The sequence below is a fragment of the Schistocerca gregaria genome, chromosome 10 (genome assembly GCF_023897955.1).
Source record: "Schistocerca gregaria isolate iqSchGreg1 chromosome 10, iqSchGreg1.2, whole genome shotgun sequence".
In the NCBI taxonomy this organism is placed as follows: domain Eukaryota; kingdom Metazoa; phylum Arthropoda; class Insecta; order Orthoptera; family Acrididae; genus Schistocerca; species Schistocerca gregaria.
Genome location: NC_064929.1, coordinates 201,471,830 through 201,543,918, shown reverse-complemented (window position 1 = coordinate 201,543,918; position 72,089 = coordinate 201,471,830). Strand labels below are relative to the sequence as shown.

The following is a 72,089-nucleotide window of genomic DNA, read 5'->3' as shown; positions in this document are numbered from 1 at the left end:
ACTTTGAGGTTCGCCGAGGACATCGTGATTCTGTCAGACACAGCAAAGGACTTGGCAGAGCAGTTGAACGGAATGGACAGTGTCTTGAAAGGAGGGTATAAGATGAACATCAACAAAAGCAAAACGAGGATAATGGACTGTAGTCGAATTAAGTCGGGTGATGCTGAGGAAATTAGATTAGGAAATGATAACTGATGATGGTCGAAGTAGAGAGGATATAAAATGTAGATTGGCAATGGCAAGAACAGCGTTTCTGAAGAAGAGAAATTTGTTAACATCAAGCATAGATTTAAGTGTCAGGAAGTCGTTTCTGAAAGTATTCGTATGGAGTGTAGCCTTGTATGGAAGTGAAACGTGAACGATCGATAGTTTGGACAAGAAGAGAATAGAAGCTTTCGAAATGTGGTGCTACAGAAGAATGCTGAAGATTAGATGGGTAGATCACACAACTAATGTTGAGGTGTTGAGTAGAACTGGGGAGAAGAGGAGTTTGTGGCACAACTTGACAAGAAGAAGGAACCGGTTGGTAGGACATATTCTGAGGCATCAGGGGATCACAAATTTAGCATTGGAGGGCAGCGTGGAGGGTAAAAATCGTAGAGGAAGACCAAGAGATGAATACACTAAGCAGATTCAGAAAGATGTAGGTTGCAGTAAGTAGTGGGAGATAAAGAAGCTTGCACGGGATAGAGTAGCATGGAGAGCTGCATCAAACCAGTTTTAGGCCTGAAGACCACAACAACAACAACAACAACAACAACAATGGAAACAGCTGTGCAAGGTGAACTTTAATGAAACCGACAAACTGCAGGGTCTGATTCGCGACTGGAAATCGAGTAAAAAATGTCCTGTCATGTGTCCAGCAGTGGACAGTCTGCACCTGGCGACAACAAATCGTGCCAGAACACAGTACAGAGCTGCAAAGCACCCATGTGACAATAGATGTTTCACGGGCTGCCATAGTGGCGGTTGTCACGCAGGATACACATAATCGTGCTGTGGCTTGTGCCACGTTGATAGGCCACTTGCGTGGAGCTTGTACTAGGCTTCGTCTCAGTATCTTGTAGAATGTGGTCCTCCAAAACTGGTACACGCGGAGTCCATAGCCTCCCTACACGTTCGTCTGTCTTGAGACCACCCATATTCACACAAACGTCCAAAAAGGGCTTGCAATGTTCTGTGACGTGGTGTCTGTGGGTACTTGTGTTGCTATAGCTGTGCTGCCTCTCGATGATTTCCATCTTCTTGGTCGTACACAGACACCATCTCGGCTTGTTCCCGACACGAGTACCAGACCATTCTGCTGCTTGCATTATGCTGCGTCAATCACACAGCAAGCAACTCATAAGGAACACCGGCACGTGGTCAGAGGAACTTCCATTCGTCAGCACCATCTACCATGGCTACAATATAGGGTATCCGAAAAGTCTTTCCCTGATTACATATATTGATAACTCAGGCTAGAAGTAAGATACAAATATGAAACTTGTGTCGAATTGTTTACAATCTATCAAAGTTTTTTCACGCATCAGTAAACTTCCACATCGTTCAGGTCTTGTTGCCCAAAGACAGTACACGTCGATGTGACTTTGCGGTCAAAATGCTATCACGTATTGAGGACGATGATGGTTCTCAGTCGAATTGCCTTTTCCAACGAAGCGACCGTTTTTGTCAGTGGGGTAGTGAACCGCCATAATGTGCGCATTTGGGGCTCCCAACCCCCTGGGGAGGTCATGGAGTGCACCAGAGACAGCCCAAAGGTGAATGTTTGATGTGCACTATTGCACGATCGAATTATCGGGCCATTCTTCTTTGCTGAGGCTACCATCACATCTGCAGTGTATCTGGACATGTCGCAACTGTATGCAGTTCATCAGCTGCTTCAGTATCACCCTGATGTCTTGTTTCAGCAAGACGGTGCACCGCCTCATTGGGGTTTGGACGTCCGTGCCTATCTCGATATGACCTTTCCTGGGCGATAGATTGGTCGTGATGGGCCAACGGTTTGGCCTCCACGCTCTCCTGACGTAACCCCATTGACTTCTTTTTATGGGATTATGTCAAGGACGAGGTCTACCGAACATGTGTACCAGATCTTGAAACCCTGCGGCAACGGATAACCACAGCCGTTGAATCGATCCCTCCAGTGATGTTGGCTAATGTGTGGACGGAAATTGAATATCGCCTAGATGTGCTAGTGCTACCAAGGGTGCTCATGTGGAAGTTTACTGTTGTGTGAAAAAACTTTGATAGTTTGTAAACAATTAGACACCAGTTTCATATTTTTATCTTACTCCTAGCCTGAGTTACCAATTTATGTAATTAGGGTAAGACTTTTCCGACACCCTGTACATTTCCGGACACGTGTTCATAGGACCTTTTTTCCTTTGTTTCCAATCAGGAATGCGTCCCTGCAGTTTGTCGGTTTTATTAATGTTCGTTCCATATAAACAGTTACTTTACACTGTAAAGTCAGCTCACACAGAAGTTAATGCACTTACACAAAAAAGAGTACCCTCTTAAAAAGTAAGTAAACACTAATGACTGTAGGTAAGCACACAGATAATATTCACTTCCTGACAGAAGCTCGTGATAAAACGCTGTGTACAAACACACACAACTGCTGCTGTTGCTAGTCGCTGGTCTCTTCTGTGCAGCTGGAGTGCTACTCTCAGGGTGATAGATTAACGATATGTACAGCCAAATTTTTGAACTCATTTCGTGATCTCTCATGTTTTCTTGGCGTGATTGATTACTGCCGTACTTTGCAGTGATCAGTCAAGCTCTCGATTCCATTTCACACACTCTGAGGTTCTCTCAGTACGGTTGTTTAATGATGTTTGTTTGGGTGAGCAACCACATTTTTGATCCCATTATATGCTTCCTGTGGTTTTGTCAGGGTGATAGATTAGTAGCGTTGTCTGGACTAGCTGATTTCATTCTCGGCGCTTTCAGTTCTTTTAAGAGTGACTGATTGGCAGTATGGTATTGGGTCAGTGCACTTAACGCACTGTCAGGTTTTTTGAGCGTGATTGGTTAATGGTGTGCTTTCGAATGAACAGCTGAATTGTTGATTCCATTTTATGCACTCACAGGTTTCCTTGCACAGTTGATTAATAGTGTGCTTTCGGTTGCCCTACCGAGCTGATAATTCCATTTTATACACACTCAGGTTTACTCGGTGTGACTGCTTAGTGATGTTCACGGCAGAATTGCTGAATATGGGGTTTCTTGGCATCACCAATTCAAGGTGTGATTTTGGTTGTATTGCTGAGTTGTTGATTACATTTTATGACATATCAGATTTCCACAGCATGGTTCATTAATTGTGTGTACAGTTGAATTGTAGATTCCTCTTCATACTCTGTCTCGTTTACTGGATGTTATTAATACTATGGTTTCGGATGTACAGACATATTGTTGATTCCATTTTATGCACCCTCAGTTTTTTTTTAATTTGCTGGCTAGCCCTCAAGCGGGCGCGGCTGTGTATAAAATGCGCCAATAATATTTTTATTTTCAATTGCAAGCTTGCTCTTATTCTTTTATTACTGCTTCTGCTAACACAGTAATAAGCTGTGTTATCATATGTCCAAGTGAGCAGCAGTAATCTATATATATATATATATATATATATATATATATATATATATAAAAGAAAGTCGTGTTACTTACACTATTTATAACTCAAGAATGGCTTGACCGATTTGGCTGAAAACTGGTGGAGATACATTTTATCCCGTTCGAACGCTATAAAACGTGGTATAACAAAAACGCATATGGCATGGAATAACAAAACGCAAATGTCAGCTAAATGTCACTATAAAACGTGGTATAACAAAAACACATTTTATGGAACATCAAATTTGTGTAAGTTCCAGAAATCAAGATCTTGAAATGAATGAGGAGATACATAATCGGGCCTTACTCTTGATCGAAGACATGTGTTACATCATGTGCAGAAGTTTGTAAGTCAGGTTAGGTATGCGAGCGCCAAATCGTGAAATAAATGACTCATTAAATCGAGAATTGGAGCGGGAACGTGAATATGATCACCATGAATTAGATTTAGTAGTTGAAAGGAATATACCCCTGTTGAACCCCCAACTAAAGGAAGTTTATGATACATTAATGAAAACAATTGATGATGGAATTGGTGGTTTATATTTCCTGTATGCCCCTGGTGGAACTGGCAAGACATTCTTCATGTCAGTTGTTTTAGCCGCTGTTCGTGGGAGATCCAACATTGCGGTTGCAGTTGCTTCTTCTGGAATAGTAGTCACATTGTTAGATGAACGCCGTACGGCTCATTCAGCATTAAAATTAACCTTAAATCTTCAAGCTATTGAAGAACCAACATGTAATATTACAAAAAACTCAGCAACGGCCAAAGTTTTATCAGCATCCAAAATCATCATCTGGGACGAATGCACAATGGGGCATAAACGTGCATTAGAGGCACTTAACCGAAAATTGAAAGATCTACGCAATCTCTCTATTTGTTTTGGAGGAGCAATGATTTTACTGTCTGGCGCTTTCCGCCAAACACTGCCAGTACTTCGAAGATCAACGGCTGCAGACAAAATAAATGCTTACCTCAGATCATTGAATCTTTGGCGCTATGTGAAGAAACTTCATCTGAAAACAAACATGGGAGTTGCATTGCTTAATGATACATCTGCTGAAGATTTCTCTGAGCATTTGCAGACTATCGGTAATGGTCGTGTACCTGTTGAAGAATCGAGCGGATTGATTTCATTTCCTCATAATTTCTGTAACTTTGACTCATCGAAAGACGAACTTATCAACAAAGTATTCCCGAACATCATTACTAACTACAAAAGTAATGAATGGTTGAGTGAGCGAGCAATTTTAGCGGCTAAGAATAAAGATGTAGATGACCGAATCTACATAATTCAGAATGAGATCATTGGTAAAATGCATTCGTTCAAATCTGTTGACTGTGTAGCAAATGAAGATGAAACCACCAACTATCCAACTGAATTTTTAAACTCCTTGGATGTGTGTGGCTTACTACCACACAATTTACACCTAAAAATTGGCTCCATAGTAATATGATTTGATACATAAACCAACCAAAACTGTGCAACGGTACGCGTTTGGTGGTAAGTAAATTGTTGAACAATGTTATTTATGCGACGATACTCAAAGGAAAATTCGAAGGTGAGGAAGTTATTCCGAGGATCCCGATGATCTCAACCGATATGCAGTTTGAGTTTAAAAGACTTCAATTTCCCAGTTGAAAAAGAAACAGCCCTCGGTCACTATTCTTAATGAATTAACCGGGTTTCGACACAGGGCATTAGTCACAAAGATGTTTAAGATAAAGAAAACTATGAAGGCGAGCCACTAAGGGCTGCTCGTTACTTCCGTGGTACAGGTTGCAAAACGGACTGAGGTGGCCGCATTAACAAATGCGGCCAGATGAACATGGCACTACAACGAACGCGACATCTAGTAGCCGCAGATACAATTAGGCTACTTCACATTGACATATAGGCAGAAATGATTATAAATAGACAGTATTTGGTACATTATGGAAAGCAATGTTTGTTTGATAGTAGCATACAACATAATAATTTGTCTACACCAAAGCTTATAACAGTAAGATAAAACATGAAAACATCATTATGAAAATGTAGGGCGATGTGCTTGAGGACAATATTATGGAAATGGAAGAGGATGTAGATGAATATGAAATGGGGGATACGATATTGCGTGAAGAGTTTGACAGAGCAGTGAAAGACGTGAGTCGAAACAAGGCCCCCGGAGTAGACAACATTCCATTGGAACTACTGACGGCCTTGGGAGAGCCAGTCCTGACAAAACTCTACCATCTGGTGAGCAAGATGTATGAGACAGGCGAAATACCCTCAGACTTCAATAAGAATATAATAATTCCAATCCCAAAGAAAGCAGGTGTTGACAGATGTGAAAATTACCGAACTATCAGTTTAATAAGTCACAGCTGCAAAATACTAACGCGAATTCTTTACAGACGAATGGAAAAACTAGTAGAAGCTGACCTCGGGGAAGATCAGTTTGGATTCCGTAGAAATGTTGGAACACGTGAGGCAATACTGACCCTACGACTTATCTTAGAAGCTAGATTAAGGAAGGCCAAACCTACGTTTCTAGCATTTGTAGACTTAGAGAAAGCTTTTGACAATGTTGATTGGAATACTCTCTTTCAAATTCTGAAGGTGGCAGTGGCAAAATACAGGGAGCGAAAGGCTATTTACAATTTGTACAGAAACCAGGTGGCAGTTATAAGAGTCGAGTGACGTGAAAGGGAAGCAGTGGTTAGGAAGGGAGTGAGACAGGGCTGTAGTCTCTCCCCGATGTTATTCAATCTGTATATTGAGCAAGCAGTGAAGGAAACAAAAGAAAAATTCGGAGTAGGTATTGAAGTCCATGGAGATGAAATAAAAACTTTGAGGTTCGCCGATGACATTGTAATTCTGTCAGACAGCAAAGGACTTGGAAGAGCAGTTGAATGGAATGGATAGTGTCTTGAAAGGAGGATATAAGATGATCATCAACAAAAGCAAAACGAGGATAATGGAATGTAGTCGAGTTAACTCAGGTGATGCCGAGGGAATTAGATTAGGAAATGAGACACTTAAAGTAGTGAAGGAGTTTTGCTGTTTGGGGAGCAAAATAACTGGTGATGGTCGAAGTAGAGAGGATATAAAATGTAGACTGGCAATGGCAAGGAAAGCGCTTCTGAAGAAGAGAAAATTGTTAACATCGAGTATAGATTTAAGTGTCAGGAAGTCATTTCTGAAAGTATTTGTATGGAGTGTAGCCATGTATGGAAGTGAATCATGGACGATAAATAGTTTGGACAAGAAGAGAATAGAAGCTTCCGAAATGTGGTACTACAGAAGAATGCTGAAGATTAGATGGGTAGATCACATAACTAATGAGGAAATATTGAATCGGATTGGGGAGAAGAGAAGTTTGTGGCACAACTTGACCAGAAGAAAGGATCGGTTGGTAGGACATGTTCTGAGGCATCAAGGGATCACCAATTTCGTATTGGAGGGCAGCGTAGAGGGTACAAATCGTAGAGGGAGACCAAGAGATGACTACACTAAGCAGATTCAGAAGGATGTAGGTTGCAGTAGGTACTGGGAGATGAAGAAGCTTGCACAGGATAGAGTAGCATGGAGAGCTGCATCAAACCAGTCTCAGGACTGAAGACCACAACAACAACAACAGATAAGACTGAATGACAACTTGTGGAAAGCAATATTGACGTGAAATGCAGCCAAGAAACATTTGATAACTGAAAAAGAAAAAGCATAGGATTACCTTAGAAGGAAAAGAACATTTTGGCAACCTGCACAAGGAGACCCTAAGTCAGCTATCGAGTAACGGCTTTATACGGTCGAAAACATTTTTGTTACATAGCTGTAGCTGTTCGTTAAGGATGAGGATATGATTTCGAGCAAAATGCTTGAAAATGTCTAATTCTTCTAGGATATCTAGTCTACGCAGATGGTTTTAGGTGAATCACCTGTAAATAGAAGATGATCGGCAAAAGACGAATTTTGGTGGCTAGTGTCATTTTTTCTTAGCAAGTGTTCTTTATATCTGATAGTGAAGGCACGTCCTGTTTGTCCTATTTAGTAAGAGGAGCAAGTATCGCAGACAATTTTGTAGACACCAGAATTTTCTAAATGGGAACGCATAGAATGTAAATTATGAATGAAGTTTTTTTTTCAAATTGTTATTAGTAGAAAAAGCAACTTTGCAAATCGCATTTCTTTCGAAGAATGCCTTGTATCTGATAAGAGAGAACCCCACGAAAGGAATAGAGAAATATTTTTTTGGTTAGACTCGATAACAGAAGTGCCTAGCGTAGTAAGTCTTTTAGCAGTATTCTGTTTAAGAACATCATCTACTATGCTAGGTTTATACTCGTTAACTGCTATTGTTTTAAGTAAATTGATTTCGTCGTTGAAGTTTTCTTTCGAAAGTGGGATGGAAATGGCTCGGTGAACAGCAGAATGAAAGAAGATGCGATTGTGGATGAATAGAAGATGCAGGAACGATTGGTCAGTAGATGTTACTTTACGAAAAATATTGAAAGAAATTTTATTTGCTTCTATATTAAGCGTCAAGTCTATGAAATGTAATTGACGGACCTCATTTTCAAATTCGATAGTGGAAGAAATTTTCTCATGAAGATCATTGAACAGGTTAAACATACGATCAACACCATCAGCGGGTCCTTTGTAGATGATTAGAATATCATCAATGTATCTGGAATAAGAGAGAATGCCTAGTGACGCAGCTGGAAAAGAATTTAAAAAAAAATTCTTTTAGTGGTTTTATGAAAATATCAGCAAGGATACCAGCTAACGGATTTCCCATAGCGAGACCGTCCATTAAAATGTCCATTAAATTCGAAATAGTTGTACTTGACTATGACTGAGATGAGATTCGTGAAGTCTGTGATTTGTTCATCCGAAATATCTTTTTCGAACCGACGTAAATTTTTGTCTACAATTGTAAGCGTTTCCTGTACGGGGACGTTAGTATAAAGGTTTTTGATATAGAAAGAAACTAACTTGGTGTCTGAACTGCATTATAAATCTTTTATTTTTTGGACTAAGGTGTGACTATTTGGGACGGAAAAATTGTTCACAAAAACGAATGATTTTCTCAGAGTTTCATGTAGAAATTTGGCCAGGTCATGGTATGCACTAATCATGCTATTAGATATCGGGCCTATCGGATGATTAGGTTTGTGGATTTTAAATTGGGACTGAAGTTTTGGGCGCTGAGGGTTCATGTTAATGAGCATTTTCTTCTGAAATGGTTTGAGTAGGAAATTTGCGCTGTTGATGTCTGTCCTGACCTCTTTTTGTAAAACTGGAGTCGGATCCTCCTACAGTTCCGAAATATTATTTACGTTAAAGAAATCTAACGTTTTGGAAATATATTCAGAGCTATAAGCAATAACTAAAGAGCACCCTTTGTCTGACTTAGTAATTAGGGCTTCTGCTTCTTTAAGTTTATTATTAATGGAAAGGACCAATTTTATATCATTATGCGCTACCTTACAAACAGAGGCTGTACTTTTCACGAAAATGTTAGCCACGTCATAAGCGACACCAGTTTGACAAGCATTATCTATTTTTTTTTTACTATCTTGACCAACTTTAAGATCTACAAGCACTGTTTCAATCACATTTCTATCTGACAAGTTGGGCGAGACATTATACTTCAGCCATTTTCCAGCACTACAGTTTCATTTTGTGTAAAAATAATGTTAGTTTTGAAACTTCCTGGAAGATTAAAACTGTGTGCCGGACCGAGACTCGAACTCGGGACCTTTGCCTTTCGCGGGCAAGTGCTCCTCGCAGGAGAGCTTCTGTAAAGTTTGGAAGGTAGGAGACGAGGTACTGGCTGAAGTAAAGCTGTGAGCACGAGGCGTGAGTCGTGCTTGGGTAGCTCAGTTCGTAGAGTACTTGCCCGCGAAAGACAAAGGTCCCGAGTTCTAGTCTCGGTCCGGCACACAGTTTTAATCTGCCAGGCAGTTTCATATCAGCGCACACTCCGGTGCAGAGTGAAAATCTCATTCTGGGAATGTTAGTTTTGTTCAGAATTCTTTTGTAAAAAGTGTGACTGCTTTTTTTAAACGTACTCTGAGTACACTTTTCGCTAGGAAACAGACAGAAAAGCTTGCTAAGTTTCTTTTAATGCTTCTGTATTATGCCTACTTTACAAGTTTCTAAATGTTCATTAATTATCGTCCAGAGATCGTCAATATTAAAATTTTAATTAATATGAAAAATATTTGTCCGTTTTAAGTACAGGTAATAAGCTTTTTCGTTAAGAAGATCTTTTTTGGCATGTGGCCTTGTGTATCACAAGGTACTTAATTGAAGAGTGGAAGCTATGCACCAAAAAACATAAAGAATAAAGAATCAGTAAAATACTTGATTTTTTTATTTTTATATCCTAATAAAAATCTGAACTTGACGTCCAAAATCTTTAAGTCGGAACAGAATTCGCCAGGTCAGCTAGTATAGAATAAACAGAAAGTTAAGTGAGAAAAAAATTTTGACCCGTTCACGAAGAGACCCAGATTCCGAACTAGCAGCACAATCCTACACTGAGGCAGTTTTCCACGATGTAATTAGTAGTCAAATAAGCGGTTATGCAGGGATCTGATGCAGCTGCAATGTTTAAGGTTCGAGTGGGTCATTATTGTGGAGTGACACTTGTGTGTGGCGACAAATTGATACAGTGAAAGGTTTATTTTATTACCGTTTAACTAAACAATAATTTAGCTCATACAGTGTTAATTTATTTAACCATTATTTAATAAAAATTGAATTAAAAGAAAATTGTCTTTTTATGTCTTTACCTTGTTAACATAAAGACAGCTATTCTTTGCATGTGCATGCTTGCTCATATTATGAAGAACGGTGCACCAGCTCAAGAGTTATGTCATATGGTTTGGTATTGACTACATGAGCCCAATCTCGTAAAGCAGCCAATCTTATATATGGCGTAGTTGTAGTGTTGCCACATCTGTGAATACCACCTGCAGTGCACATGTCGCATTAATTCTCCTGATGTATGGGCCAATGACTTTAATCTACGGGCTTGAATGTGAGCTTACTCTTTAATCATTTTGAATAATTCTGTTTGAATGTTAATTCCTTATTCTAACAAAACTCTACATTTCAATTCTTACTTTGACAACTTTTTATTGTTACCTCCTTAATAGTCGGCTAGCACATTATTAAAGAAATACTGATAAGTCGCTTTAACATACCAACTGGCAGCGTCCATTTTTTGTGCTCATTCCTTCATTGTCAGTTATCAGTTCACTGGCAACTGTTCGAACACTCGGATCGTGCGTGAATAGACTAGTTTTCGTAATTCAGAACAGTGAGTAGTAGCAGTGAAATGAAGAGACGATATCTTAGTTCGTTCTGTGAACAATGGTTGCAAGACGGAAATTGTAAACAGTAGTTAGAATTAGTTGATAGTGATGAGTGTTTGTGTAAGAGCAGAATATGCAATATCTAATTTACTGTTAAATATGACGGCATCAAGGCCGTGTTTACAACGAGAAAGACGCGAAGCAAATATTATCACACAAAATAAAAATTAATCTCTTCTCAAATTATAGAGAAAACAATTTTCTGCAGAAGACGACAAAATTACTACAGCGAAGTTACCTTTGACTTATAATGGTGCAAAACACCACCATTCTTAGTTATCAAGATTGTGATAATAAGCTATACCCACATGTTGTCAGGCTGTTTTGTAATAAAGGAAGTAACATACAGCCGAACCAAAAGTGAGACATTAGTAAAATAATGTGCTTCTGCCTTATGTTAAATACAAGCTATTAAGCGAATTAAAACAAAATATTCCGTTTTCATTAGGCTCAGACGTTTCAAATAACGACTATAAAAATATTACCCGATAGTTGTAATGTACTTCTCCGAAGGTAAGAGGAAATTTAACGAAATTATTGATCTATATGAAGATGTAAACGAATCTGCAGATCCCGTTTCAAATAAATTAAAGTCTGTTTTATTGGAAAATGGTTTAACACTGAATACTGTCGTTTTTTATTCAACTGACAATACTTTAGTCATTTCCCGTAAACATAATTCTGTCTATACTAGATTAAAAGAAGAGAACAACAACTTATTTAAAGCTTATCGTTGTTCTCATATACTAATAATTCTGTTAAATTTCGATCCAAGCTTATAAAATTTGCCGTAGGAAGTCTAATTCTTTAAACATATTCAGATTTTTCTTCATGATCAAAACATTCCGAATACGTAAAAACATTTTGCGAGTTTGCTCAGCTTGAATCTAGTGAAATATTGTGAAACACTGTTGTGCAATGGTTCTCTCTGCCTCAGCTGTGGAGCGTCTTGCTAAGATGAGGCAAGTTTTAAAGATATATTATGTAGCACTGAACGAAGAAAAAACACAGCCCCTAATATGGAAATTTGTTAGTTCATAACGAGGCGAAATAAATGAATACTCACTAATACTACCAGGGTGTTTTTTGTATTTTTTAAAAGCAGCTATAATTGTCTAATGCAATTAGACTTTTGGATAAAGGGGACACACTTTTAACAAATGTTCACGAGGTTACATTAGAAGTGAAGAAACGAATATAATGTCATAAGGAGGATAAGTTCTATGGATTTGAAGTTAATATGTTTTTAGGTCACCTTACAGATGAAGAAAAGAGTAGTATATTTTAGCAAACGAGTTTATGATGGATTATTAAATTATCTTAATAAATGGTACCACTTTAGTGTGAATGACAATTAGTACAAAATTTTGTCTGTGCTACATTTATGTCAACCAAAACCATTTTCATTTAATGACTTCTTCAAAGTGGAAAAGAAATTGAAAATTAGTTTCGATTGAAACGAACTTGAGCATGAGTTTTATGTTTTGAAATTGACAGTATCAAATCTTGATAGGAAAGATAATAACTATTGTAAAATGTGAAGTGAGTTTTTCTAAAAAGCAGATGCACCAAATATGTTCAAAATAATGCTGCATATTCTCACTATTCCTATAAGTAATGTGTACATTGAATGAGTGTTTAGTGTAAAGTATGTACTATGGTGGGTTGCTTAAAACAATATCTGTTTTAACTTGTGAAAGCCGATATGTATGTTCAGATGAACTTCAGAAAGACATGTGAAGGTATCTGCAGTGTGGTTCTTAAAAACAAAACTCTTATGAATACAGCAAGAGCCTCACAAAATGCGAATCATAAGCTACACGTTTATGGCTGTAGTATTATTTTTATTTGGTTTGGCTCAAATGGCTCTGAGCACTATGTGACTTAACTTCTGAGGTCATCAGTCGCCTAGAACTTAGAACTAATTAAACCTAACTAACCTAAGGACATCACACACATCCATGCCCAAGGCAGGATTAGAACCTGCGACCATAGCGGTTGCTCGGTTCCAGACTGTAGCACCTAGAACCGCATGGCCACTCCGGCCGGCTTTGGTTTGGTATAGGTTCGGTTAGTGGTAGTGGCAGCAGTAGTAGGTGATTAGTAGCAGTAGTTAATTTTATTATCTTATTAAAAATTGTGACTGTAATAATACACAAAAACCTGTTTAACAAATTCTGTTGGCAGTTACGCAAATGTCTGTGGCCCATTGGTTGGTCTTGTGGCCCATCTCAAGCTCAGCCTGTCAAATTGAAGTAGTTGGAGTGATGATATTCTTTCAGAGTGACTGCCAATGGATATGTTAAAATTCATCTATATTTTGTTTTCAACTCTGCACAATTTCTTCATCTTTTTTTATTGACTACCTTCAGAGAAGTGAAGGATATTATATGAGGCCTTAATTTGTATTTTATTGTGATTTACTTTTCTCCTGTGTGATAAACCATTTGTCATGTGTAATAATTAATGTACCAGCTTGTGCCTGCAGTAGTATTAGTTATTTCACTGTTGATGGAATGATCCCTGCGCACAATAAGTCATTTTTTCTCTTCCATCCACACTTTTGCACTATCTCACTTTTTTAGGTTGACGGAGGGTACTGTAATAATATTTTAATAGGTCACAGAGATTGGAGAATGTGTTGTTCAGAGGTACTTTGGACCAGATGGCTGCGAGGTGTGTCATAGGTAGTCCAGTGCGTTCGTACCCCAGTGCTGCTAGATGACAGAGCTAATTGCACCTGTAGTCACCTCTGATTTGTGACTCAGGGAACATGGTAAAGTCTCTCAGTAATTCATGTTCTCTTTTACTACATGCCTACCACCTTTATTGTGTCTTTTTAATTTTATTACTAACTACTACTGCATTAATTGATGAGTACGTCAATGTTAATGTAAATACATCCATTTTGATTGGTACTTCCACATGTTACTATTTCTGTTATGCAACCAATGGTTTTTGATATTTATCTACGTTATAATGATACATATTTCATACAAATATTTGAAAATAGCTTCACATCTGAAACTATGCAGTAGCGGAAGAAAGATAAAGGGATATTTTTATCCATCCAGTGACAGCTGGTCCGACAGAATGCTATCGTTTCGACAAAAAAAGCCTCTTCCGAGGTATCAGACCACTGTCTTCATCTATGCTGTGTAACATTCTAGAGTAAGCACATTTGTTCAATACTTTATTCCTGCCTTCCCCTGTACTGTATGTGAGGGATCTTTCACTAATGAAATGGAACTATACCTACTTTGACTGTCAGACAATTTGACTGATCCAGCCAATCAACTTCAGCAGCGAAGCACAGTCGATGTTAGTCACTGCTATAGATAGAAACATCACGATACTATTTTGAATTTAATTAAATGTTTTGATACCTCCTGTGAAAGTGAATGGTGCTCTGTTGCAGTGTAGCACACTTTATTTAAATGGGGTAAGACTTCTCTGTGGAGTGAGGAGGTGATGTAATTATGCGTATTTGTGGCAAGTCCAGCCCATCTTCTTCACTATTCGATAGTAGTTGCGTCGAGTTCTGGTTCTATGGCCTCTTCTGGATCTGTCTCACCTACAGTGCTTTCTGGTTCTTGGGGTTCCTCCGTGTCTGTCTCACCTCCAGCGGGTTCTGGTTCTTGTGTCTGCTGCAGTCCTGCTTTATTCCCACTTTCATCAGATTGGGGAGGTTTTGGATCTTCCCAGATGGTTGTTCCAGTTGGGGGTGTCTGGACTTGCAAGGGATCTGGCTCAAGTTGGGGTCTTGGGCCACCCTGCTGGTGTGGTTTCTTCTTGATCACCACAGACATCTTCTTCTTCAAGAGCACCTGTGAAATAGAACAGATGTGGTCAACATGTGGAAGGAAATGTTAGTAGCGAAACATACAAGTCTATTTTATGCATGGGATCTTTGAGTAAGAATCCATTGCAACTGAACCTGTTGTTGGGCTGAATTACAAACAGCACAAGCCTTACCCACCCGGTTAGTGGCAATACCATAACAGTCACCTATCTTACATTTCCAAATGTTTTTGACAAAATTGTCTATGATAGTACCTTGATACATTTTATGAGCAGAACTTGTTGACTTTGACATCTATACTCCTTAAACCATTCAGTGGCGTGTGGCGCAGGTGTTTTTGCTATGACTATCTTTTTCTCACTGCCTTGTTCCATTCATGAATGGCGCTCTGGGAGCATGACGGCAGTAAGGATTATCGAACGTCGTTGTTGTGGTCATTTTGTTGAGTGCTTGTGCAAGGAAGTAATATGTCGTCCAACTATTGTTGGAATGTACATTGTGGGGGTACAGTTTTTATTATTTATAAATATTTATGTATAATTGTTAATTCTGTGTTACTTTTTTGACTACCCTATACGTGTGCGATGTATACAACTTAACTTATGACAATGGCAATTTGTAACAGACCACCGTGACAGTATCAGTCCACACGCAAGCACTGCGATATCTGCGACAGTCCGACGACTTGGGTTCACTGTCACTGATTAACCTCCTTACAGTCCCGACTTGGGACCGACCTGTTTTCATGTGTATCCAGAACTTAAAGAACACATTAGAGGACTTCAGTTTCATAGTGATGAAGCAGTGCAAGTAGAGGTGAGAGAGCAAACTTTATATAGTGACGGTATCAACAAACTGATCTCACATCAGTAGAAATGTGTTCAGCACAAGGATAATTATGCTGAGAAACAAATGCATAGACATGAAGAATAAAGAAATAGAATATTAATAAAGTTTTTATTTAAAAATCTTTAATAGTTTTCACATTAAAAATATGGAGGCATTCGTTTTCCGAATACCCTCATACAATATTATAGCTCAAATGAAGTTCTCAAAATGAGGCGGTAGAAGCAATGGGTCTATACCTGTATATGCTTAATTGTTATGTGTTTTTGTTTTTATCTTCTTTTATTTGAAGTTAACACATACATTGACACGAAGAAAATCGAAACACCAAAAAAACAATTAATGTAGAGTAATGAAGTACTTTTGTCTAGGTAACATATTTAAGTGATTAACATTTCAAGCTCACTGGTTAAAGCAGACGTTAGAAAAGCTGTTACATATGTGCAATGCTGGTACCTTAATAACTGGTGTAACCACCAGAATGTTGAACACAAGAATGAAATGTGCACACATTGTGATTTACGGGTGCAGGATGTCAGTTTGTAGGATGTTTCACGGGTGTTGCACTTAGTCAGTCAACATAGAGATGGTCAATGTTGTATGTGTATGATGCAGGAGTTGTCATCTGATGATGTCCCATATGGATTTGACTGGGGTCAGATCTAGTAATCGAGCAGGCCAAGGCGACAACTTTGTAGAGCATCCTGGGTTGCAATAGCAGTATGTGGACGAACCTTATCCTGTTAGAAAACACCTCCTAAAATACTGTTCATGAATAGCAGCACAACAGGTCGAATCACCTAATTGACATACAATTTTGCAGTCAGGATACCTGGAATAACCACGAGAGTGCTCCTAATGTCATAGTAATGTCATAGTAAATCGCATTCCAGGCGTAGATCCGGTGTGTCTAGTACACAGACAGGTTGGTTGCAGGCCATCAACTGACCACCTTCTAACGATCACTGGCACTGAGGCAGAATCAACTTCCATCAGAAACCACTACCAACATCCATCCGGCCCTCCTGTGAGCTCTTGGTAACACCGCTGAATCCAAAATGATGGTGCTTGTGATCAATGGAATTCGCTCTACAGGGCGTCTGGCTTGCAGCTGTCGCTGAAGTACCCAACTTGTAACAGTTCATTGTGTCACTGTGGTGCCAGCTGCTGCTCAAAGCGCTGCTGCAGGTGGAGTACGATGCGCCAGAGGCAGACGTCTTCCCTCTCGGTAGTGCCACGTGCTCGTCTGGAGCCCAGTTTTCTTGCAACCGTTCCGACGACTATTGCCACCAGCAATCGTGTGCAGTGGCTGCATTCCTGCCAAGTCTTTCTGCAATATCTCAGAAGCAACATCTATTTTCTCGTACCCCTATTACACGATCTCTTGAAGCTCACTGGGGTGTTGATATCGGCGTCATTGTCGCTTTAAAGCCATTCTTCACTAAAATCAACTCAAAGCTGACTAACGCTGACACTGATTACAACGTGTATTTAAAGCAAACCTGATTTGCATCCTTATAGTGGCGCTAAGAACGGCACTCCTATGCGATTGGCCTGGAAACTGAACAAACATCATCTTTCAGACGTAGAAACGTGCATCCCAACGTCGCACAACTCCTTCTTGAAGTTGCGACTTTTTTTTTCGTCAGTGTATAATCTGTTGTTGTTGTGGTCTTCAGTCCTGAGACTGGTTTGATGCATCCCCGGGTTCCCGGGTTCGATTCCTGGCGGGGTCAGGGATTTTCTCTGCCTCGTGATGACTGGGTGTTGTGTGATGTCCTTAGGTTAGTTAGGTTTAAGTAGTTCTAAGTTCTAGGGGACTGATGACCATAGATGTTAAGTCCATAGTGCAGAGAGCCATTTTTTTGATGCATCTCTCCATCCTAATCTATCCTGTGCAAGCTTCTTCATCTCCCAGTACCTACTGCTGCCTACATCCTTCTGAATCTGCTTAGTGTATTCATCTCTTGGTCTCCCTCTACGATTTTTACCCTCCACACTGCCCTCCAGTATAAAATTGATGATTCCTTGATGCCTCAGAACATGTCCTACCAACCGATCCCTTCTTCTAGTCAAGTTGCGCCACAAACTCCTCTCCTCCCCAATTCTGTTCAATACCTCGTCATTAGTTATATGATCTACCCATCTAATCTTCAACATTCTTCTGCAGCACCACATTGCAAAACTTTCTATTCTCTTCTTGTATAAATTGTTTATTGTCCATGTTTCACTTCCATACATGGCTACACTCCATGCAAATACTTTCAGAAACGACTTCCTGACACTTAAATCAATAGTGGATGTTAACAAATTTCTCTTCTTCAGAAACGCTTTCCTTGCCATTGGCATTCTACATTTTATATCTTCTCTACTTCGACCATCATCAGTTATTTTGCTCCCCAAATAGCAAAACTCCTTTATTACTTTAAGTGTCTCATTTCCTAATCTAATTCCCTCAGCATCACCCGACTTAATTCGACTGCATTCCATTATCCTCCTTTTGCTTTTGTTGATGTTCATCTTATACCCTCCTTTCAAGACACTGTCCATTCCGTTCAACTGCTCTTCCAAATCCTTTGTTGTCTCTGACAATTATAATGTCATCGGCGAACCTCAAAGTTTTTATTTCTTCTTCAGACCTAAATAGAGGTGGCCAGACGTTCGCAGTAAATTATCTGTGGGAGAAGACGCCTACACGTGGAAGGAAAACGTGGGCCCAGTTGCTAGGGGTGCAGCAGGCAGGCAGTGGCAGCCGTAGCTGGAGCCGTCTGTGGGAGCGCGCGGCGGCCTACCTTGATAGCCCGGGCTGCATCTTCACTGGACAAGTCCGACGCATCGGCTTGAGCTGCAGCATCGTCCGCTGTCGCAGCGGTGGCGGCGACACAGTAGAGTAACGCCAAGGTGCCCAACAGCAGCATTGCCTGGAAAAACACATTGCTGCAGTTTAACATAAAGTTTGTTGAGTAACTGACAAGCACACTGAAGCTCCAAAGAAACTGGTTATAGCGTCCTCAGCGCTATATTAAGAAAAGACTTAAAAAACAGTATTTATAAAGAAGATACATTTAAAATTTGAATTATAAGTGGACACTAGCCGCTCAGGCGAACATAAAGTTTTCTCCGTAATATAATAATTTCTCTGCGTAACTTTCGAGGGCAATGAAAAATAACAAAATGATCTAAAGAGACGACAAGATACGCTCTTTTGTTAATTTTGTTAATTTTTTAGTCGTCTTCACTTCTTCTCTTGTCTTGGTTGCGTGTAGACGGACATCTTGCGAGTGCTGGCAAATGTAAGCATATTTGTGCTAATTAAGCAAATAATATTGACTTTGATATATTACTAATTAAAATGAAACAGCTGAATTTCTCAAACAGCGCAATACACTGGTTCGACAGCTACCTCAAAAACAGAAGTCAACAAGTCATTTGTGGGTCGGAAAAGTCATCATGGAAAAACGTGCGCTCTGGAGTTCCCCAAGGCTCCATCCTTGGTCCATTACTCTTCTCACTGTACATTAATGATATTTCTTCAGCGATTCACTCCTGCAACTACCATCTATATGCCGGCAACATCCAACTGTACATAAGTGCAAGCCCCAAGAACATTGCTGACGCAGTAGCGAGTATGAACGCAAATCTTTGCTCTGTTTCTCGATGGGCACATAACCTAGGTCTGAAACTAAATCCCAAAAAATCCCAGGTCATACTTATATCTCATCCAAAGTTAATGAGCCGGCACTTTCGCGAAACAGTCCCTCAAATACTCCTCAATAGTACCCAACTACCATACCAAAAAACAGTAAAAGACCTTGGAATAATCTTGGATGAACACCTAAACTGGGAAAAACAAACAGTCACAGCTTGTCGGAAATCGCTCTCCTCCCTACATGCAATTCAAAAATTTAGAAAAATATTTCCAACCCATGTTAAACAAAAATTAGTCCAAACACTAGTCTTGCCTAATCTTTACTACTGTGATGTAGTTCAATACAGCACAAATAGTGAAAATTCTATATGCCTCGAGCTAGTGGTGGATTATTGCGTTAGATACGTGTGCAATATTCGGTTGTATGATCATATCAGTCCTTCATACTCCCAGCTAGGTTGGATACGCCCACATAAGGCACGCGATCTCCACAAGATGTGCTTACTTCATCAATTTCTTAGCCACTGGTGTCCCCAATACTTATATTCTCACATTAAACACCTATCATCATTCCACAATCGCAATACCAGATCGGATACATCTAGCATCTTGGCCGTGTCTTAACGTAACACAAAATCTTTCTCCGTGTCATTCTCCATCTCAGCCATACGACTATAGAACGCGCTCCCCTGTGATCTGCGTCTTATCCAGAACCACTCAACATTCAAGAGGGAACTCAAAACTTACATATTAGGAACGGTATAGCCACCATTGTTGTGCCCCTCTCATCTCTTTCTTTCTCCATCACAGCTTCGAATTTTACCATTCTATTTCTCTTGCTCTAACCTATCTACCTCTTATATATCTCTTTCACCCCATTCTATCGTCTTATGTCTCTGCTCGATGAGAATAACTCACAAGCTGCAAGAACATAACGAGAAAATTCCCAACTAACAATAGGACTGACATTCACAAAAGAAAAGTATGTTTACTTTCATATACATAGTCATTACTATTATTATTATTATTATTATCATTATTATTCTTGATTGTTATAATTATCATTGTACTACTGTTATAATCTTTTTTCTTCTTTAACATCAATACTGTATAATACGTTATATGTCCTTAATGTTCTGTAGAAACTGTAACTCGTTCAATCTGAGTATGCCTGGTTAGGTTAAGAGAGGGCCTGAAGGCCCTAATCTTGCCAGGTAAAATAAATGCATAAATAAATAAATAAACAAATAATATATTGATTTAATATTATTGTGCACTTTTAATTTGTAAGAGGTGATCCCGATTTCATGTCCGCCTTCCTTGAATTAACGTGCATTCGAGTAATTTACAGTTCAACAATCGCAGCGGCCAATGCAGCCAACGACACCATTACGTGGCGATATTAACTTAAGCGGAAGCGAAAAACTCGCCCGCCGTAAACACAATATACATTTTTCTCCACAGCAATCCGACGTTGCAGAAATACGTAGCTTTAAGTTTCTTATTTTCAGTACCATAGCCGAGAGCCAGCGCCAGGACTCCGACTACAATGCAATGGTTAGCGGAGGTAAGAAAAACTACTCTCGCGCGTGTGTGGGCCCCAATTGTAATTAATAACTAAAGATTTTTTGCTTTAAAGTGAGCTGACTAGCCGAGGAAATTAATATAAAAAGTTTACTCCATTGTTCAACTAATATGCTCATATCTTAAGATTCAGCGAGTCTAACATTCATTAACGTAACAAATAATTTTAGATTAATATTGTTAAAAAGGATAACTTCACAAAAGCATTTAATCGTAAATCAAAATTGAATGAAATATCATTTTTATAAAGGCCCACCACGTAAGTAGGCAACAATCAATATAATAATTATAATAATATATTAAATTACGACGGCCGACGCACGCGAGATGGTATAGGCATGCGTATTCAAATACAGAAATATGTAAACAGGCAGAATACGGTCCTGGGGGCGGCAACGCCTATACAGGGTGTTACAAAAAGGTACGGCCAAACTTTCAGGAAACATTCCTCACACACAAAGAAAGAAAATATGTTATGTGGATTTATGTCCGGAAACGCTTACTTTCCACGTTAGAGCTAATTTCATTACTTCTCTTCAAATCACGTTAATCATGGAATGGAAACACACAGCAACAGAACGTACCAGCGTGACTTCAAACACTTTGTTACAGGAAATGTTGAAACGTCCCCTTAGAAAAATTATACAAGACTGGTCTATGTGAAACGTCTTCTTTGAACAATTATACAAGACTGTGCTTAAACTGAAACACAATATTTTTGGCGCAACGCAATCTGACTTCCAAAAATCCCTACGAAAGAATGGCCCTGATTCACAAATCACTTACCTCACAAAAATCTTCGTTACTCAAGCTACTGCAATACAGCGAGCGCCACTACTACCAGTTAAATAAAAGATTCAAACAACTGAAGGCACTAACTACTGATAGGTATAGTTAGCAAATGAAAGATTTTAATAGAGAAAAAACAATGTATTTACCTCACTAGTCATAATATATATAGCAGTTCATGACACCAATTCTTACAAATTCCAAAACTCCGCCATCTCTCTCCCCACGTCCACCACTGCTGGCGGCTCACCTCCAACTGCGCAACGCTACGCGCTGTTAGCATCCAGCTACCGCTGCCCAACACTACAATGGTAGACAACAATGCAAACTAAACGCAGACTGCGCACAGCACAGCCAGTGATTTTTCATACCGAGCGCTAAGCGGCGTTACCAATAAGAAAACCTAAACAGCCTACTTACAATGTTTAAAATGTCCTCCGTTAGCGAGGATACGTGCATCCACCCTACGTCGCATGGAATCCCTGATGCGCCCGATGCAGCCCTGGAGAATGGCGTATTGTATCACAGCCGTCCACAATACGAGCACGAAGAGTCTCTACATTTGGTATCTCGGTTGCGTATACAAGAGCTTTCAAATACCCCCATATATGAATATCAAGAGGGTTGAGGTCAAGAGATCGTGGAGGCCATGGAATTGGTCCGCCTCTACCAATCCATCGGTCACCGAATCTGTTGTTGAGAAGCGTACGAACACTTCGACTGAAATGTGCAGGAGCTCCATCGTGCATGAACCACATGTTGTGTCATACTTGTAAAGGCACATGTTCTAGCAGCATAGGTAGAGTATCCCGTATGAAATCATGATAACGTGCTCCACTGAGCGTAGGTGGAAGAACATGGGGCCCAATCAAGACATCACCAACAATGCCTGCCCAAACGTTCACAGAAAATCTGTGTTGATGACGTGATTGCACAATTGCGTGAGGATTCTCGTCAGCCCACACTTGTGGATTGTGAAAATTTACAATTTGATCACGTTGGAATGAAGCCTCATCTGTAAAGAGAACATTTGTACTGAAATGAGGATTGACACATTGTCGGATGAACCATTCGCAGAAGTGTACCCGTGGAGACCAATCAGCTGCTGATAGTGCCTGCACACGCTGTACATGGTACGGAAACAACTGGTTCTTCCGTAGCACTCTCCATACAGTGACGTGGTCAACGTTACCTTGTACAGCAGCAACTTAGCTGACGCTGACAGTAGGATTATCGTCAACTGCACGAAGAATTGCCTCGTCCATTGCAGGTGTCCTCGTCGTTCTAGGTCTTCCTCAGTCGCGAGTCATAGGCTGGAATGTTCAGTGCTCCCTAAGACGCCGATCAACTGCTTCGAACGTCTTCCTGTCGGGACACCTTCGTTCTGGAAATCTGTCTCGATACAAACGTACCGCGCCACGGCTATTGCCCCGTGCTAATCCATACATCAAATGGGCATGTGCAAACTCTGCATTTGTAAACATTGCACTGACTGCAAAACCACGTTCGTGATGAACACTAACCTGTTGATGCTACGTACTGTCGAGTAATGAGTCGCATGTCAACACAAGCACCGAAGTCAACATTACTTTCCTTCAATTGGGCCAACTGGCGGTGAATCGAGGAAGTACAGTACATACTGATGAAACTAAAATGAGCTCTAACATGGAAATTAAGCGTTTCCGGGCACATGTCCACATAACATGTTTTCTTTATTTGTGTGTGAGGAATGTTTCCTGAACGTTTGGCCGTATCTTTTTGTAACACCCTGTATAAGACAGGTGTCTGGCGCAGTTGTTAGATCGGTTGCTGTCGCTACAATGGCAGGTTATTAACATTTAACTGAGTTTGAACGTGCTGTTATAGTCGGCACACGAGCGGTGGGACACAGCATCTACGAGGTAGCGATGAAGCGGGGATTTTCCCGTACGACCATTTCACGAGTGTACCGTGAATATCAGGAATCTGGTAAAACATCAATTCTCAGAAACCGCTGCCGCCGGAAAAAGATCTTACCAGAATGAGGCCAACGATGATTGAAGAGAATCGTTCAACCTGGCACAAGTGCAACCTTTCCTCAAATTTCTGCAGATTTCAATGCTGGGCCATCTACAAGTGTCAGCGTGCGAATCATTCGGCGAAACATCATCGAAATAGGCTTTCGGAGCCGAAGACCTGCTCGTGTACCCTTGATGAATGCATGGCACAAAGCTTTACGCCTCGCCAAGGCCCGTGGACACCGACATTGGAGCAGATCTTGAAACATGTTGCCTGGTCGAACGAGTCTCGTTTCAAATTGTATCTAGCAGATCGATGGGTATGGGTATGGAGAAAACCCCATGGACCTTACATGTCAGCAGTGACCTGTTCAAGCCGGTGGTGGTTGTGTAACATTGTGGGGCGTGTGCAGTTGGAGTGATGTGGGATCCCTGATAGGTCTACATACGACTCTATGTAAGCGTGGCCTACACATACGTAAGCATCCTGTCTGATCACTTGCATCCATGTCCATTGTGCATTCCGACGGACTTGCGCAATTCCAACAGAACAATGCGACACCCCACGCCTCCAGAATTTATTACAGAGTGGCTCCAGGAACACTCTTCTAAGTTTAAACACTTCCGCTGGCCATCAAAGTCCCCAGACACGATTAAAGTCGTGCTGTCAGCTAGTTTCGCGCGTGAGTCATTATCAAGCACATTTGCCATGTGATGTATTACATATCGTGCTCATCACGATTTTTTATATCGCATACATAAAACTAGAGGCCGCATACGACATAGAGGAATGTGATGATCGTGATGTTATACATCACATAGCAAATGTGCTTGATAATGGCTCACGGGCGAAACTAGCTGATAGCACAATTTTAATAAAGCGCGATACAGCCTACAACGGACAATGTGTTCTTTTATAAGACATTTAGCGGCTGTGGATCCCCACGGAAGCAAAATCATCAAAATATGTGACACAGATGGCCGTATCTTTTGACTGCATTGACTTAGAAGCTTCACTTCACCGTTGACCTTACTATGGGACATAAATTTCAGCCTGATATGTCTACCCATTTAATGAGAAAACAGTCGGACAGGCAGATAGACAGACGGTCGGTCAACAAAGTGGTGTTGTAAGCGTCCCGTTTTTACAATTGAAGGTACGGAACCCCAAAAATGAAGACACACTGAGAAGAATAGGAGAAGACAAAGAAGGAAACGAAGCCGAATTGGACATATATTAAGAAAGTAGGAGGGGGCTTATAAAAACAGTCTTAGAGGTTTCCAGAATGAGATTTTCACTCTGCAGCGGAGTGTGCGCTGATATGAAACTTCCTGGAAGATCAAAACTGTGTGCTGGGCCGAGACTCGAACTCGTTACCTTTGCCTCCGTGGGCAAGTGCTCTTGTCAGGGCAAGTGCTCTGCCAGGAAGTTTCATATCAGCGCACACTCCGCTGCAGAGTGAAAATCTCATTCTGGAAACATCCCCCAGGCTGCGGCTAAGCCATGTCTCCGCAATATACTTTCTTTCGGGAGTGCTAGTTCTGCAAGGTTCGCAGGAGAGCTTCTGTAAAGTTTGGAAGGTAGGAGACGAGGTACTGGCAACAGTGAAGCTGTGAGGACGGGGCGTGAGTCGGGCTTGGGTAGCTCAGTTGGTAGAGCACTTGCCTGCGAAAGGCAAAGGTCCCGAGTTCGAGTCTCGGTCGGGCACACAGTTTTAATCTGCCAGGAAGTTTCAGTCTTAGAGGTGTACGGTAAAGGTTAGAGGAGGCGAGGAGGAAGAGTTTTCAGATCCTGGGCAATGTGGTGGGCGACGCACGTGCAACAACGTTAAGAAGGAAGCAATTATTTGGAGGCACAAAGGATCTGGAAATTTAGCAGAAAACTAATGATCATTGTTTTTGTTTTTTTTTTGTTTGTTTAGGGCGCAAAAACAGCTAAGATAATACGCTGTCATGTGAGAACTGTAGAACGTGAAGATGAAAAAGCAGCTAAAAGCGGCTACACGATAAGCTCAATCGACGGAAGGAAAGACAGGTAAAAACCGTGACTTTCTCACGGAGAAAGGGCCATAAAATACGCAATAAAGACAGTAGAGATCCTGAACTAAAGGTTAAATGTTCTTCGCCATATTGCCACGACAGATAGATAGTAATCCGCGGTCGACAGCCCGCTCGTCGTTCGCTAAAATGGCCAATAACTTAGACGACATACATCAGTCAGAACGTAGGTGCTTAAAAGAAGGGCATTCTGTCAGGAAACGGCGAACCGCACAATGAGCACAGGGTGGTGGGGGATCACTGTTTAACAAATGGCGATGGCTAAAACGACAGAGCCCAATACGCAACCTAGGATTTCCTCGCGCCGAGAGGAGGTCGGCCAAGCGTCTGGGAGAGGTTTGATAGCCCGGAGCTTGTTCCCGTGAAGGGAAGACCAGTGGTGATGCCAAAGTGACGCCGACACTGAGATGGTATAAGATGGACTGATGTGCAGATGCATAAGCGAAACACCCGTAGTCTAGTTTCGAACGGGTAAGGGACTGGTACAAACGGAGGAGGGTGGTCCGATGAGTTATTAGTGACATACTTCTTAATAAATGTGAATGCAATAGGTTTGTTTATAAATAAATAAGTCTTCTCCTACCAGTCACGATTTTTTCTTTATTTTACTATTCGCACGACGCGTTCCGAGAAATAATTCACATTTTCAAGTGCGTTTTCTGTGTGTATTAAGCCATTTATTTTGATGTCAGTGTGTGTGAGTGTGCTTCATTTTGTTGACTTTTAGGTTTTCTAATGGTCCATTTGTGTAGAGACTCACACACACTTTACATCACACACGACTTGGTGTACACTATACACATCGAAAATATCTTATATAAACAAAACAGTTACATAAATGGCTTAATACACACAAAAAACGCACTTGAAAATGGGAATTATTTCTCGAAACGCATCGTGTGGATAGTAAAATAAAGAAAAGTCGTGACTGGTAGCAGAAGATTTGTTTATTTATAAAGAAACCTATTGTATCTACAGTCGCAGGCTTTCAAAAACCATTTATAATGGATCAAATCAGATTAAATGTGAATGCCTATACATTGGCCATACACAAAATTCTGAGAACGATTTTATTCCGGCGTATAAACGACGTCAGCACAGTGACTATGGTGACAGCTTGAACTAACAACATTATTGTAAACAACAGACACGCATACGACCAGCCAATTGTGAGCAGGCAGTGTTAAGTAGTGGACGAGGAGACCTAGTGTATCAGTGATGTTGTGTCACAAATTGCAATGGAGCAACATCTCTAAATGAAGTGTTCAAGACATTCTCCAGAATGTTTTGAAGAAGAGAAAAGTGTGTGCAAAGTTAGTCCCCCACCACACCTCGACTCCTGAACAAAAACAGCTACCTGTGGATGCCCTCCACGATTCGAACTAAATACAAAACACGGAAAGTTATTTTTTTGGAAAAAACCGTCGTTTGTGATGAGACTTCGTGTTATTAATAATAACCTACCACAAAACGACAAAGTGCAGAATTTCACACAAAGAACCAAAGGCTTGGCGATACAACCGACATTCGATACTCAAGTTGGAAAACATCCCAAAGAAGGAACCTTCTGACACTTTCACATGGTTCTATAAGCATTGTATTCTCTGGATTTAAATGGAGGGAGACTGTATAACAGTTGAAGCATTAAAATCACCATCTTAGCTTTGGTCTATTTTTTATTAATCCAGTCTCGAAACTTTTGTACTGACGTGGTATGCGTGTGTTAGACAAGTGTTCTTTTAACTAGTGTCCCTTTCGTATCATTCAAAGTATCCATAATATTTGGGTGCCTTTTTCCTTACATTCAAGAAAGTAATTTTAAAAAGTAATTAATATTAATGCCATTACGAAATTAAAAACAGAATAACAACTATATGTCGCTCCGGCTTACTAATGAAGATAGTTGGTATGAAAACGACGCTAACAGCGAATAAATGTGCATATTTTGGAGGTCAGATGGCAATCTTTCAAACTCGACAGTTAGGGTACAACTACGCAAAGCGTCTTTGTAGCAGGCAGGCCATTCACACCGCTAGTGTTGTCCATCTGACACTGCATCCACAATAGTACGTATCAGTCTGTGATATACCTCGACGTGAGATGGACTCAGCCAGTCTCTGGTCGTCCTCTGCAGAAATACCGAGCCATGCTGCGTCTATAGCCGTCCATAATTGCGAAAGTATTGCCAGTGCGGGGTTCTGTGCCCGAACTGATCCCTTGGTTACGTCCCATAAGTGTTTGAGGGGATCCACGTTGGGCGATCTGAGTGGCCATATACAATATTGGCCATTAAAATTGCTACACCACGAAGATGTGCTACAGACGCGAAATTTAACCGACAGGAAGAAGATGCTGTGATATGCAAATGATTAGCTTTACACAGCTTTCACACAAGGTTGGCGCTGGTGGCGGCACCTACAACGTTGCTGACATGAGGAAAGTTTCCAACCGATTTCTCATACACAAACAGCAGTTGACCGGCGTTGCCTGGTGAAACGTTGTTGTGATGCCTCGTGTGAGGAGGAGAAAAACGTACCATCACGTTTCTGACTTTGACAAAGGTCGGATTGTAGGCTATCGCGATTGCGGTTTATCGTATCGCGACATTGATGCTAGCGTTGGTCGAGATCCAATGACTGTTAGCAGAACATGGAATCGGTGGGTTCAGGAGGGTAATACGGAACGCCGTGCTGGATCCCAACGGCCTCGTATCACTAGCAGTCGAGATGACAGGCATCTTATCCGCATGGCTGTGACGGATCGTGCAGCCACGTCTCGATCCCAGATGGCGACGTTTGCAAGGCAACGACCATCTGCATGAACAGTTCGACGACGTTTGCAACATGATGGACTATCATATCGGAGACCATGGCTGCGGTTACCCTTGACGCTGCATCACAGACAGGAGCTGGTTCAAATGGCTCTGAGCACTATGGGACTTAACATCTATGGTCATCAGTCCCCTAGAACTACTTAAACATAACTAACCTAAGGACATCACACAACACCCAGCCATCACGAGGCAGAGAAAATCCCTGACCCCGCCGGGAATCGAACCCGGGAACCCGGGCGTGGGAACAGACAGGAGCACCTGTGATGGTGTACTCAACGACGAACCTGGGTGCACAAATGGCGAAACGTCATTTTTTCGGGTGAATCCAGGTTCTGTTTACAGCATCATGATGGTCGCATCCGTGTTTGGCGACATCGCAGCGAGCTCACATTGGAAGCGTGTATTCGTCATGGCCATACTGGTGTACCACCCGGTGTGATGGTATGGGGTGCCATTGGTTACATGTCTCGGTCATTTCTTGTTCGCATTGACAGCACTTTCAACAGTGGACGTTACATTTCAGGTGTGTTACGACCCGTGGCTCTACCCTTCATTCGATCCCTGCGAAATCCTACATTTCAGCAGGATAATGCACGACCGCATGTTGCAGGTCCTATACGGGCCTTTCTGGATACAGAAAATGTTCGACTTTTGCCCTCGTCAGCACATTCTCCAGATCTCTCAACAACTGAAAACGTCTATTCAATGGCGACCGAGAAACTGGCTCTTCACAATACGTCAGTCACTTCTCTTGATGAACTGTGGTATCGCGTTGAAGCTGCATGGGCAGCTGTACCTTTACGCGCCATCCAAGCTGTGTTTGACTAAATGTCCAGGCGCATCAAGGCCGTTATTACGGCCAGAGGTGGTTGTCCTGGGTAATGATTTCTCACGATCTATGCACCCAAATTGCGTGGAAATGTAATCACATTTCAGTTCTAGAATAATATATTTGTCCAATGAGTACCCGTTTATCATCTGCATTTGTTCTTGGTGTAGCAATTTTAATGGCCAGTAGTGTAATTTACACATCGTTGTTTGGGAACATGAAACCTGTGAACGGCCGTGAACAGTCTCCAATTAGCCGAAAATAACCATTTTCAGTCAATAATCGGTTCCGTTGGTCCAGAGGACTCAGTCCATTCCCTGTAAACACAGCCCACACTATTATGGAGCCACTGCGAGCTTGCACAGTGCCTTGTTGGCAACGTGGGTCAAGTGCTTCGAGAAGTCTGCGTCACTTTCGAACCCTACCATGAGCTCTTACCTACTGAAATCGGGATTATCTGACCAGGCCACGGTTTTACAGACCAAAACTGATATGTTTACGAGATCAGGAGAGTTTCCACAGCGATATCAGGCTGTTAGCAAACGTACTGGCGTCGATCGTCTTCTGCCACAGCCCATTAACGCCAAATTTCGCCGCACTGTCCTAACAGATGCATTCGTCGTACATCGCGCATTGCTTTCAGCGGAGATTTCACGCAGTGTTTCTTCTGTGTTAGCACTGACAACTCTGCACAAACGCTGCTGCTCTCAGTTTTTAAGTGAAGATCGTTGGCCACTGCATTGTCAGAGGTGAGAAATTTGTCATTCGCAACACAATCTTGACACTCTAGATCTCACAATACTGAATTTCCTAACGATTTCCGAAATGGAGCGCCCCATGCGTGTATCTCCAACTGCCATTCAGCATTCAGAGTCTCCTAATTCCTGTCGTACGGTCATAATAACACCAGAAACCTTTCATCTGAGTGCAAATGACAGCTCTGTCAATGCACTGTCGTTTTGCGAGACTGCCGCCATCTGTATATGTGCATATCGCTATCCCATGACTTGTCACCTCCATGTATCTTGATAAATTCTTGTTTTAAAGATAAGTCTCTGTATATAAAGGAGAACACTTTAATATACACTCCTGGAAATTGAAATAAGAACACCGTGAATTCATTGTCCCAGTAAGGGGAAACTTTATTGACACATTCCTGGGGTCAGATACATCACATGATCACACTGACAGAACCACAGGCACATAGACACAGGCAACAGAGCATGCACAATGTCGGCACTAGTACAGTGTATATCCACCTTTCGCAGCAATACAGGCTGCTATTCTCCCATGGAGACGATCGTAGAGATTCTGGATGTAGTCCTGTGGAACGGCTTGCCATGCCATTTCCACCTGGCGCCTCAGTTGGACCAGCGTTCGTGCTGGACGTGCAGACCGCGTGACACGATGCTTCATCCAGTCCCAAACATGCTCAATGGGGGACAGATCCGAAGATCTTGCTGGCCAGGGTAGTTGACTTACACCTTCTAGAGCACGTTGGGTGGCACGGGATACATGCGGACGTGCATTGTCCTGTTGGAACAGCAAGTTCCCTTGCCGGTCTAGGAATGGTAGAACGATGGGTTCGATGACAGTTTGGATGTACCGTGCGGTATTCAGTGTCCCCTCGACGATCACCAGAGGTGTACGGCCAGTGTAGGAGATCGCTCCCCACACCATGATGCCGGGTGTTGGCCCTGTGTGCCTCGGTCGTATGCAGTCCTGATTGTGGCGCTCACCTGCACGGCGCCAAACACGCATACGACCATCATTGGCACCAAGGCAGAAGCGACTCTCATCGCTGAAGACGACACGTCTTCATTCGTTCCTCCATTCACGCCTGTCACGACACCACTGGAGGCGGGCTGCACGATGTTGGGGCGTGAGCGGAAGACGGCCTAACGGTGTGCGGGACCGTAGCCCAGCTTCATGGAGACGGTTGCGAATGGCCCTCGCCGATACCCCAGGAGCAACAGTGTCCCTAATTTGCTGGGAAGTGGCGGTGCGGTCCCCTACGGCACTGCGTAGGATCCTACGGTCTTGGCGTGCATCCGTGCGTCGCTGCGGTCCGGTCCCAGATCGACGGGCACGTGCACCTTCCGCCGACCACTGGCGACAACATCGATGTACTGTGGAGACCTCACGCTCCACGTGTTGAGCAATTCGGCGGTACGTCCACCCGGCCTCCCGCATGCCCACTATATGCCCTCGCTCAAAGTCCGTCAACTGCACATACGGTTCACGTCCACGCTGTCGCGGCATGCTACCAGTGTTAAAGACTGCGATGGAGCTCCGTATGCCACGGCAAACTGGCTAACACTGACGGCGGCGGTGCACAAATGCTGCGCAGCTAGCGGCATTCGACGGCCAACACCGCGGTTCCTGGTGTGTCCGCTGTGCCGTGCGTGTGATCATTGCTTGTACAGCCCTCTCGCAGTGTCCGGAGCAAGTATGGTGGGTCTGACACACCGGTGTCAATGTGTTCTTTTTTCCATTTCCAGGAGTGTATGATTCACTTATGTACAGCACTACAACATGCTCAGAAAAGAAAACAACTAACTGACACTGAGTAACTATTTCAGCATTATTGCATGGAACATATATAAAAACACCTTGTATAGCATATTACAAGACACAGAAAATAATGAAGACTTAACACTCCCCCTTGATTATTTTTCTTCTTATTTCTTGAAACACTTTTACAGTCTGTGGCCTAGTGAGTATGTCAGCAAGTTGACTTCAACTGTCCACATGTTTCAGTTTCACAGTCGTTCCCATGTGTTGTTGAATAAACTTTCGGGAAATGTCAATGTGTTTCTTGTCTCTTGTTATTTTTCCTTCATAAGTATTCTTCAACATATGTTTGCAGCTTTATTATCAACACAGACTATTGTTGGTTGATTCAAACCTGAAATTCTAAGTTCTCATCCTAGGGAATCGTATGCAACATATATCATCGATTGAAAAGACAGCAGCTCAGTATTCTGCTTCAGCAGTTGAAGTTGCCACAAGACGTTGCTTTCGAGCATACCAGACAATGGGCCCTCCTCGCACAATAAGAACTCCGCTGATGGAGCATCTGGTTGCAATATCATCACCATAATCAGAATCGATATAAGCAAGCAATGTTGAGCCTCCATCAAATAATATGCCATACTTCATAGTTCCATTTAGGTACTGAAAAATTCGTTTCACCATTTTCCAGTGCCTAACCATTGGTTTATTACTGAATCTGCTTCAGTAACTACCAACAAAACTAATATCCGGAACTGATATTGTTGCAAGATACAGTAGACAGCCTATAGCTTCTCTGTAAGGTTCAGTACTTTCCAGTGGTTCATCATTGACAAGATTTACTTCATCTGTCATCATTCCAAGCCCCACAGGTGTTTCAACTGAACTGAGATCATCGAACTTAAATTGTCTTGAGATTTTCTTTGTATACGTAGATTGATGTACAAAGATTCCTTGTGAACTTATTTTAATTTCCATTCCAAGATACGTCATTTGATTTCGCATTTTCCTGTCAAATGTTATTTCAAACATCTGATTAAGTTTGTTCAAAGCTTCAATAATGTTGTCTCTCATCATCCCAATAACTAGTCCATCACCAACAAATAATGCTCTAATGATGCTTCCATTTTCATTGTAATAGATACAAGGATCATCGTCTGTATTTTCAAATCCTAATGTCATCAGATAATTTGAGAAATTCTCGTTCCAGTTCTTTGGAGCAAGTTTTAGGCCATATAAACTCTTCTTTAGTTTACAAACTCTATTTGTACCACCACTGAATCCATCACGTTGATTCATGTAGATTTCCTCTTGCAGATCACAGTATAGAAATGCTGGATGTGAGGTTATGCAAAACACCATTTTTTCTCAGTTGCCAAACATGTTTCGGCACCACTGTGCCATCATCAGTGGGTTTTCTTTTTTATTTATTCTTTACATTTGGTGTGCATGACTTTTCTAGATCACTTGTGTGTTAACTACTACAGGTAGCTTGTCATGTTTTCTTGTGGCAAGCACTTTCATTCTCCACATCATGGTAAGGTGTTGTGGTGCACACTTAACTATAACATATATTTTCCACAAATAACGTAGTGAAACACATTTCACTTCACCAAAACACAGTGTGATTGTGGTTTGTTCCACGTTATTTGTGGAAACTACTTGTTATAGTTAAGTGTGCACCACAACACCTCACCATGATGTAGAGAATGAAAGTGCTTGCCACAAGAAAACATGACAAGCTACCTGTAGTAATTAACACACAAGTGATCTAGAAAAGTCATGCACACCAAATGTAAAGAATAAATAAAAAAGAAAACCCAATATGATGGCACAGTGGTGCCGAAACATGTTTGGCAACTGAGAAAAAATGGTGTTTTGCACAACTGGCGGACCTCAAACCCAACAATTTTAATTGTAAACACGGCCAACACAAGGTGCTGCAGATCAAAATGATGAATAAATAGAAATGCTGTCTTCACATCAAATGTTGCTATTTTCATTTTATTTGTAGCCGCAATACTAAGCAATAGTCTAATTGATTCATATCATGCTACAGGACTATAAGTTTCTGAATAATCCTATCCTTCTTGCTCAAAACCTCTAGCAACTAGTCTGGCTTTATAACGCCCATCTTGGTTTTTACACAATACCCAGCAACAGGTTAAAGGTTTTGCAATCTTTGGAAGTTCTGCGAGATTCCAAGTTTTTAATTTTGTTAGCGATTTGTATTCTTCAGACATTGCTTTATACCAGTTCTGATCTTTCAAGGCATTTGAAACACAAATGTCTTCAACTTCGCCAATCATGCCCAAATTTACATTATTATTGTGTTGCATGTGATCCATTTCGTAGTCTGTAAATCTGACAGGGTGCCTAAGGTTTCGTCGGTCACGAAATTTCGGTGGTGAGACTTCATTTTGTTTTATGTTATCAGATGACGTACTACAATCTTCAGAGACATCAGACAAACAATCATCAGGTATCCATGTTTCTTCAGAATATTTTAATTATTTATTTTCTCCTGTGAAAGATTTAATTACACTAACTCCTTCTCTATCTTCTATTCTTTCGTCAAATATGACATTATCAGAGGTAACTACCTCCTTTTCATCAGGTAGAAAGATTCTGTAGCAGGGTGAATCCAAATCATACACGACAAAGGTTCCTTTCTTTGATTTATTTTCAGTCTTTCTTCGTTTGTTATCTTCAGTCATAACATAGCAGTCACATCCAACACTTCTCAACTTATCAAAATCTATTTTTTGTCCAAACCACAATTCAGCGGAACTTTTTCCTTTTACTGAACTTCTCCCAGTTTGATTTAGCGTAAAGACGGTATAATTTATTGCTTCAGCCCAAAGATTCTCATTCAGGATTCGTGCGTGTATTGCCTATCGTGCTGACTCGACAACTGTGCGCAGTTCTCTTTCAATTCTGCTATTTTGATGAGGTGTGTACGTGTTCGTCTCATTGTGAAAAACACCAAGTTCATCTACAAGCCTTTTAGTGAGTGTATTCTTGATTTCGGTCACGTTGTCTGTCTTTAAACATTTTACTTTCTTCCCAAACAGTTTTTCTACCATATTCTTGAAAGTTTCTAATCTGGAAACAGCTTCATCTTTCGTCCTGAGAAAATAAACTGTTCGGAAGTGAGAAAAATCATCTTTAAACAACAAGAAATACCTTGCTCCTCCTAACGACATGAGATACGTTTCACTCAAGTCAACATGAATTACATCCAAAGTATTTTGAGCAACTTTCGTAGTTGTCGGATGAGATTTGTAATGTTGCTTGCCATAGATACAACCAACACATACATTCCAGTCATCAATATAATCGATACCATTTTTTTAGTACGTCCCTGACATATGCGACATTTTGATGTGCTAACTTATCATGTCACATTTTAATAGAGATTGCTACCATACATTTGTTAAATTCTTTTGTACGAAACAACATGTTGTAGAACTGTCGTTCACGTCGACCTGCTGCTGCAGTTTCCAGATTATCAACGGTTTTGAAAACTGAGAGATCTGCATTTGCAGTCTGAACATAGCCTTTGTCTAAGACTTGAGTAACAGAAAGTAAATTAACGTTTATGTTCGGTACATATACAACATTCCATTTTCCAGAACTACATCATACCACTGTTCTCTATCGAAAGCCTCTAATTCGACATCTCCCACTCCAATTCCTTCTAATTCGGTTGCATCATCAATTAACACTTTCGTGCAGTGATTTAATTTTACATACTTTATTAAGCAGTCCCTTCTAAATGTCATATGTTGCGTGGCACCACAGTCTTGGTACCAAATGTTCTCTCGACCCGATTACAAATTTATTTTATTTATATTGGCAATAGATAATCCAACAGTGACCAAGGCTTTATGTTTGTAACCTTTTGATTGTTTACTGTCAAGTTTATCGCTTGTCTTGTTTCTGTCTAACATTGGACTTGGAAACTCCCTGGCAAAATGACGCTTTTGTTTGCAATTGTTACATGAATAATTCTATCTACAGTATACTAAATATTTCGCACATGGTTTATTTCTGCAGTGTTTCTTTACATGCCTGTTTTTGCCGCATTTGAAGCATTGAACTGTAGACATTTCCTGCTGACCTGCTTTGACAAATTGTTTACTTTTTTTAAGATTAAAGCCTAAGTGTGGGACGTGCTTAAAGGGTCTGTCTCATTTAACCTATCTTCCTCCAGACGCCAACGTTCAAACAATGTGTGAAGACTGTTGTCAGCTGCCATTACATTACCCCATGCAGTACGGAAGTGGTGAAGTTTCGGCGGTAACATCCCAAGAATTCGCGACATAATCCAGCTCTCTTTCACGGCTTCGCCTTCCGCTGTTAAACCTTCCGCATATTCTTGAATATGCATACATTTTTGAATAGCAGAGTTACTCTTATCGTATTTGTAACTGAAGATTTTTCTCTGCAAACCTTCAATTGTCAAATCCGATTTCTTGCCATATAGCGTTTCTAATTTTTTAAGCGTTTGACTACTAGACTTGCAGTTTGCTATTTTCCTGGCTATGTTGCTAATGGCATTTAAACCTATAAAAATTTGTGCCTCAAGATCGTTCTCAAACCAAGCTTTTACATGTTGATCAGTTTCTCCTCTGGTCGATTTAATTCCTATCCGGTTGCTACTGAATACAATTTCTTTGACATTAATGTTGAGTTTAAATCGCCAAGAAACTTAGTTAACATTTCAGTGATGATACTCTGATAGAACTTTCAATTGTGACTTGATAGAATCCATTGGTAACAAGTAAAAACTCTACTGCCTGTGAAGTTAATACACGTAACTGACATTTCCGACTGTACTTTAACAATTAAGAAAGTTTTCGCGACTTTAATTTTAATGACACCAATTTGCCGATTGACGCCACTTCTGACTATTTACTGATACGCAATGCGTCACAGACAGTGCGCTCCTTTAAAAATAACAGACGAATAGTTAATATCCAGTTTTGTACTTGCGTTTATCTGGTCTGCAGAGAAATTCGTTCTGGGCCCATAACCTGTTGATAAGTTCTTGTTTTAAAGATAAGTAACTATTTTGTAGTATATAAAGGAGAACACTTTAATATATCATTCACTTATGTACAGCACTACAGCATGCTTAGATAAGAAAACAACTGACTGACACAGAGTAACTATTTGTGCATTATTGCATGGAAATGGAACATATATAAAAACACCTTGTATAACATATTACAAGACACAGAAAATAATACATACAATATATGTCTACCTCTACACACACACACACACACACACAAACACACGCACACGCATACAACACACACCATTTCATTTTCAGGCACCCCATTTACGATTTCACTTTGTGTGTAAACTCATAGGGACGGGTAGGAGTCGAAATTGGGTTACATTAGGAACCTTTTAAACAGCAATAAGGTTCTCTGATTATGAATGATTATTTATTCTAAAGGAATATGGAGTTTGAAAATAGATATAGAATTCAAGACATGCAAATGAGATGTATAATTTGTCGCTCCACAATAATACAATAGATGGATGGTCCCTTAAAGCTTATCAGAATGGGACCCTTGCGAAGCACTGACTCTATTGTAAGCAGGACAAGCCTCACGTTCGAGAGCGGGAGCAACACACGCATGCGTGCAGTGGGAAAGCGGACAACGTTTACTAGAATAAGCAATTTCCGTAAAACATACAAGAGGACAAGCACAGAGAGAGCAAGGAGGTTCAGCGGATCTAGAGGAAGCCCTGTTAAAATGGGAAAAATGGAGGCCGAAGAAAAATTCTCCACTCTGATAAGGTATTCATTTGGCGCACAATTTTGCGTTCTAAAAAATGCACAGCAGCTTTTAATTTTAGCAAATGAGCCAAGAGCACGCGACGCGGTTCACACCGTCTGGGTATCAATGAGTGCAGGTAATTCTTCAACGTGTCTAAAAACACAACTCGCTCCAAATGTGGAAAAACGAATCGTGAACGAGCAGGAGATAGTTACTGATGGCACGAACACTCAACTTCTTCGTATTCAGTTGAGTTCAACTGGGAAGACGTGGTGATCTAATGGACAAAGGTTGTAACGTCGAACTCAATGAATATCAAGCTAAAAGATCAATAAATTAAACCCACAGTGTGGGAGGATGTGCTACCAAGCTCATGACAACCTATTACTACGAACAAAGAACACAATGGTGATGCTGTAGTAGGGAATGAACAAACCATGTTACATCAAGTTCAACCTAACACTTGAAATTAGGCAAAATAAACCCAAAAGACAGATCGCAAATCTGTTTCCTAACCAGCGTAAATGAAATAAAGAAAATTACAAACAATTGCCAGTTAAACTACTTAGTACAAATACCTTCATCAGTACCTTACAGGACCGCTCACGTAAGCTATCTTGCACTTGTAAATTCGGCGTAAGAGCGGACACGAAAATGCGTGGCCACACATATGCTCTCCAAAATAGGTGAAGCGGACAGTTTCTCTTAAGAACTGTGTGGCCAACCAAACTGCAGTGATTGATGAAATGTATTCGCAGTTGTGAATATGGACAACCTTCAGCTGTATAATGGAATCACAACATTAAAAATTTGTTTCAGCTGGGTTTCTAACCCGGACTTCCCGCTTATTCCGAGAAGTCGCCTTAACAACTTAAGCTGTCCGAGCACACTTCACGAGCAGACCGAAAATGAGTCGTCGTGACTACAAAATTAATTGTGACTACAAAATTAATTGTGCATATTCCTCTATAGGGAAATCTGGACTCGAGTCCTAGGCCGGCAAAAATTCTACATTTAACGAATTTCACAACAGCTGTAGTTGCCGCAGTGCCTGCTTCCTCGGACACGTATGCACTGCAATTTCGTTTTAAGCGGCCAATATCGAGCAAGTAACCTTGAGTTAAAATGTCTCCCCCGTACAGGAATATACATAATGAGTGTACGAATGCAGATTGTAGATCATAATTCTTCAAGATTTTATATGTCAGAGGAACTTGAAAATTACAAAAATGTTCCGAACGTTCGAAGAAAAATACCCTGACATGAGAGTGGCTACGGAACTTACAGGGACATATTTTCAAGGGACTTCAGCATTACATTTTGGTACTCAAGAACTAATACATGCACCCAAAATGAAAAGTTTAGAAACAGACAAAAAAATTAAAGTGTATTCAAGAAGAAATGAAGAAGTTGGATTATGAAATAAGTAAACTAGCGGTCATCAATCCCTGCCACTCGAAAAAAGGCGAAGTATTTTGCTCTAGAAAAATGTCTGATAAAGAGAAATCAAAGAAACAGAGAATTTGAATCCGCTTGGTTCGATGACGGTAAAAGTTTAACAGTGACTACTATCCAGAATGAGATTTTTTCACTCTGCAGCGGAGTGTGCGCTGATATGAAATTTCCTGGGAGATTAAATCTGTGTGCCGGAACGAGACTCGAACTCGTGGCCTTTGACTTTCACGGGCAACTGCTCTACCGTCTGAGCTATCCAAGCACGACTCATGCCCCATCCGCGCAGCTTTACTTCTGCCAGTATCTCCGCAATATCCTTTCTTCCAGGAGTGCTAGTTCTGCAAGGTTCGCGGGAGAGCTTCTGCGAAGTTTGGAAGGTAGGAGACGAGATGCGCGGACGGGGCCTGGGTGGGCTTGCGTGGCTCAGATGGTAGAGCACTTGCCCGCGAAAGGCAAAGGTTCCGAGTTCGAGTCTCGGTCCGGCACACAGTTTTAATCTGCCAGGAAGTTTCAGTGTCCGCTATCTCTACTAACACATTTACGATAAAAGGTAAGTATCTGTGTAGTGTACAGTCCAGTTCCCAAAGTGTACTTTATGTATATCCATAGCATGAGGGGTTAAAAGGAAGTGATGATGTTTGCTCCTCGTAGCATCATTTCAGTTACAACTTTCTGTTCCGATGTAATCCGTCTGCGTATGGTCTGTAAGTTATGTAGTGGACAGCGGAAGAATTTCATTTTCATCAGGTTTATTTATATGAAGGGAGTTCAATAAGAAAGAAACACATTTTTTCTCGGCCAGTTTCGGTTGAAAAAATATGAAATTTATTATGGGAGACTGAGGATTAATTCTGCTTCTCTTCCTACAGTTTCATCATGATCCGACTGGTGGCGGCGCTATACGTAGCTTTCAAAATGGCGTCTTTAACTGAGGTTCGTTCCAAGTAGAGTTTCTTTTGGCCGAAAACGAGAGCATCGCAGGTATTCATAGACACTGGTAGGTCTACAGAGATCTGGCAGTGAACAAAAGAACAGCGAGGCGTCTGTCATCACGGCGACTAGGCCGCGCAAACCTTCTCATCTCCCTCGTGGCAGCTGTATGCACACAGCCGTGACTCGTGAAATGTTGAAGCGTGCGGACACTCTCATTTGAGGTGATCGATGGATCACAATCAGACACCTCGCTGCTCAGCTATATGTCTGTGTTGGTAGTGCTGACATACTCTTACACTACATGGGGTGCTGGTCAAATGTTGAAATGTGCGGACACACTGATTCGAGGTGATCGGCAGATCATAATCAGAAACCTTGCTGCTCAGCTGGACGTCTATGTTGGTAGTGCTGACACACTCTTCCAATAGACGGGGTACTCAAAGTTGTGTGCCTACTGGGTTCGTCGCTGCCTAATGGAGGATCGTAAAGAACAACGAAGGACCATCTGTGTAGAGTGGCTTGCACATTGCAAGGCTGGTTGTGACAATTTTTAGTGGAAGATCGTCACAGGCGATGAAACACGGGTACATTACTTCGAACTGGAGACAAAACGGTAATCCGTGGAGTGGCGCCACACCACATCTCCTGCGAAGAAAAAGTTCGAAGCCGCACGCTCAGCTGATATTATCACGACGACAGTAATATTCACGTCTCCCTGCGTCTGGTGGAACACATATGCAGAGTGGGAGATAGGACACACAGCAAGGAAGCAGTCTTTCTCTAAATCAAGAAAATCTTCGATGAGGTGTGGCTTGGTGGTTTAATCTAAAAATTGTTCTCGTTAAACATCCCAAAACACATAATCAACATGACTGATTCGTTTCTGGTGGGATGTTACGATGAATTTTCCCCATTTTAAATTAGTATAGTATTTCTTATTGATTGTTTATGATTTTCTGATGACTTAATCTAATAAGCGCTTCGTCGACATGAATCTTAAAAATGAAATATAAATGTAAACGAATCCAATGTTGCATGTAAATGTATGTTTGTTGTGCTACACGTAAATTCAAACGTAAAGTACCATAGTTCAAAGGTAGTAATTATAGTTGTAATTTTATCGAGGGAGAAGAGACTGTTGATGGAAGCAGCAGGAAGTGGAGAGGTGAACAGAGAGGAAATGGCAGATAGTTGGAGGAGAAACGAGTTGTATTTTGTGAAAGGGACAGAAGAGTCCAAGTATTGAGAAAATGGGAAGCAGTTTTTGGAAGTTTAATGACAGCTGGAGAGCAGGTGTTGCCAGGGATGGGTGATGGCGTGTTTGTTACAATGAGTAATTGAATTTTACAACGAAACATCGAGGTTTTGAAGTTTTCAATGGATAAGAAGGGTTGACGAGGAGATGGGAGGAAGACTGAACTGATATTTACCAAAGTAGAAGATTTATCAAGAGAATCGGTGTAGTAGATCATCTAGAGCGGAAGAGCTCAAGACATCAGAAGAACAACAATTGTGCTGAGTTTCATCAAAGCAATGCAAGTGTGTGGAACAATAGAAGAGACAGTGCGTGGAGAAGGTAACAGCTATCTACTTTGACTGACGGGGAGAAGACCTGGTGAATGACAGCGAGAGTGGACGGTGTGAATAGAAAGTGGCAACTGCACAATCTTTGTGCTTGGGACAAAGTCGCAGTTGGTGATACTGTTAGACCATTTACTATGAGGGCCTAGCACGTATTGTTTTGCAACGCAAAAACTGAGTAAATAGGCGTCACGCCATTTAAGTAAATTACTGCGTTGGCGTCCATTGTTGTCCAAATGCACCGTGTATCTTTACTAGTTAACCCAGTGAGTCGTCACTAAATACCCATCTAAAGCATTTAAATGAGTTCTAGCAGCTGGTCGGTGTAACAAAGCCGTAGTTTGAGTTATTAAACATTTTCAGCTAATTTATTAAATTACGAAGCGATTCATCGTCGTTTTGTCAGCTTACTGGTCCAGCAAGGACATCTGTAGCACGGCAGAGACCAGTTATCACCTGCCACCAATCCCACTGCTACAGTCTCAGAAGATAAGAAATACTTTACATGTTTGGTTAAGTCACTTATCATAACAAAACAGCTGAGGGTAAATGAACTCAATGACACACCACTGAAAATATTTCAGTGGGATTATTCTGTTTGATGTGCTCCCTCATGCTGCAACGATGAACTCTGAAATGTATTGTGCGGATCTCGGGAAACTGAAGAACTGACTTCAGCGTGGTCATCGCAACAAAAATGCAAACGAACTTCTCCCTCTCCATGGCAACGTAAGGCCTGACACAAGTCTGCGCATCCAAGAGGAGCTCACAACGCTTCATTGAACTGTTCTCGCTCATTCACCCTACTGCCCGGTTCTCGCACCACCTTCTTCCATCTGTTCGGCCCAATGATGGATGTACTACGTAGGAAGCAGTACGTGGATGACGGGGAGGTTACTGATGCACCACGACGTAGGCTCCGATATCGATCAGCAAGTGCTACAATACGGCAGTACAGGCCTTACAAGTAAGGTCGCATTGAACGTAGATAAGGTGATATTCTTGGATGGGACGCATAAGCATTTTGTAAGGAATATCCTTTGCTAACTGACTGCATTTCACGAGTATTCCACCAATCAACTGAAGTATGTGATCCGGTTTTTTCAGACTCTACTGCATTACATACACTACTGGAAATTGAAATAAGAACACCGTGAATTCATTGTCCCAGGAAGTGGAAACTTTATTGACACATTCCTGGGGTCAGATACATCACATGATCACACTGACAGAACCACAGGCACATAGACACAGGCAACAGAGCATGCACAATGTCGGCACTAGTACAGTGTATATCCACCTTTCGCAGCAATGCAGGCTGCTACTCGTATTCTCCCATGGAGACGAGCGTAGAGATACTGGATGTAGTCCCTGTGGAACGGCTTGCCATGCCATTTTCACCTGGCGCCTCAGTTGGACCAGCGTTCGTGCTGGACGTGCAGACCGCGTGACACGACGCTTCATCCAGTCCCAAACATGCTGAATGGGGGACAGATCCGAAGATCTTGCTGGCCAGGGTAGTTGACTTACACCTTCTAGAGCACGTTGGGTGGCACGGGATACATGCGGACGTGCATTGTCCTGTTGGAACAGCAAGTTCCCTTGCCGGTCTAGGAATGGTAGAACGATGGGTTCGATGACGGTTTGGATGTACCGTGCACTATTCAGTGTCCCCTCGACGATCACCAGAGGTGTACGGCCAGTGTAGGAGATCGCTCCCCACACCATGATGCCGGGTGTTGGCCCTGTGTGCCTCGGTCGTATGCAGTCCTGATTGTGGCGCTCACCTGCACGGCGCCAAACACGCATATGACCATCATTGGCACCAAGGCAGAAGCGACTCTCATCGCTGAAGACGACACGTCTCCATTCGTCCCTCCATTCACGCCTGTCGCGACACCACTGGAGGCGGGCTGCACGAGTTGGGGCGTGAGCGGAAGACGGCGTAACGGTGTGCGGGACCGTAGCCCAGCTTCATGGAGACGGTTGCGAATGGTCCTCGCCGATACCCCAGGAGCAACAGTGTCCCTAATTTGCTGGGAAGTGGCGGTGCGGTCCCCTACGGCACTGCGTAGGATCCTACGGTCTTGGCGTGCATCCGTGCGTCGCTGCGGTCCGGTCCCAGGTCGACGGGCACGTGCACCTTCCGCCGACCACTGGCGACAACATCGATGTACTGTGGAGACCTCACGCCCCACGTTCGGCGGCACGTCCACCCTGCCTCCCGCATGCCCACTATACGCCCTCGCTCAAAGTCCGTCAACTGTACATACGGTTCACGTCCATGCTGTCGCGGCATGCTACCAGTGTTAAAGACTGCGATGGAGCTCCGTATGCCACGGCAAACTGGCTGACACTGACGGCGGCGGTGCACAAATGCTGCGCAGCTAGCGCCATTCGACGGCCAACACCGCGGTTCCTGGTGTGTCCGCTGTACCCTGCGTGTTATCATTGCTTGTACAGCCCTCTCGCAGTGTCCGGAGCAAGTATGGTGGGTCTGACACACCGGTGTCAATGTGTTCTTTTTTCCATTTCCAGGAGTGTATAGTCTTACGAGTCAGGAAAAGTCAGAGGTTACTATTAATATTGATGCATTTATTAATACAAAAGAGCCACATCGGAAATTACTTCTACATGTGACGACGACTCTCCATCCCAGACAACATGCTGCGTCCTCCCTACCAATAAAACCTCAATCTGGTCACAGGCTTCCCACGATGCCCTCATATGGTGATGCGTTCGTTTATACGCTTAGGTGTGGTACTGAGACAAATGACTTTCGGCAGTCAAAAAATATTGAATTTATCTGACTGCCTTGGTCCACGGTTTTCAGGATCTCATGCGAGAAATGCGGGAGTTGAATATCACATATTCCTCAAAACATCCTTTGCTCTTCGATCGGCGTCACAACCTTTTCCTAGAAAAGAAAGGTTGCTAATTTCTAGAATACCCCAACAAGATGTGTCAATGATAACTCCAATTTTTTTATCCATTTTGTTGAAGGAAGGGCATGCACAATGTAGTAAAGAGAAAATTGGTGCTAATCAGTTAAGTGTGAAATACTGTACTTATTTTACCATCTTTCTGAATACACAAATAGTAGTCCAACTAGCTTAGGAAGAGAATTACTCAATGCTAATTCAAAGTAAATCGTATTCATACGAGATCAACTAGTCGACTTTTGACGAGTGAGATCTCCTGTCTATGCGTAGCTGTCATTGGCTCAGAGCTGCAGTAATACTGCCTCGCTGGAATAACGCCACCTTTTAAACTTGAAAGTGTTGTTTAGTCGTACTCCTACATAGATTGTATTACACCCATGCTCATAAATTAAGGATAATTGTAGAATGTGGTGCCACACAGAGTAGCACTACACAAAACTGGCGCTAATAGCATAGGCACATAGGGAACACACACGATACTGATCTGTAAGTCCACAGTATTGGTGATAAGTTGAGAAAGTCATCCCGAAACACATGTGCTTCAAAGCGCCACTGTTTCCTGCGCACGTACTCAGACATCAATGTGGGTTACGATCACCATTCACACGTACACAGGCGGCACAATGGGTTGGTATACTCTGGATCAGGTGGTCGAGCAGCTGCTGGGGTATAACCTCCCATTCTAGCATCAGTGCCTGTCGGAGCTCCTGAAGTATCGTAGGGGTTTGAAGACGTGCAGCGATATGTCGACCGAGAGCATCCCAGACGTGCTCGATGGGGTTTAGGTCTGGGGAACAGGCAGGTCACTCCATTCGCCTGATATCTTTTGTTTGAAGGCACTCCTCCACGATAGCAGCTCGGTGGGGCCGTGCGTTATCATCCATCAGGAGGAAAATGGGACCCACTGCACCTCTGAAAAGGCGGACGTACTGACGCAAAATGACGTCTCGATACACCTGACCTGTTACAGTTCCTCTGTCAAAGACATGCAGGGGTTTACGTGCACCAATCCCACCCTACACTATCAAACTATGACATCCATACATGTCCCTTTCAAGGACATGAAGGGGTTGGTATCTAGTTCCTTGTTCACACCAGATGAAGAACCGGTGCGAATCACTGTTGAGACTATACCTGGACTCGTCCATGAACACAACCTGGGACCACTGTTCCAATGACCATGTACTCTGTTCTTGACACCAGGCTTTACAGGCTCTCCTGTGACCAGGGGTCAGTGGAATGCACATTGCAGGTCTCTGGGCGAATAAACCATGTCTGTTCAGTCGTCTGTAGACTGTGTGTCTAGAGACAACTGTTCCAGTGCCTGCAGTAAGGTCCCGAGCATGGCTACCTGCAGTACTCAGTGGCCGTCTGCGGGCACCAATGGTGAGATATCGGTGTTCTTGTGGTGTTGTACACTGTGGACGTCTCGTACTGTAGCGCTTGGACACGTTTCCTGCCTGCTGGAACCGTTGCCATAATCTTGAGATCACACTTTGTGGCACACGGAGGGCCCGTGCTACGACCTGCTGTGTTTGACCAGCATCCAGTCGCCCTAGTATTGTACCCCTCATAACGTCATTAGTATGTGTTCTTTGAGCCAATTTCAGGACACAGCCACCATTAGAACGCCTGAAAACGTCTGCACACTTACTCGCTGCACTGTACTCTGACAAGCACCAACACACCTCTGCGTATGTGGACTGCTGCCAGCGCCACCGTGCGACGACTGCAGGTCAAATGTGCCACATGCTCATACCCCGAGGTGATTTAAACCCGCAAACCGCCCACCAGATCGTTGTTTCACCATGTATCAGCATTATCCTTAATTTATGAGCATGAGTGTATTTAAGTTAGAGTTTAAACAAGGCAAAATCAAACCTAAAGTCATTGCCTAATGTCAAATAATATGATGTGCCATGACTCTGACAAAAGTGAAAGAAGAAAAATTCATATTTCAGTACGTTAATCAGTGTCTTACAGGCTTAACATTGATGTAATTTCTACACATGAGTTAAGCAAATAAGATAAATTAGCGGAAAAATGTTAAAAATGTGATTTCAATGTCTCATACAAGGCCGATAGGAGATGATTTTTTAACTGTCAATCACGGCATATCCCTTGCAGTATGGGGCAGTTGGCAGCTCTATACGAAAGCAACCAATGGAACGAAAATGTAACTGCCTGTGATCTTGAAGACTTACATAATGCTTTAGTTAACGTTGACTCGAGTACACTGTTTGAAATTCTGAAGGCAGCAGTGCTAAAATACAGAGAGCAAAAGATTATTAACAAATTTTACAGAAACGACATTGCAGGTGTGGGAGTTGAAGAGTATGGAAGTGGCGCAGTAGTTGAGAAGGCAGCGAAACAGGGTTGTAGCCATCTCAATGTTATTTATTCTGTACACTGAGCAAGTTGCGAATAAAAGCAGGGAGACATTTGGAAAGGATATTAACCTTCAGTGAAAAGTACTGAAAATTTTGGGGTTTGGTGACGTTACTGTAATTCTGCCAAAGATAGAAAAGGACTTAAAAGCAGCTGAACTGAATCAACAGTGTCATGGATGAACATCAACATAAGCAAAACAAGGAAAATGGAATGTAGTCGAATTACATGAGTCAATGCTGAAGAAATTAGATTAGGAAATGAGACACTGAAAGTAGCGGATGAGATTTGTTATTTTCGCCGTAAAATAACTAACGATGGGCGAAGCAGAGACGATATAAATGGAAACTGGCTATAGTAAGGAAAGAGAAATTTGTGCAAATGAAATATGCGTTTGAGTGTCAGGACGTCTTCTCTGAACGTGTTTGTCCAGAGTGTAGCATTACGTGGAAGAAAAATGCTGATGATAAACAGTTCAGACAAGAAGAGAATAGAAGTTTTCAGAACGTGGTGATACAGAAGAAAGCCAAATATTAGATGCGTAGATTTCGTAACTTATGAGGAGATGTTGAATAGAATTGGGGCAAATGAAATTTGTGGCACAACTTGATTAAAAGAAGGGATCGGTTGATAGGACAACTTCTGAGGCATCAAGGGGTCACCAATTTAGTGTTGGAGGAAAGCATGGGGGGTAAAATTATAAGGGGAGACGAAGAGATGAATACAGTAAATTGGTTGAAAAGGATGTAGTTTGCAGTAGGTACTCGGGGATGAAGAGGCATACACAGGATAGAGTAGCATGGAGAACTGCATCATACCAGTCTCTGGACTGATGACTACAACTTATTGTCTGACGTGGATGTTGTCCTAAGAATCGTAACCAAACGACGTTTCCCGCGTATGCCTTTTGTTTTATCTGCAGTGAAAAAAGGAAAGTACGCAATAGCGTTTTTTCGAGACCACATTTTATACTCGATCTAGCGTTTGCTGTCGTAGGAACATATAATGAGTACTCACCATGGTGGGCGCAGACGGCATCTCGAGAGATGAACGATTCTGTGTGCCTTCGGTATATATATTCGCGAACGTCGTTTTTGATGGCGGCTGTAAAAGATGTCGATAAGCGACGCACTACACAAGACGGGCATCGAATGGCAGATAATTGACTCCTGCGGAGAAATATCAGAGAGCACCTGGTCTATAGGAGCGTCTGCAAAAGGCGCCCAGCACAGCACCAGAGGTGCTGCGTGTGACATCACGCTTGTGGCCAAGACTCCTATAACCTGAGCTGAACGGTCCACCATGTTTTGCCCAAAGCATACGATATCCATATTTGCCTGCATACGAGTCACGATGCGAGTGGAGATGTCTAATTAAATGTATTCAAGAATTCGTCGCAAGTACGGGTGGTTACTCAGCTGTGAACTGATGTAACTAGTGCAAGAATGGTTTTCCCATGTTTGTTTTTCCTAGTGACCCTGAATGAAGAAAAAGATGGGCCATAGACTGCCGGAGGGACAATTGGGAACCACCTGGCGCTCAGTTGTGTATTATATACATTAATAAAAGTAGTTATAAACATGAAACAAGTTGTATGCAATTGCGTTTCTTCCCAGTCGAAAATGGTTATGAAACACTCACACCAGGCTGTTCACCCGAGATTTATTTCGTCATGAAATACGCCTGGAGAAATTGAAGAATCACATGTAATGAAGCAGTTCATCTCAAAACTTTTCGATTCCTGAGGTGTTTTTGCAATTGAAAAAGTGGGTAGGAATATTTTTGACATAGTTATACGTCTTGTTATAAACATACATACATAAGCTGAGTACTATTTAGCCCCATGTTTTATACAGGTATGGTAGAACGAATGTTAATTCAGATATTTTTATAGCAGACTGGTCGGTGTGAGGGGGTCTGCACAAGTAACTTTACCTTCAAAGAATAAAGTTTTTACCTCAACTCAACAAGCAACTAAACTATCATAAAGTACATAATATGAATACTGGTTAAATGATAGATAAAACTATTAATAAAAATTCGTTTCACTCTTAGATTAAACTATACTTTCCTCCACTATGTACAATAAAAATACGGCGTTTCTTAAAGTACCTCCTTTCTAATAAAAAATGAACACCTCTTTTACATATGGATATTTACAGGCAAAACTAATCAATAGCCACAATTTGTTACTGCATAACACCCATACTTGAAGACATTGGTACTGAGTTCTTATCTCATTACATTTAATATTTACAAACTATCATGCAAGGTAAGAGCCTGCATCTCTATAGCCGTGTAGTATTACATTTCAATTTTTTTTACATTTCTATAGCCATGTAGTATTACATTTCAATTTTTCTGTTGTATGAAAAGGGCATTCTAAATATCTCTATAAACGTTAATTCGCGTTTGGTTCACTTTATACATGCTATATCAAATATTTTACCAGAAATACTATAAAAAGTTGCATGAATAAGTTAACCACCCACGAGGTAAACACCACTGAATCCTCAGAGATGGGGAAAACATGGCGGATGATTCAGCCTGTTACAAAGAAGCTCTATTTGTAGGGTTACCTATGCTTGGAGTTGACAAAACTAAACTCTGAACCTGCATTGAGTACATAGTGATGTTACATATAGCAAATATACTTTGTTATGACTGTTAATATTTTAATAATATTTCATTCAGCACATAGTGATGTTCCATGTAGCAAATATACTTTGTTATGACGGATAATATATTAAAACTTTTTCATCAACCCTGTACAGCTAAATATAGACTGCTACTTATTTATATTTGTTACTTTCTTGTTGGTTTACAACTTTGTCTTCTTGAGAATGAATAGGATTGTGATCATGTATCGACGCCTTGTTAGAAACCTGTGTGAAAGTCGCTGCTGCATTGCCAAGATCAGCTACAAATTTGTTCAGTACAGCATTAACCTACATACTCTGGATCTGTGGATTTTGCACAGTCTTCCAAAGATATCCTTTACTGTTAATAATATATGAGTCGCTCATTTTCAAAAGGTCCTTTATACAATTTTTGTGGAAATTGAATTTTTGTTACCATAGCATTCATCAATTTTTTTTATTTCATATTAAACTACAGCTTTCGTTCAAAACGTCCTGTAAACGATTACAATTTAATAATAAAATCCTGAAATATACCTATTTAGTTTCAGACTGTCCCTTATCCACTCCAACATAACCTAGTCTTATACCATTAATTTTTGTAACAAAACGATCTTTATTCTTTGCATTTTTCTAAGCAGTATATTATTTGTTTCAAAAGTGACTCTTACACACAGTGCAACTACCAAACATTTTAAGGAATAGGATAATTTAAAATCACTATGTAGGGTATTTTTCCAGTGAAACGTGTTGTGGTAGAACTGTAGGTCAGCTGAAGCAAAGTTTTGTTTACTGTTGACGATAGCTTATCTTTTTGTTTATTGGGAAGTTCGTGCTTGTTTCGTGTGTTCACCATGGCGTTTTTGCTAGTTTCTATTGTCAAAATTCTTACCAATAATTGAAATTAGACTGTTTTTAAGTGTTCTTCTGCGTTTAAAGTGAGCTTCTTGTTTTAAAAGTGTGTTATGGGCCTAAAAGTTGATAAAATTTGTGGTTAACCAATGGAGAAACTACAACCTGAAACTACTTAACAACAGGTTATGGAGGGACCAAAGATAACTCCATGCCCGAAGAATAAAGAAAGGAAATGTATTAAGGTTCCAGATAAATGGAAAAAGACAATAGACAAGTGGACGCTCAACACGTCAAAGACTTTGCCAAGACTACCAAAGTGCCTTCATTCTGATCAAGTTTTTAAGTGTAATCAACTTACAATGCAAGACGCTCGTAGGCTTTTATTCTTCTGAGAATAAAATTGATCAGCATAACTAATACTTAAATATACTGTGAGCGAAACACTTAAACAGAGTAGAACTAATGAAGATGAATGGAAACAAATCACTCAAAATTAGAATCGCAATCTAATCCCACATACCAAATCTGGCAACATTTCTTTGGTTCAGGTATGTAAGAAATCCTTTTGTGGCACACTTGGTGATAGTGAGAAAAGAGTTCAAAGAGTTTGTAAGAGACAGTTCCCCTCCAGAAATCTAGCTGTAGAGAATAGAGGACGAGACCATAAGTCTAAGCTGTTTGAGTCTAAAAGGCATTCTGTAAAGTCATTCATAGAGAGCCTCTGCCCACTTGAAAAACACAGTTGCAGAAACATCACAATTATAAGACAATATTTTTCGAGACATCTTTCAATAAGTAAGCTTCACAAGGCTTACAATTCACGAGTAGAAAGTAATCTCCAAGTTCCATATTCATATTTTTACGAAATATTTTTCAAAGATTATAACTTAAGCTTTGTCTCTCCTGCTGTGGATACGTGCTGCAAATGCATGCAGTTTCAGTTGATATTAGACAGCGGGGCAAATCAATTGAAATTGATTTCAATCTCAAAAAAAAAAGAAGGCAGAAGCGTTCTTTAGTTTACTGAAAACTGAAAATAAAAATGAAATCACCCTATTCTTTCACTATAAAAAGAATTTGGTTTCACCCAAAATCCTGACCAGGCAGCTTACTATAGTCGACAGTTCATTTATTTAACTTTACTATGTGCCAAGGTACATCTAAAGATAAGACAAAAGACCGTGTCTTTATGTATCATTGGACAGAATCGGACTACGAAAAAGTTTCCAATGAAATTGAATCAGCAGTTTTTCATAGGCTAAAAAGTACTTGCTTGGAAGGAGTGACACTAGATGGCTTTTTGGGGATGGTTGTGAAGGACAAAACTGGAACAGTTCAGTGATGATTATGCTTCAATACTTTTTGGTAAATGGAGTGCCGCCAAATATTAAAGACATTGTTTTAATACCCCCTGTACCAGGTCATTCGTATATGCCGCCTGATGGTTTATTAGGCAGAAATGAGAATGAAATTCAAAATTATGACACTATTATTAAGCCTGAGAAATACATTGAAATCTTTAAGGAATGTGGAACTGTTTTCAGTATGCACTCAAATAGCACTCTGTCTTCAGGCCAGAAGTGGCCCATCGGGACCTTCCGACCGCCGTTTCATCCTCAGATGAGGATGAGGATAGGAGGGAATAGGATGGTTTTCTGTGACCGGAGCCGCTATTATTCGGTCGAGTAGCTCCCCAATTGGCATCACGAGGCAGAGTGCACCCCAGAAAACGGCAACAGCGCATGGCGGCCCGGAGGTTACCTATCCAATTGCTGGCCACACCAAACGGCGCTTAACTTCGGTGATCTGAGGGTAACTGGTGTATCCACTGCATCAAGGCCGTTGCCCATTTTCAGTATGGCTGAGCTGTAATATTTTTGACTGGGAGAAGGTATGCGAAAATTACCAAAAGAAGCATGGAAACTGGCACTTCCAATTTTCAACTACTAAATGATTTATTATAACACTAGGCAATGTACCAAACTGTGAAGTACTTGTTGCAGGTGAACCTTGGTATAATACCAATCTCAGAAAGGCAAAAAAGTACTCAAACCTGGGTTTAAAGTTCAAAACTTTAGACTTCCGTTAGTACTACCTGAAGTAACAGTAAAAGAGCTGAAAGTGAAAGATGTCAACAAGCTTCTGAGTCTTCACTTTGAGAAAAACTGACTTAAAATGAAGACCTGGCCTTCTACAAAAATATTATATTCAATCCAGTACAGACTAGACCTGAAGAACAATCTGATGATGAAAATTCCTGTGGACACATTGGCAATGAAAATGGCTTATATTACTTCACAGTTGTTAATAAGACAATCCAGATTTAAATAAGCAAATGACTATCATAAGGCACTTTTAAAATTATGTTTTCTGTAATGTGTGTAGGTTTAATGTAATGTTATTTTTTAATAATTTACTGGTAAATGTACGTTTCTATCTGTTTCCCTAACTTAACCAGAAATTATTTCAGCAGTTTTAAAAATACCTACAGACACTGTTTCCACAAAAATTAAATTATATGCATTTACTAAACAAACACAGTTTATAATTTTTCCCCTATTTTATTTTTCAAACTGTCTCTCATCCAAAGTTTTTTTTCTATATCTGCCCATTGTCCAACAGTATTTACCTTATAACAAAATTGAAATAAGTTATTTTTATGATTTTTAATAACAAAAATAGATAACTAAGAAACATGCCCAAAAATTTCAAGTTTATGCATACAACAGAAATTGTTAAATATGTGTTTCACTATTTACCAAAATTTATGCCGATTGGATAAAGGACATTTTGAAACGAAGCGACTCATATTTTTTGTTTCTAGGATACACACTTCTTAGCCATAACAAATGAAAAGGATTCACAAATATATCAAACAAACATTTGACCATCTTCATATATACATTGCAGGCTACACATACACTATGTGATCAAAAGTATCTGGACACCCTCAAAAACATATGTTTTTCATATTGGTGTATTGCACTGCCTCCTATTGCCGGTTACTTCATATCAGCGACATCACTAGTCATTAGGCATCGTGAGAGAGAGGAATGGGGCAGTATGCAGAACTCACGGACTTCAAACATGGTCAGGTTCTTGTGTGTCACTTGGGTGATATGTCTGAACGCAAGATTTCCACACTCGTAAACATCCGTAGTCCACTGTTTCCGATGTGATAGTGAAGTGGAATAGTGAAGGGACAGCACAAAAGAATACAGGCTGACCTCGTCTATTGACTGACAGAGACCGCCGACAGTTGAAGAGAGTCGTAATGTGTAATAGGCAGACATCTATCCAGACCATCACACAGGAATTCTAAAATACATCAGAATCCACTGCAAGTACTATCACAGCAAGGTGGGAGGTGAGAAAACTTGGATTCCATGGTCGAGTGGCTGCTCATAAGCCACACATCACCCTGGCAAAAACCAAATGACGCCTCGCTTGGTGTAAGGAGCGTTAACATTGGACGATTGAACAGTAGGAAAAAGCTATATGGAGTGACGAATCACGGTACATAATGTGGTGATCCGATGGCAGGGTGTGGGTATGGCGAATACCCAGTGAACGTCATCTGCCAGACTGTGTATTGCCAACAGTAAAATTCGGAGACGGTGGTGTTATGGTGTGGTCGTGTTTTTCACGAAGGGGGCTTGCACCCCTTGTTGTTTTGCGTGGCACTATCACAGCACAAGCCTAAAGTGATGTTTTAAGCACCTTCTTGCTTCCCACTGTTGAAGAGAAATTCAGGGATGGTGATTGCATCTTTCAACACGATCGAGCACCTGTTCATAATTCATGGCATGTGGCGGAGTGAATACACGACAATAACATACCTGTAATGGACTGGCCTGCACAGAGTCCTGACTTGAATCCTCATGCGGATGAATCCTCTGGGATGTTTTGCAACGCCGACTTCGCGCCAGCCTCACCGACCGACATCGATACCTCTCCTCAGTGCAGCACTCTGTGAAGAATGGGGTGCCATTCCCCAAGAAACCTTCCAGCACATGATCGTCAAGCTGTCATGAAGGCTAAGAGTGGGCCAACACCATATTTTTGGTCGCTCTGGCACAATATTTCAGCCACATAACTCGTTGCCTTCTTCAGGTCCTACCTGAGACTGCTGTGTTGGAATAAGGATGGGGCCCCTCGATGCCCGCACCAACGTGGTGACCAAACCAAAAGTTCTACTGTCACCTCCGTAAGCATGTTAGTTTTGAATCAGGCATCACACGATGCAGGCTGCGATGTTGTCCATGTGTCTGGGTAAGACTACTCATTAAAATGGTTCATCAGGAGATAGAAGTGGTCGAAAGCGATCGAAGGGTAGTGGTTGTAAGGGCAGAGGAAGAAAAGTGCCAAGGCCAGCGCCAAGGGAAAAAAACCTCTGCAACAGTAGGACGGGTAGTAAGGGCAGTAGCGGCATGCTAGCTGCGACAGAGCATGCAAGGTGAGGTCAGGTTAGCGTGAGGTATCGTGCCTCGTTACCTATGTGCTGCGCGTCCGTTAGCTGGGTCAGTCCGGGTGCTGCGGCTGGGCTCGCTTGTAGTCTCCTGGGTCGGCCGCAGTGGCTTCCTCCCTGTAACATAAGAGTTCGGCGCGGCAACTCGTGCGTTGCTGTTAGGCTCTCTGCTGCACCTTGTCGTCTGTGACTTGGTGCAGCTTCATCAGGCTGGTGCAGAACGGCAGAGATCGGCTACCGTTCAGCGTTCTCCTCTACTGCACGCCGCAGCCCTTCCGCAATGTAGCTTCCACAAGCTCCGATTGCTCGAAGAGCTGCGTCAGTTCAGCGTCCGAGGAAGTTTTACCGTTCGCTCGCGCTTGTGCGATAAAGGCTGCCCTTTTGGCTTCTCGATCCCTTGCGGGGCCCGCTCCCGTAGCGGTCGGCGCTGCCACCGGTTCAGCTGGGGCGGCGGTTTTCTTCTTAGCACCTTTCACCTGCGGTGCTGCTGGGGCAGCCGCCGGCTCAGGCGCGTGGACGTCCTTCTGCGAGGTCGCAGGAGTGTTCGCAGGTACTACTGCGCTGGGGCATCGGGCGAAGACTGCTCGCAGTTGCTTCAAGGCCTCTTCTTTCTCTGCAGCCACGGCGGCTGCGAAGGCAGCCCTCTCTGCCACAATGACGGCTTTGAGGGCTGCAGTGGCCTCCTTCACGGCGGTGCTGAGTTCGAGGTCACGTATCTTCTCGGGAGCGCGGGCCGCGTCCTGGCCGCCCGGTTCCGAGCGGTCTTCCCTGCCCCTGGCAGGTGGAGCTGCTGCTGCGCCGTCCCTCTGCTGCGCCGGGCTGTTCTGCGCCCTACGCCGTTTCCGACGCCGTCTTCGCTTCTGCCGCTGCGTCGGTGCGGCCGCGGCCGCCTCGCCGCCCCCGGCACGGCTGCGGCTTGCAAAAGCTGCACAACCGCGCCAACTGGCGACGTGCGGGCCGCCACACCGGACACAGGTCGGCAAAACGTTGCTGCCGCGATCGCAGGCGCGACTGTCGTGCTCCCCTGAGCACTTGACGCACCGCACCGCGTTGCGGCAATACTTCGCAACGTGGCCCTCGCCCTGGCACCTGAAGCACTGGGGCTGGGGGTCCATGGCGGTCGGGAGAGCCGTGTTGGAGGATCTTGTGCAGTATTTATGCCCAGAGGGTGCTGGGTGCTCTCTTTGCCATCCGCGCCCGCCTGGCGGTGCTTGTAATGTGTTGTCTCTTCGCCAGTGCTCCCTCGGACGTCCGCGGCCGACTTGGGCGCCATCTGTGGCAGCTCTCTGAGGCCTGTCCTGTGTCGGGCGCCACCATCACAGATGGTGGACGAGCCGGGCGCGGACGTCCGTGGGAGCATCAGGGAAGGGCCAAAACCACAGGAGCACCACCTGGCGTGCGCGGACTGCGGACGGAACGCCCGACACAGGACGGGCCTCAGAAAGCTGCCCGGCGGGAGCGGACGGCAAAGAGAGCACCCAGCGCCCTCTGGGCATAAATACTGACAAGATCCTCCAACACGGCAGTCTCAGGTAGCACCAGAAGAAGGCAATGAGTTACGTGGCCGAAATATTGTGCAAGAGCGACAGAAACTTTCGGCAGTAGACCTGATTATTCCACATCTATCGATAGTGTTGGCATATGTAGCTGAGACCGCATCAGGACGCTCTGAGATAAGGGAATAGAAGTTAGGTGAAAAATTTATTTAATATACAAATTATTTTTCATTTAGAGCACAATTACATGAAATTTGTGTTGGCAGAAGTAGTTATTGATTCCACAGTCATAGGCAGCAGCCGATGTCTTTCATCAGTGCCCTTGGCCGACATCAGCGAAAATACTTTTTCCATAGTGGCGTTGCATGCAGGAATGGAAAACAAATACTCGCATAATTTTAGCAGTTGGCATTTGCGTTCAGGATTTTCGTTTCTCTTAAGAAAGTGTAACCACTTAAGTAAAAGTAACCGAGGCTGCATTTGCATGTTGCTATTACTTCAGTACCCGAACCTGCAACGGCACCACCGACCACCTTAAAAGGCATTCGATGCTAACGTTATATCTCTGTGAGAAATTTTTGAAAGTTGTGACCGCGAGATAACCCAATGGAAACAAAGAAATCAAACTCGAATTCGTTTCCGAAACACTCCAGCAGAGTATAAATAATGGTGGGACTAGAACAGACGTTCTCCCAGTACAAAAGAAAGTTGTAACATTACATATTAAAACAGGTCATCAGCCCAATTAGGCATTCTTGTGTCAGGCAAAATGATAAACCAGAAGGCAGTGCTAGGACTAACTAACCTTCCTTGACACACACTAAACTCTTTCCTTATATCTGCTCACACTACAATACAGTAACCTAACCTTGCACATATATGTGCTACTAACTATTAAGTCAGATAAACAAATGGCCAATGAGATATTAAGCAGCACCATACGCCTCTCAACAACAAGCACCTTAAATGTACTAGGTGCAACAGTTTATAAAACCAAATACCAATACACATGATGGAAGGGGTTTATTTCAATAAATTATGATGAAGGATCCTAGGCGGGTCCGTCAAATGTCGGACGGTTTTAACAAGAATGCTTTTACTTGTTCACTTTCCCTACTGGATCGGGTGGTTGACTCTGTTATGAGACCGAACCTGTTAATTAAAACTGCCCCTTTACTAAATTTGATTAATATTAATAACTAAATAGAGTTCGAGGAACTGATCACTACTAAACAAACAAGGGTAGCATTGAACACATTTATTGAACAATAATCTTCCCAACATCTAAGTGAACAAAGACATACATTTATAAGTGATAAAATCAAGCTAGTAATGGCAATGGCCCTTAAATTCCAAAACTAACTCTTAAGGTCGGATAACGCATATGTACTTGTTATTTTCTACTCTCTCCCCTCGTCAGACGGCATAAAATAGGTCAGACAAACCTACTTCAATTACCAGATTTTCAATAAGAGCGTGTCTGGAAAACTGAGCTCTGGTAATCACAGGCGTCCGTAATATCGGATTAAATGCCGAAGCTGAGCATCACGTTACCAAATGCAGCGTCGTGGACAGGTCAGCAAGCTGCCGATGGCGTCTGCTTCGCTCAATTGTAACGAAAATGAATTTATTTTCGCGAACAGGCGAACAGGCTTCCAGTTCATAAACTCCTCGCGCTCGTCAAGACAGGACTCACCAGCCCAAAGGCGGAATCCAGTAACTTCTTTAATAAAAGTTTGGCTCAAGGAAATTGCTCTGCTCCTGTGTGCTTTCTGTGAGACAGTCTTCCCAACCGTAATTGGCGGAATCAGCCTGTCTCTAACAGTAAAACACTTCCCCTAACTGAATACTAGTTTCAGTTGCAGCTGGCAGACTTATTCAAAGTCCTGCAAGGCACACTGAAAAGAATCTACTCTCCTACAGCAGAGCCGAAAGCGCTACCTCCCGATAACAGTTCCAAAAGCTTCCCTCTGTAAAAATCGGCACCCCCACGCTATTTTTCAAGCTGGCCAATCCTGTGGCTCTAGACCAGCACAGTTCGCTCCCACTATTATTTCCTGGCTTCTTCTAGCCAATCAAAACATTCCGCGCCTTGCTGCACCTAGAACGTTCTGGAACAAACTGAAACTCCGTTTAAGATTGAACCCACCAATGGCGTCTCTCTGTTCGCCCTCGCACGGGAAAAGCCGCAGAAAGCGTTAAGACTCGTGGGAAGGCTCCCTTAGGGGCCAGCTCGTCTCGACATAGTGGCGTCGGCGTGACGTCCAGCACCAAGGAGGCGCCGTCCCTCGAAGGCCTGCCTCTGTTGTCCAGACAATGGGTGCCTACCTGCTCCGGCGGCGTGTCTCCCCTAGTGGGGCGCTTTCGCATGCCGACTCGTATGGTCGGTTGTAGAATTCCGCACCCCTCTGCCCTACCTTTGAGCAGTGCCGCTCGTCCGCTCCGTGAAAATATCACCTGAACCCGACTTCATGCAACATTCAAATTTGGTTCAAACCAGTCTCCGGCCAACCTGATTTAGGTTTTCCGTGATTTCCCTAAATCGTTTCAGGCAAATGCCGGAATGGTTCCTTTGAACGGGCACGGTCGATTTCCTTCCCAATCCTTCCCTAACCCGAGCTTGCGTTCCGCCTCTAATGACCTCGTTGTCGACGGAACGTTAAACACTAACCACCACCACCAACATTCAAATTTCCTAAAGTTAATACGCCGTTAATATGCCGTCTGATACTCCCTATATTAATAGGCTGATTGCCTGATAAATAACATAATAACCGATATCTAACTCGTCTTTGCAACAATTATTATAGTACAGTAAGGTGCAAAATACTGCTGCCTTACAATGAAACTAGTAGAAATACTGAACAGGGTTCAAAAAATGGCCCTGAGCACTATGGGACTTAACAGCTGAGGTCATCAGTCCACTAGACCTTAGAACTACTTAAAACTAAATAACCTAAGGACATCACACACATCCATGCCCGAGGCAGGATTCGAACCTGCGACTGTACCGGTCGCTTGGTTCCAGGCTGAAGCGCCTAGAACCACGCGGCCACACCGTCCGGCTACTAAACAGGGAAAAAGCTTGAAATGATTCTGAATTTAAATCAGGGGCCTACTAATGATCATAATCTATAGCTTCATTGCCTAATACAGGGTCTCTATGCCTGTGAATTAACTAACTTGCGTTAGAATAGATAACACAGTAGCATAGATGTCTGTGATGTCCTTAGGTTAGTTAGGTTTAACTAGTTCTAAGTTCTGGGGGACTAATGACCTCAGAAGTTGAGTTCCATAGTGCTCAGAGCCATTTTAACCATTTTTGATAACACAGTAAACAGTTCTTTCTTAAACTCGGTTTGAAGCAACTAAACAGAGTTCAAAATCTAACCACATTGGCTCTATAGGACCGTTTGCATTGCTTCATTATATAACTACGGTGATACATGAGGACCCTTACACTTTCCAGGTTTGAAGAACCATGCTCATTAACAAAACTACAGCAGTATGTTTGGGAAAAGGTAAATACTCTTATCATAAATTATTAGTTAAGTAAAGCATAACAAACTACAACTCCTTAAATGACAAATGTGCTTTCATAAGCAGTCTTTTCACCTACTCAGAATTATAATTGGCTGTGCAAATGACAATACAACGTTAAATTCTAATTCAGCCACTCTCTCGGAATGAATTAGGACACTCGGAATTAAATTCACTAGGATAGGAATCCTGTCCAGTTTTGTGATCTGGGATAATCGTGGGTGTAAGATAGAGTTTTTAGTTACACCACTATTATTATTAAAATTAAGCAAATTTCACAAATACCTGGTCCATTTACAGAGTGTCAAATACAAAACAATTTAGTGGAAGGCTGGTGGCACAATTTGCAGTGGCTGTTAACCCAATGGCGATACAGTCATGGCAGTACTGTTGGCCTGGCCCCATTACTAATCTTCTTGATGTCAAAATAATATTTATATATCGCCAAAAACCATGGCATGTTAATGATATCACCATTTTAGCATCCAAGGCCCGAAAATACTGCAATTAAGCTCTTCTGGTCTCAAAACACCAGGAATATTAGCCACTATGATCCGCTGCTGCTAGCGAGGTGTTAACAACTGCACTGCTCAGCCCAGACTGCTTACCCGTCACAAAGGACGAGTTGCCACTTTCGCGACAAACACACCTTTTCCACTCTGCCAGGCTACTTCCGTAGCTGCGGGGCTCCGCTACATATTTTACATTCAACCCTACGTTCCCTAATTATGGACCAAGTCTTTTTAGTACATTACATAACAATCATTTCAATAGTTATTTAAATTCACAAGCATAATTTCAACAACATCGTTCAAAAATGCACATAAATGAAACATGCATGCATGGTCAAAGAATTTCCATGACAGTTTGTGAAGACATCGTTATTTGCGATGGATATATATTTATCTTGTTTTCTTTCCCTTTTTTCCGTCTGTTCATATATCTTTAATGTTGTAGCGCATTTTTCGTTTGTCCTGTAATATAGAGATAAAAGTTGTTTTCTAGATGTAATATGTAACTGGAAATCATTTCTTTTTTGTAAGTAGATAAATATGTTTAGAGTTTATTGATTGTGGAAAGCTTTAATTTTTTTGTTTATCATTTACTGTAATAAGTTGGGTAGAAAATAGTTGTGTAAAGATGTATGTAATTTACTTTGATGTTGTGTAAACTGTGGACGAGAGTATTGAGAGAGAGCAATATCGATAGTCGCTCCAACAAAGTGGGCGTGTGTTGTTGGGTAGCTAGAGAGGCGGATACATGTTTTACTGTGGGAGTCATGACTTTTACGAGCTGGTGAAGATTGAGCTTAGTGGCAAGCGATGTACGTTTTTAATGAGTGTTTTATACCAGGACGTGATATGATAACAGTGAGTGTAGAAACTGGGTGAAGTAAATACTGAGACTGTGCGTGATACGAAGTAACTATGACAATGCAACCGAGAATGGACAGTATTGTAGCTCTGTGTCTGTGACTTGGACTGCGGTTGTATTGTGACTGTGTTTTCGTACACTCAAGTACACGTATTTATTCGCGCTTCGATGAATTACCGGAGGCCTATAATCAGTATCAGTTGTTCTGAACTTAACGCGAACTGTCTACTGTGTGTAAGTACATTCCCGCCCAGGACGCTTTTCCTCGATCGCGGCACTCATAATACGAAACGACTTTCTACAGAGTTCGCGGTGGGCAAGTTTTATAAACTGTGTGTGGCATAAGTTAACTTAAATGTTGTGCGCCAGAAACATTAAAACTGTGCACATACGGACATCTGTAACGACAATTACATCGACCAGTCTGTGGCCTGTAAAACGCCACTGTAATCGGATTTGCAGCTTAATGAATACAACCGCCCGCCCGATTACGAGGAAAAAATCATCAGCTGCAGTCACACGACCGTGGGAGCAGATCTCAACGTTTCACCAGGACCAGCCAGCTGCCGTCGATATCGCGACCATCGTCACAACACACAAGATAAGATTTAAAAGCAGCGCTCTTCTCTCAAAGACTCAAAATTATTGCAGACAATTTTAATTTGTAATTTCTTTTCCTTTTCGCGGACATTCACATAACATTCGTCTTCTTTAGAATAAAAGTGTTCTCTACGAAATTGTGTCTTCTATGTAGACATTGCTGACTTTCATTAGCAGCAGCCATTTCCCTTTTAATTACTTCCATTATTTTTTGCATTTTAAATCCGCTGCCGCTGCATGTGTAGTTTTTATAGCGTTTGGAGGGTATGTGTCTAAATTTGTGTGCCGTAACATTTCCCAGAAGTATTGTAATGCTTTGCTACATGGACAAGGGCGCCCGCCATTAATTTCTTAAACGTCGATCAATGACAGTGAAGCTCGCTTGCTATTGGTGCTAACATTTTATTGTGGGTAATTCAAAGGTGGGTAGCTATCAAACCACACGTGCTCTGATTACTTTGAATGAGAGTCGTGTAAAATTGTGGGTTCATCACTCAACTTTGGTATTCTTTTTGTTTATTGATGTTAGAAGCATTTTTTTATGTCCTTAAATCTTATTTAATATGGTTATTCTATGCTAAACTGGGATAAAGGCACGGTCAGATATTGTGTTGGGAAGTAAAATTTGGAGAAACGTCTATTTAGATACGACTTGATTTTGACTGTATTAGTTAACACGGTACTTTTCGGGTATTTTAGCGATACTACAGGGTAGAACCGCAGTCGTCACAAGTTACAACATTATACAAAAGCATTACTACAAACTGAGATAGAAGTATCGATACAGATGCAAAATAGGTAAAAAAAATTGGTGTTACAAGCCAAGATTGTAACAGTATTTTGTACAATGGGGACAAAATTGGATGTCCAGACAAGAAGGTTCATAACGGTGATAGTCCCAGTATATCGGGGCAGATGGCAACCCTCAGTATAGGGTTTGGGCCCAGGCGCAGTATGCAGGCCTTTCTGTATGTTCAATATCTTCAGTTTCCAGTGCATCCGACACTGCAGCAGTCCTGTGTGGGCTGGAGTTGTTCGTAAACAGGAAGTTACGAAAAGGTTGGGAGGTAACCGGCGACATGTGGCGCCCTGAAAATATTCTAAGTTCAGATTTGGCGTGGCCGCACCGTTCGCTCCGCGAGCTGCGGCTCGTCAGCAACTGCGTGGTGGCGAACTTCAGCCAGAGCAAGAGGGGTAGCCCCAGCGCGTGATCCAGGCCGACCGCGTGGCTGGGAACTCCATGTTGCTGCTGTCTCGAGGACTGTGCTTTGTGTCCATGAAGGAGATTTGTATGCCGGGAGTGCCAAAGATGGCGGACTTTGTGAGACCATAATGGCCGACATTTCACATATCATGTAGAAATTAATATCCAGATGAGTCATTATACCTTAAAAAGAAGCATGCGCATTACCAATATTTGCATGACAATTGTGATGGTGTAATCAGATTTTCAATATCTTAAATAGTTTAAAGTTTAGTATCTGACTATAAATTATACAAGTAACATCCAGCAACGAATTTCCAAAATCTAAACGGTTCATCCGATTTTGTCGATCGACGTGTCTTTAGATAGCTATTAGTGTAAGCCTAAACTGGTATGAATTACAGGCATGTAACTTGAATAGTACATGAGTTACTTGAGGTCAATGTGGCCGATTACTGTTGATCGTGTCAGGCCATAAGTACTCCACAGTTACACGAAAAAACGGTAGCAGTATGCTTGTAAATATACACTCCTGGAAATGGAAAAAAGAACACATTGACACCGGTGTGTCAGACCCACCATACTTACTCCGGACACTGCGAGAGGGCTGTACAAGCAATGATCACACGCACGGCACAGCGGACACACCAGGAACCGCGGTGTTGGCCGTCGAATGGCGCTAGCTGCGCAGCACTTGTGCACCGCCGCAGTCAGTGTCAGCCAGTTTGCCGTGGCATACGGAGCTCCATGGCAGTCTTTAACACTGGTAGCATGCCGCGACAGCGTGGACGTGAACCGTATGTGCAGTTGACGGACTTTGAGCGAGGGCGTATAGTGGGCATGCGGGAGGCCGGGTGGACGTACCGCCGAATTGCTCAACACGTGGAGCGTGAGGTCTCCACAGTACATCGATGTTGTCGCCAGTGGTAGGCGGAAGGTGCACGTGCCCGTCGACCTGGGACAGGACCGCAGCGACGCACGGATGCACGCCAAGACCGTAGGATCCTACGCAGTGCCGTAGCGGACCGCACCGCCACTTCCCAGCAAATTAGGGACACTGTTGCTCCTGGGGTATCGGCGAGGACCATTCGCAACCGTCTCCATGAACCTGGGCTACGGTCCCGCACACCGTTAGGCCGTCTTCCGCTCACGCCCCAACATCGTGAAGCCCGCCTCCAGTGGTGTCGCGACAGGCGTGAATGGAGGGACGAATGGAGACGTGTCGTCTTCAGCGATGAGAGTCGCTTCTGCCTTGGTGCCAATGATGGTCGTATGCGTGTTTGGCGCCGTGCAGGTGAGCGCCACAATCAGGACTGCATACGACCGAGGCACACAGGGCCAACACCCGGCATCATGGTGTGGGGAGCGATCTCCTACACTGGCCGTACACCTCTGGTGATCGTCGAGGGGACACTGAATAGTGCACGGTACATCCAAACCGTCATCGAACCCATCGTTCTACCATTCCTAGACCGGCAAGGGAACTTGCTGTTCCAACAGGACAATGCACGTCCGCATGTATCCCGTGCCACCCAACGTGCTCTAGAAGGTGTAAGTCAACTACCCTGGCCAGCAAGATCTCCGGATCTGTCCCCCATTGAGCATGTTTGGGACTGGATGAAGCGTTGTATGACGCGGTCTGCACGTCCAGCACGAACGCTGGTCCAACTGAGGCGCCAGGTGGAAATGGCATGGCAAGCCGTTCCACAGGACTACATCCAGCATCTCTCCGATCGTCTCCATGGGAGAATAGCAGCCTGCATTGCTGCGAAAGGTGGATATACACTGTACTAGTGCCGACATTGTGCATGCTCTGTTGCCTGTGTCTATGTTCCTGTGGTTCTGTCAGTGTGAATATGTGATGTATCTGACCCCAGGAATGTGTCAATAAAGTTTCCCCTTCCTGGGACAATGAATTCACGGTGTTCTTATTTCAATTTCCAAGAGTGTATTTATTTGTCTGTGGCTTTGTTTACAGGGTGTTACAAAAAGGTACAGCCAAACTTTCAGGAAACATTCCTCACGCTCAAAGAAAGAAAATATGTTATGTGGACACGTGTCCGGAAACGCTTACTTTCCATGTTACAGCTCATTTTATTACTTCTCTTCAAATCACATTAATCATGGAATGGAAACATGCAGCAACAGACCGTACCAGCGTGACTTCAAACACTTTGTTACAGGAAATGTTCAATATGTACTCTGTTAGCGAGGATACATGTATCCACCCTCCGTCGCAAGCAATCCCTGATGCAGCCCTGGAGAATGGCGTATTGTATCACAGCCGTCCACAATACGAGCACGAAGAGTCTCTACATTTGGTACCGGGGTTGCGTAGACAAGAGCTTTCAAATGCCCCCATAAATGAAAGTCAAGAGGGTTGACGTCAGGAGAGTGTGGAGGCCATGGAATTGGTCTGCCTCTACCAATCCATCGGTCACCGAATCTGTTGTTGAGAAGCATACGAACACTTCGACTGAAATGTGCAGGAGCTCCATCGTGCATGAACCAGATGTTTGTCGTACTTGTGAAGGCACATGCTCTAGCAGCACAGGTAGAGTATCCCATATGAAATCATGATAACGTGTTCCATTGAGTATAGGTGGAAAAACATGGGGCCCAATCAAGACATCACCAACAATGCCAGCCCAAACGTTCACAGAAAATCTGTGTTGATGACGTGATTGCACAATTGCGTGCGGATTCTCGTCAGCCCACACATGGTGATTGTGAAAATATACAATTTGATCACGTTGGAATGAAGCCTCATCCGTAAAGGGAACATTTTCACTGAAATGACGATTGACACATTGTTGGATGAGCCATTCGCAGAAGTGTACCCGTGGAGGCCAATCAGCTGCTGATAGTGCCTGCACACGCTGTACATGGCACGGAAACAACTGGTTCTCCTGTAGCACTCTCCATACAGTGGCGTGGTCAACGTTACCTTGTACAGCAGCAACTTCTCTGACGCTGACAGTAGGATTATCGTCAACTGTACGAAGAATTGCATCGTCCATTGCAGGTGTCCTCGTCGCTCTAGGTCTTCCCCAGTCGCGAGTCATGGGCTGGAATGTTCCGTGCTCCCTAAGACGCCGATCAATTGCTTTGAACGTCTTTCTGTCGGGACACCTTCGTTGTGGAAATCTGTCTCGATACAAACGTACCGCCCACGGCTATTGCCCCGTGCTAATCCATACATCAAATGGACATCTGCCAACTCCGCATTTGTAAACATTGCACTGACTGCAAAACCACGTTTGTGATGAACACCAACCTGTTGATGCTATGTACTGATGTGCTTGATGCTAGTAGTGTAGAGCAATGAGTCGCATGTCAACACAAGCACCGAAGTCAACATTACCTTCCTTCAATTGGGCCAACTGGCGGTGAATCGAGGAAGTACAGTACATACTGACGAAACTAAAGTGAGCTCTAACATGGAAAGTAAGCGTTTCCGGACACATGTCCACATAACATGTTTTCTTTATTTGTGTGTCAGGAATGTTTCCTGAAAGTTTGGCCGTAGCTTTTTGTAACACCCTGTATATCTGATATATACTATTCATAAAGAAATTGGTTAAATACTTACTGTGATTTAGAAGGCACACAGAGACATACTTTCGTTTCTATTCCTTTGATATATCTTTATTTAATTTGTTTGTGTATTTAATAATGTGTGTTAGAGCGTGTTTATGGTCCAGCTGTGGGAATATTTATTTAATTTCAAGTTATTTAAATGTAAATCCAGTATTTTGTATGTGTTTCAATATGTTTGTAAGTATGCATTGGCTTGGAGGAATGGCGGGAGCGCTCTAGCTAATCACAGCGCCCGTTACTACGGTAGGCGACTACCGTGGTCAATGGAGACTGTATGGAAGTGGGGGAGGAGCATCGTTACCAAGAAGGTCTCGGACAGTACGGTACAGGACAGCACAACGGACGGTCGTGCAGGACGCGGGGGAGGGCTGGACAGGAAGGCGCGACTGACGGTCGCAGGAAAATACTTGGAGGGTGTTGAGCAGTTTGCGCATGTTAGCGGGAGACAGAAATATTTCATAGTGCCGATTTCTGCACTATAGTTCAATTCTTTTATCTTTGGCGGTTCGCGCATGCCCGCCCAGACGCGGGAGATTGCTGCGTTGCCGGTTGTCAAGAGAAGCAGCGCCATAGTATAGTATAGCTCGCAAACTTACGTTTTAGGGGGGAGCGCGCAGTTTATGAAGTAAAGCCACCACGGCTGCGTTAACCCTTTCGCTGCTACAGAGACGTTCTCCCCGCATTCCACACTGTGCGCAATTTTGTCATCACTGCACTGCTCGCCTGTGCAGACACACGGTGTTTCGACTGCTTTGACACACTTTATCATTCGATTTCACAAAAACTATTTGGCCCAATAATTTGATTTTTACACATCTTCTTGACTGATACCTCCCCTCCCCCCCATAAATGACTTAATTTTGTTTCGATGTTCAACGTAGTTATTGTGCAGGATATAGTAAACCATTGCACGAAATTCTGAAGAGTTTGCAGAGGTAAAAGTCCATAGCGTATACTTTCCATACGTTCGATTTTAGTTGCCACTAGAAATTTCAAAAAATTACATTCAAACGAATGAAATTCATTATGTTTTTAAATAAAGAAAACATTAAACACCGAATAAGGTTTGAACTTAGAATCTTTTGCTTAGCAGATAAACACGTTAACCAATACTCTAACACAGCTCATCAGTCAATAGGGATCTCCTGGAGGACTGTAAAATATCACACACAATACCGACAAAAACTGTTGGTATGACTATGAGTTACTTTTCGTCAAAGTACAATAGGTAATAAACAATTACCGCTGTTCTTTATTGCGAAAAAGCGGTGAAAATGATACAAACACCTTTCCTTGCTATCGCCTGAATTAGGAGGTTTAATTAATTAATAGAATATGAAGCAATTTGTATAAAGACTGCTTTTTCCAAACTTTCTATAAAAGAAAGTCTGCTATCAAGACATTGAGTTTGTTCAATTACTTTATTTATGATTGAACGTTTCTAAAACTGAAGATACTCGTCCGTGCTCTGCACTGCAGTCGGGCTCTGGCAACGTCGTTCTCTGTTCATTGGCTGACTGCGTTTTGTGACGTCAGATGCACAGAACGAACCTAAACTCGGCCGCCGTCGTAAATGATGCCCACTTTGGTGAGATTTCCGTGGCTTCAGCAATGAACACGTAGTATGCGTTTAGACGTGAATATCTCACGAGCTATGTTGTTGCTCATAACTAATTACATGAAGTAGGAATCTATTGTATCCCTGTTATTCAACTTATAGTTTATTTAATTGCTGGACCATCGACACCAGTAAGTGTTTTGCAGTAATAAACGGTATTCTTAAAGGTACTTCTAATATCGTACATATTTAAAGTCGTTAAATAGTAGTACCTGCAGATTTTATTTAATAGCAATCTTTCTTTTATAAATTTCTATGTTACATTCAAAATTCGCAATTGCCGAGTGATATGAACCTTCACCCATTCGATTCATGTGTATATTCATATTGTATACTGTAGACGTAGCAGTATTTGGCTTGTAATGCGGAAACTGCGTATCCCAACCTCTAGACAACGAAACAAGCCAAAACCTTTAATATTTAAAATATTGTACGTAGTTGAGGGCCACAATTTTTTTTTTTAATTTGAAAGCTCACAAGGTATGCAGTGGTGTTCAGTCATTGTGGACAAGCCGGCCGGAGTGGCCGTGCGGTTCTAGGCGCTACAGTCTGGAGCCGAACGACCGCTCCGGTTGCAGGTTCGAATCCTGCCTCGGGCATGGATGTGTGTGATGTCCTTAGGTTAGTTAGGTTTAATTAGTTCTAAGTTCTAGGCGACTGATGACCTCAGACGTTAAGTCGCATAGTGCTCAGAGCCAGCCATTGTGGATAATGCCTGCCCACACCATAACGCCTAGCCCACACTGATGACGTCCGTTGCCATTCTGTGGTGTGTAATGTGTTCCTCCTCTCTCCACACTACCTGGTGGCCAGAATCACTTGCCACAGTGAAACGGCATTCTTCGGAGAACGCCACTCTCGACTGCTGTTGCTGACGCCCAAACCTCCAGATGCCAGACTCTCACATCAGTACCAAACGTTGTATGTCGATAGAGTGTCAACCAGAACACCGATTTAGTTCTGGCTACGTGCTGTCGCCAGCAGGACGGGCGTAAACGTTAATTAAAAGTAACACCAGAACTACGGAGCATAGGAAAAGCAAAACTGTCAGTAACTAATGCTCAACGCTTCCGTGGGGAAGTTGGTAGAGCGTTAGATCGTTGTACCAAGGATCCTGGGTTCGTACCCTAATGATGACGTTTTTTAATGTGCAGTATGTTTGAAAGAGAACCCCTAGTTTTAATGTGTTCTAGAACCTGCACAAAGTGACATACACAATTGTAGCTTGTAGTGTTTGATTTATCAGCTGTCCAAATTTGACTCCCCTGCATTTGGCAGGTCTGCTTGACCTTGAGACGGCACCAGTGCTGTTTTTCTCCTCTTTTCTCACAGTTCAGTCCAGGTGTGTGTACAGTGCAGAGCAACTCAGCGACAATATGTATTCCGCAACAGAAAGCACAGAATTGGGGGAGCAGAGCATCCACATGAAGTTTTTCAACATCAACGTGAATCTCCCAGAGTTAATGTCTGGTGCAGTTTGATGGAAGATCGTGTGATTGGTTCTTTCACTTTTGTGGAAAAAACGATAAATGGGGACGTTTATTGTGACGTGTTGACAGAATACTTCTTTCCCCAAAAGGACTATATTGAGGCGGAAAAGGGACTTGCGTTTTTCGAACAAGATGGCGCCCCACCTCGTTACTGCAACCATTTTTGTGTGGCTATTGACACTCGCTTTCCAGGAAGGTGGATAGGCAGGGCTGGCCCAGTACCTCGGCCACCACGAAGCTCAGACTTAACCCCATTGGACTTCTTCATTTGGGGCGACATAAAAAATGTTGTGTACAGTGAAAACAGCAGAAACATCAATCATTTACGGGAAAGAATCGTCGCAGGGGTTGGGACAGTTACACCTGAAATGTTAGTGAATTCGTGGCGGGATGTGGAATATTGTCTCGACTTGTGCAGGGCAACAACTGGATCCCACCTTGAAGTCTACTAACATCAAACAAAACTTGAAGGAATTCTCTTTCATGATATGTACTCATTGATGTAATTTTTCATTAATTTCCCCATTAAATTTATATTTAAAACTAGGGAGTTCTTTTTCAAACACCTTGTATTATGCGTGTAAAATGAGACTATTAATGCTTTCGCACGTGTGGTGCAGTCGGTTCTTTATTCTATTGTTCCAATTATTTATGTTTATTTTGTGAAACTACAGATGTACTAGCTGCATCATCACGAGTGGTGTCTGTTCTGTTGCACCCCACACCTACCTATACGAATATATCTATTGATTTGCTACATTCAACCAACGAAGCGAAAACAGACTGCCAAAGGAACATTGATGCAAACTACTACAGTCCTTTTACATGTCAGGAAAATGTTCTCCCATAGTTTTACACGTAAACAGTTAGAAAAATTGTCATCAGTGGAGCATCAACGCCGGACCTTGGGTACAGCAACTTCACGCTCTACCAATTCGCCCACACCTACGCTCCCAGATACGCCTTTCATGTGCTCTGTAGTTCTGATGTTACTTTTGATTGCCGTTTACGCATGTTCTAATGGAGAACGCAAACTAAATATATGTTTTGGTTGATACTTTACCTACATACAACGTTGGTGCCGATCTGTGTGTCTGACATCTGGAAGTTAGTGTGTGAACTCAACAAACGTGCTCACTATACCAACGAACTCTTTCTCGACGATGGAGTGGTTGAAGTGGGATGCATTTAACCCTAGGACGCCTAAGCCTCTTTTTGTAACTTGGATGCCAAAGGGGGGGGGGGGGGTTCGGCGAGCCCACAAGTATTAAATAAGTTTACTGACGAAAAATTACAACTTCCAAAATGGTTTATGTATTTTAACTAAGGCATCAGTTTATAAATGTTGTTAATTGTTATAAATATTGGATTGAGTGAATAAAAAAATTGACATATTACAATACAAAGTACAGATGTGTTCATATACAATAGACTACTCTGAGTTCTCAACTTCAAGGCAAGAGACACACTTCACAACTTCTTCTGAATGTGTGTTAGACACATGTTTATGACACTGTCCACAGTACTTTTTTGGTTTACTTAGATTGTTGTACTTCTGCTTCTTTGTTTTAGTTTTTCTTTCACAAATATGGCACTGACCTTTCCCTGCAGGAGGCTGACGTGCTTCTCTTGTCATTTCTTTGATTTTCTTTTGTAGATTACTGTCCATTGATTGAACAATTTGGTTAGATAACCCTCTTGCATTGGCACTTCTTTCTTCTATCTTCAATTTCACTAGTTCCATCCCAGCTTGCAGAAGGTAAAGTTTCCGTTTGTTGTGTTTCTTTTCATTTCATCTTGGATGCTGCTAGTTGTACTGATAGCAAAAATGTCGATGAGAGAGCAAAATAGAGATAGAGGCCATCTCTTTGTTCCCCCCTTGAAGGTGTACTTACGAGTCTTTTGATCAATGGTATCAATTCCACCTTTAGTGGAATTATAATATTCATTTATCTCGGTTTTATTCTTCTCTCCTCCAACAGCGCCTTTATCTTGGTGCACTGTTGACAACATCACTACGTTTTTACTTGGTTTCATATTTGCTGTGTAGGACACCAAAGTTACTGGAAATCTACTTGTTGCGAACTACACTAACTCACTGCAAGTTTACAAGGTAAATAACAGCTGACTGACATCAACAATCACTTCCTCTGAGAGTCAACCGATTGTTGTGAATATCAAGAATACCAACCAACAAGAAACTAACTTGCATTGTTG

The 72,089-nt window shown here is 42.3% G+C and overlaps 1 protein-coding gene across 1 annotated transcript; it reads right to left on the bottom strand.

The window, feature by feature from the left end:
* Nucleotides 1–13,092: 13,092 nt before the first annotated feature.
* LOC126293636 (protein spalten-like) lies at nt 13,093–48,030 on the bottom strand. Its single transcript, XM_049986910.1, has 3 exons — nt 48,006–48,030; nt 18,431–18,559; nt 13,093–14,817 (listed from the first exon to the last, which is right to left on the bottom strand). Exons 1-3 carry the CDS (start codon nt 48,024–48,026, stop codon nt 14,506–14,508), a joined length of 462 nt encoding a protein of 153 aa, XP_049842867.1. The 5' UTR covers nt 48,027–48,030; the 3' UTR covers nt 13,093–14,505.
* Between the last annotated feature and the right edge of the window lie 24,059 nt (nt 48,031–72,089).

Bases quoted from the DNA above. Each gene is read 5' to 3' on its own strand.
- LOC126293636 (XM_049986910.1), bottom strand. From the start codon at position 48,026: ATGCCGTCTGCGCCCACCATG. The intron at 18,560-48,005 runs GTGAGTACTCAT...GTGTTTTTCCAG, and splicing joins TGCCGTCTGCGCCCACCATG to GCAATGCTGCTGTTGGGCAC. The intron at 14,818-18,430 runs GTAGGCCGCCGC...TCTATTTCACAG, and splicing joins ATGCAGCCCGGGCTATCAAG to GTGCTCTTGAAGAAGAAGAT.